Source organism: Juglans regia, chromosome 1, assembly GCF_001411555.2.
Source record: "Juglans regia cultivar Chandler chromosome 1, Walnut 2.0, whole genome shotgun sequence".
NCBI lineage: Eukaryota > Viridiplantae > Streptophyta > Magnoliopsida > Fagales > Juglandaceae > Juglans > Juglans regia.
The window spans coordinates 35,476,144-35,548,232 of record NC_049901.1 but is presented as its reverse complement, the minus strand read 5'-3'; the positions used below and the strand labels follow the sequence as shown (position 1 = coordinate 35,548,232).

Sequence of the window (72,089 nt, the reverse complement as noted above, 5' to 3'; positions counted from 1 at the left end):
GATTAAATATTGCAATGCAATATTTAGGGATGTAATAGAACCAAAAATTAGATGTAAACAACCTCAAGCATGCAAAACATTGCTTGCTAATCTTGTGATGTAAACAACCTCTGCACTTGATCATTGATGTGTGGGAGTAGGAAGTATGAAAATCTTGTGATGTCTCTGAATTTGATTTGAACACTCTTGGATTAGTAAAATAGTTTGCATATGGGCATAATTAATATATCTTGATTTTGAATTGAAAACAATATGGATTAAAGGAAAAAGGTTTTAGAAGTGCATCTTAAGGTAAATTTAGGATTTTAGGGTATAAACCATACAATAATTAGAGGTATTAGTTGTCTAGTTATAATACTGGCAGGTAGCTTAACTATGTCAATCAAGCTGTTATGGTTTGGTTGGTCTCTTCTTTGCAAGTTTTTGGACTAAGCCCCAGTTTTCTAGCACATGTTTTTATTTTATTTTTGATAAGTTAGCATGAGGTTTTGCGGAAATTTTGATTATAAAAACAAGATTATTTCATTGAGCAAACAAAAGTGCACAAATAAATATTTCCCTCTAGACTGCCATGGCTAAGAGGTTGTCACTTCCTTAAAAAGTAATAGATCTTCTTATGAGCACCTCATATGCCTCTGCTGTCATTTGAGCAGCCTAACAGTTCACTAGTAGAAAGATTTCAAAGTGTGTACAACGTAGCTAGATACATAAATTAGCTTCATCGAGCGAGAACATTATTGGTATTCAACAAACAATCATACTATTTTGTTATCATCAAAAGAGGCAGAAGAAAAGAGTAAAGAAGAAATCAAAACAACATGAAAAAGAAAGATGTACAAAGAGCAAATTAAAAGCCATATGGCTCAGTTTCACAACATAAAGCTTCCTGAAGTAAGACCAACAAAATGTGACATTAGACATTATTCAAACCTAACATGCAATCTACTTCAGAATCTAAATTATTTTGGTGTTGTTTAAAATTTGTATTCAAGTTTTATGATGAACTTGAATACCTTGCACTTGAGAAGAAGTCCGAAGCTAAAATAATGCAATTAGATCTTACTAGCATGAATGCAAAGCAGCAAGTTTATTTTCAACGTCTTCAGGATGAAATTTATGAAGCTTTAATGAATAAGGAGATGTTTGGATTTGAAGATGACTTGAGATGATTTGAGATGAGTTGAGATGGATTGTGAATAGTAATGAGATGAGTTGTGAATAGTAGTTTGATTTGTGTGTTAAAGTTGTTGAATAGTAATGAATAGTAATGAGATGAGTTGAGATGAGCTGAGATGACTTGCGAATCCAAACGTCTCCTAAGTCTGCAATCACATTACCATCTGAGGACCTATCCACACCTTTTGGAGGTGTGTAAGTATTTGTCTAGCCTATTTCGACATTGTAATTAACATTAGGTTATGTTTAACGTATACTTTGTCTGATTTTAGTGGCCGTCTAGCCATATGTGATAGAAATACATGTGGCTGGGCAGCAACTATGCGACCAGATGTGGCTACCCCACTTTTAGTTTTGTGATTGGGCATTGTCTTTATTTTTTGTGATGGGCTGATTTTTGTGATGGGAAGAATGTGTCATGAATGTTTGTACACATGAGTTCCCAATTACTCAAGTAGATTTGGAATTGTGGAATGTCCCAGAATTGGTTTTGTGGAATTGGTGTAGGTTATATTTTTGTAATGGACTGAATTGTGGAATGATTGTTGTATCATGAATGTTTGTAGACAGTTTTCTATTACTCAAGTTATGATGTATACTCCAAGTTTATTAATTTCTTATGATGTATACTCCAAGTTTATTAATTTCTTCTCTTTATCCAAGTCTCTTATTGTATAATATTAATATTTCCATGTAGCTCTTAATTTAGAAAAAAAATTAATAAAAAAAATATTATTAAAATGATAATATTTTATTATTATTTTGACTAATAGATGGATAATCTAATATGGGAATAAGTTTTGAGTGGAATAGCCAAATGTAAAATCATATGATATTATGCAAATTTTATATTTGCATTTGGTCTAAGTTGGAAGATAGAAGCATATATACCAGCGTAATTGACTCTTAATTTACCAAATAATTAATAATCTTTTCATCATATTATATCTTTTCGTAGGAAAAAAAAAAAGTGAAAATTTTGATGAAAACGCAAACATGTTTCTTTTTCTCCTTTGGAATCGTAATAACAAGGCGAAATCATATACACCAACAATGCACTATACTGGACCAACACTGATACTGAAGGACGAAAGTTAGGGAAGTGAATGAGATTATTTAATCTAATAGGCCTAGCTATAAATGATGGATACTAGGCACCTCTCTCTTTCAAGAGAATTCGCGGCTAGGACTGTTTACCCGACCCGACTCAAGAACCACACTTTCGACTTGACCCGATATAGAAGCATTCCATTTGGCCGTTCGGCCGATTACCCAACCCGAAAATTCTTTCGGAATAAATGGGTATTCCGATCTCATCTGTTTTTAATTTATTTTTTTAAAAAATTTTAAATCTATATATATACTAGAAAAATTTGATAACCATTCTAAACAAAAAATTTGAAATGGTCTATTCTAATGCTCTTTTGTGATTTTGTACAGGAGGTTGTGATTGTAAACTAATTTGCAAAATTTGTTTGTTTCTAAATTTCAATGTAATTGGAATTGAAATTGCAACGAATATCTTACGGTTCATTGTATTTTCAAACTGGATGGCTCTGTATTTCTTCTTGTTGTTAGACTCTGATTTTCTTGTAAATTACATGACTTTTGGGAATGGTTATGAGCTGAATTGCTTTTAGATGTAATATTCTTGTTTTGTTCATCGTTTCTGGGAAGATGAGACGTTCAACTCTGATATAAAAGAAGGAAAATAGGCTTAACACACTCTTGGCCCTGCCTTATTTTGAAAATTTGCTTAATATCAGTAAAAAATACTTTGTAAGGGTAATAAACCATAACACTCTGACTCGACATGATTTAAAACAAAAGATTTAACAGTCTGTTTGTTCATTTAGAAGAGCCTTTTCTGTGGCATTGATTCTTGACCCATTTGATGCCGGCTGATCGCTCTTGATCTTTTCTGCAAGAGTTTGCATTGGCCTTCTTGTTTCTGCCGCTTTCTTTCTTGGTACTATTGTTGTTATCCAATCCAGATCTTGCCGTTGTCTTGGGCATTGATTACAGCTTACACATGCAGTTACTGCAAAACTCATCATCAAAATACTAGAGTCTAGTGTTGGGGGCAATGCATTGAGTTTTACCTTCCTTATAAATTTTCCTTCCCGTTTCTACAAAGCTCAAGGTTTAATTAGGAACTAGAAGCTAGAACTAAATGATTATGGCATAATATTTCTTATAACACCAGAATATAATCAAGTGGTCATGTTCACGAAAAAGTTACAGATCTGATATTTTCCAAGGCATGCATGCAAGTCAAGCATAAGAGTAAGCGGTAAAAACATTGGCAAAAACTGTACATCCTTTAAAATGGAAATGGAACTACTTTTCTGAATGATTAGAAATGGAACTACTTTAATTTTTAAACACAAACTCTATTCAGGAATCAGAAATAACCATTTTTTTGTGACTTGCTTGCTTCTTCTAACTACTGAACGAGCTAGCTAGTTGCTTCATGGGGAGGATAATAAAAATAAAAGCCCATCTCAGAAAGCATTAATTAAGTGGGAAAATTATACAATTGCAGAATGCATTTTACTATAATACTATATAATAATATCTCACTTAACCACTTAACCAATCAGCAAGCAAAAATGATTTACAAGTCTGATTATGGTACTTCAAGGATGAAGTACCTTGTTTTTAGGATGACATAACAACACCTTACCACAATAATCGCATGAGGCTTTGGACTCATTGGGATCTTCGACATTCTCAATCCTCGTAAATTGTTACCATACAATATGATTTATCCTGTCTTCTTGTGATAAGAGGGCGAACTTGAAAACTAGTTGTTGGGAGAAAGCTATCCAAAGTTGGAGGCATAGTGTTATCCAAATGAATCACATTGAATATTGATCTAGACTCAGTTGAAGGCATATCAGCACTAGGTTCCATAGGGTTCAACTGCAATTTAAGATAAATTATGTTACATGTACACCAATATATGATTAAAAAACTAAAGCTACACCTATACATCAACATCATAAAATTATACATAGAGAAAACTTGAAAAGAAATTAATATATTATGAAAGCAAAGCAGAACATCACATTTTAGCTAACAAGAAATGACAAATGCCAAAGTAGCACAACATAATATACAGAGAATTAATTATATTGGAGCTTTAAGTGCACGCATGCCATTTAGAATTAAAAACATTAGTAGGTCAAGATTGATGGTCTGACCCATATTGTTAAAAACATCATGTTAGGATTAACTAATTAATATACTACCAAAATCCAATTTGCGTATTCCAACTTGACATTGACATGACAACATGGGTTTACAAGTCTTAGTTCCACCTAATGCAACATCCCTGAACACAATTTGATTAAAGCAACCATTACCTCTCTAAAAATAAACATGCGAAATGTAGTATTAAAAGTTCATTAAAAAATTAAAAGTAATTTTTACATCAATTATTTGAATCCATAGCTCCCAACAATTTTCCTTTTTCTTTTTTAATGGATGAGTTGAACAACCTGATCACAGATCTGCTGACAGAGTCCTAGTTGAAACTTGAAAAGTTCCCACCTCTTATAGACTAAGGCAGAAGTCCTTTTTTTTTTTTTTTTTTGGTTGTTGTTTCTGTCCCCTTGTCTTCAAAACTTCAAATTGGGTATCATTTTCTTATAAGAACAAATTACTTGTCCAAGCCCAAGTAGCAGCTAACAACTATATTATTTTTAAAAAAATTCTCTCTCTCCCTCTCACACACACATATGTAACTTGTCCAAAGAGGGGTCTGAGTAGTGCCTAGTAAGTGAGTCTTATTTGATTAGCTTGCTATATCTAAAAATAAATAAATAAAACTCTTGAAACTGCTGTGCGTATTAGCTATAACAAGGTCTGTTCATGTGGTGTAGGTGTTAGGTGTTTTGGCTCAAGTTAAAGGTTGATAAGGACTCAATTGAGGTATTGGTGCAACCCATTGAAACAACTGACAGGCTCTTCCAAGAAATTTTTTGAATTGGGTTGCAGTTTCAATGGATTCCTCATTAGGGCTGCAAATTGATTAAGAATTTGTAATCGTATAATTTGTTCATTCTCTTAACTAACTCCTGGTATCTCATTCAAATGACACATCCATCCTTGAAACCCCCATATATTGCATCCCAAATTTCATTAAAACGGAAATGAAGTGGAAGAAAAGTGAACAAAACAAAGCACAAAATGACACATCCATCCTTGTGGCAGCCCCAAAAACTTCAATCACAAACACACATCTTGGGTCGTTGGGTCCCCAGTTAGCAGAGAATGAGAGACAAATCCTAACTCTAACACCTTATAAAATCAATTCACCAAATCAACAAAAACCAAGACTAAATTCCTTACCTTCTACAACTGCAAGAGTGAGATGCGAAGGAGAGAGTGAGAGCTGTGAGAGTGAGTTGCAAGGGAGAGAGTGAGCAGCGAAGGTGGTTCTAGGCTTCTGGCTTTTGCGACTGCGAGAGTGAGCTATGGGGGAGAGAGTGAGGTTGCAATTCTGTGAGAGGATGAGAGCTATGACGGAGAGAATGAGACTGTGAGATGAATCGAGGATGAGAGCTGCAAGGGAGAGAGTGAGCGTCGAGCGAGAGAAAGGAGAGGAGAAACCTGAGATGTGAAAGGCAGCCAAAAACGACGCCGTTTTAGGCTTAAATCGGGTATCGAGTATTGCTCGTTTAAAATAGCAAATGAGTTCGGTTATTCCAATTTCGTTTTTACACTTAAACAGGTTAGGTTTTTGGGTCGTGTCGAAAAATCGATCGGGTCAAATAAGTGGTTTTTTTTTTTCACCCTATTTGCGAAATGTCAAGTCCTGGTAAGATTCTTTGCTTTGCATTGACTTAAACCATATGCTCTACCGCTTGTGCTGATCACCATCAATTTCTTGAGTTTTATTCAAGCGGGAATATCTACTCTATTATAATAAGTGACTATCTAATTGTGAATAGTAATTTTTGTTATTTTTCTGTTAACTTTTTTGTTTTTCCGTTTAGTCTTGTTTTTCCAAAAGGCTCTTAAAATCTTTGACCATTTGACGTGTAGCTCACTTGCAGAATTTAATGAAGGATCATGTTTTACCAAAAGCTCCTTAAAACCCTTGACCATTTGACGTGTAACTCCATTGTAGAATTTAATAAATGATCATGTTTTACCAAAAAATCCTTAATAGGCCCGCAGCGCACATGAATTGACGTCTCTTTTTCATGTCATTTTCGTTCTTACAGTGTGCTCATTTTCTTTTCTTTTTGTTTCAATTTTTTTAAATAAAAAATTAATAATATTTTATTATTATATAGAGAGTAAATAGATAATTCAATATGGATGCAGATCAATGCTCATACTTTGCTGAAGTTTAGATTTTTTTTAATCTTGATTTTTTGTCTTTCTTTAACCTTATATTTTCTTTTCCCAGACAAATAAGCTACTGACTTTTTTATTTTTTTTATTTAAATCATTATGTCAGGTGTACCCTAAGGCTAACGCACGCTGGGCCGTTCCCTAGTATATATATATATATATATCTACTCTATTATAATAAGTGGTTATCTAACTGTGAATAGTAACTTTTATTTTTTCTGTTAACTTTTCTTGTTTTTCCATTAAGTCCGTTAAGTCATGTTTTATCAAAAGGCTTTTAAAACCCTTGATCATTTGACGTGTAGCTCCCTTGTAGAATTTAATAAATGATCATGTTTTACCAAAAGGTCCCTAAGACCTTTGACCATTTGACATGTAGTTCCGTTATAGAATTTAATGAATGATCATGTTTTACCAAAATGACTTTAATTAAGGGTGTAACCAGTCCGGTCCGGTTTTGGACAAAATCTAGGACCGAACCGGTTTTGTATTTTCCAAAACCAATTACGCACTGATTACCCTCCTAAACCGGTACTTTTGGTTTTACCGATTTCTGGTCCGGTCCAGTCCAGTCCAATTTTTCGATTTTCTTAAATGTAAGTTTCACAGTTTGTCATTAAAAATTTGTTTATAAAAAGAGAAAATTGATTTAAAAAAATCTATTTTATACTTTTATTAAAAAAATTTGTTATTAAAAAAATCTGTTTTACTAAAAACTACTTCAATAAAAATCTGCGTTACTACAAAAAATCTGATTAACTAAAATCTATTTTAGTAAAAACTGTTTTTTGGGAAACAGTTTTACTAAAAAAAAAATCTGTTACAAACTTATAAATATAACTACAACAAAAACTGGAAAAAGAAATCTGCAATTAACTGCTTTATCTGATATGAGTCTATGACTAATGGTCCAATGGATACAACTTATAGAATTTACACATCATACATTAAACGAAGCACTGCAAGTCTACAACAAGTCCTTGCATGTTAAAGGAAATAACTTAGTACTTACACATATATTTTTTAGAGCAGTCACAAGAAATTCAAGAATGGACATCAACAAGCCTATGAGCCTATGGAATAAAATAAGTTCAAAAGTCTAAATTAAAAGTCCAAAATTCCAAGAAATTAAAGTCCAAAAGTCTAAATTACAAGTCCAAAAAATTACAAGTCTAAATTACAATAACTTGGAACATCCAACAAAAAACTTCAATAGCTATGCACCAAGCTACCAACTCCAATAGTCTATTCAACAATCATAGTAATTGTATGAAAATAAATCAAGCAATTAATTCTAATAAAAAGTTAGTAATTATATTAAATAATAAAAAAAAATTAAGGAAAGATATTATACAAGTTGACCTACCTTAAATTTAATTATCTCCAGCCAAATAAGTAGGTCTTGAAGAACTCCATAGGTCTTCCATGCAAAGTTTTTGATACCGTACTGTACCGGCCGGTACCAGTTATATACCCTTTTTGTATCGGCCGAAATATCGGGTGTACCGGTCGGTACATCCCTGTACCGGCCGGTATTTTATGTTTCGGCCAAAACACAAATTTTGACCGAAACAATAATTTCGACCAGTACAAAACTCATCAGTTGGTTTTGATGGCAGTTTCGTAATTTAGGTAAACTCTTAGGGGCAATTTCATAATTGGCTTTGGAGTTTGGACTTTTAGGTTTTGCTTCTGTTTTCGGTTTCCACTTTTTCATTTTCACTTCAGCCTCTTTGTTTCCAATTTCTAGACGATTTCTTTCAGCCTAGCGCTGCGCACCCCTGTGTCCCAGACAGCCAGCCAGCAGTCCACGTTGTCTCCTTCGTCTAGTCATAAATGTGTTAGATTATATTATTATAGTGTTTGTTTGTATTTGTAATATTTTATAGATGTTTTAGATTATATTGTTATTGTGTTTGTTTGTATTTTTATAGATGTTTTAAATTATATTTTTATAATGTTTGTTTGTATTTTTATAGATATTTTAGATTATATTTTGATAGATGTTTTAGATTATATTGTTATAGTGTTTGTTTGTATTTTTATAGATGTTTTAGAATATATTTTTATATATTTTTAAAGATAATCATGTTTGGATTTGATGAGTTTCTTCTTAGTGGCTTACTTATTAAGTGTTAATTTTTTATACTTTAATAGTTAAAAATGTCTAGTTGTCAATCAACCGATGGTATGACTTCAACTCCAACACTTGCTCTTGTAAGATCAGAAGATCCAACATGGGCCCATGCACGTGCAATGCTAGGGGCAAGAAATAATACTTAATGTTTATATTGTAATAAAGTAATTAGAGGTGGCGGAATCACTCGGTTGAAGTATCATCTAGCTGAGATTTCAAGGGATGTAAAAACATGTAAAAAGGTCTCTGAAGATGTAAAATGGCAAATGAATGAGTTGTTTGATGAAATGAAAAAAAGTAAAGAGAAGAAAAGAAAAATAAGTTCAGAAATTGGAGGCGATATAGATTTAACATCTAATGATATTGATTATAGTAATAGTGTGGAGGGATAGTCTCAGCTTTCAAAAGGTAAGGGGAAGTCGAAAGAATCTGGAACTTGAAAGTCAGTGGAGGGATCGAGTAAATTTTTTGTTCCAAGAACAACTCCTGGGACCTAACCTTCAATTAAGAGTTCTACGTGTTTAAATGAGATGATTGTAAAAGTAAAGATGGTTGTAGCACTCTAGTGGTATGATGCTAATCTGCCTTTCAATGCGGCTCAATCTAAGTTTTATCAACCAGTTATCGATGTCATGACTGCCATCGGCCAAGATTCAAGGGTCCATCTTTATATGAGTTGAGAGGAAATTTGTTAAAAATGGCTGTAGATAAGGTTCAAGATTATTTGCAACAAATTAAGAAAGTTTGGAATGAGACCGATTACTAATGGCAGATGGTTGGACAAACCAGAAGCAACAATCAATAATCAACTTTATAGTTTATTGTCCGAAAAGTATAATGTTCTTGAAATCTGTTGATAAATCTGGCTTTAGAAAAGATGCTAAAACATTGTTTAATATCTTTGATGAGGTTGTTCAAGAAATTGGAGGTGAGAATCTTGTGCAGTTCATAACGAACAATGATGCAAGTTATAAAGCTGCAGGAAAAAAGTTACAACAGAAGTATGGCTCTTTCTACTTATCCCTATGTGCTGCTCATTGCATAGACTTAATGTTAGAGATTTTTTCCGATCTAAGATATTTTCCCCTTACTGTTGATAATATAAAAAAGATAAAAAAGATAACAAATTTTATCTATAATCATGGTTGGGTTTTGGCATTGATGAGAAAAGACTTTACCAAATGTCATAATTTGTGTCGTCCTGCAATTACAAGGTTTGTAACAAATTTTTTAAGTATCCAATGCTTGCTTTTGTTTAAGAAAGAACTCAGACAAATGTTGTGATAAATGGATTGCATCAAGTCATTCTAAGAGCAATATAGGGAAGGAGATAGCTGAGATCGTTTTAGAAGATAGAGAGTTTTGAGCTCAATGTCAATTTATTGTCAAAGTTAGTAAGCCTTTGGTTCGTGTTCTACAACTTGTTGACGGGGATGAGAAGCCTGCAATGAGATACTTGTATAATGCAATGGAAAGAGCCAAAGAGAACATAAGCAAGATGTAATAACAAAGTTAGTTTATTCAGTCCATTCACTAGGATCATTGATTCTAAATGGAATAGGCAGCTTCACAGTCCATTACATGCAGCAGGTTGTTTTCTTAACCGTGAAATTTACTATAGCCCCAATTTTAAAAATAAAAATGATATTATAAGAGGGTTCAACAGTTGTATTATGAAGATGGAACTTGATCTCGATAATCAAGACAAGATCATTGCAGAACTTGACTTGTATAAGAATGCAATATGTGAGTTTGGACATTCTTTAGCAATCCGCCAGCATGATAAGATTAATCCAGGTATTATCATTTATCAATATTATTTGTTAAATAGTGTGACTTTGTACTTAATTTTATTTTATTTTATTTTTACTTGTATTTAATTAATAATTTATAATTGCATTATTGTTATAGTTGCATGGTGGACCCAATTTGGTTGCGAGGTTCCAATGCTTCAAATGTTTGCTGTTCGAGTACTAAGTCAATGTTGTAGTGCAACTGGATGTTAGAGAAACTGGAGCAAATTGGATTTTATTCATTCGAATAAGAGAAATAGATTAGTGCATAAACGTTTGAATGACTTAGTATTTGTTCGTTATAACTTAAAGCTGAGAGAGAGGTAAATTTTTTTAATACTAATGTTTTCACTGTTGAAAAATATATAACACTTTTACTTATGTTTGATTTTATTTAGACAAGAGTATAAAAAATGGAAGAGATGCTTTAGATCCAATCAATCTTGAAAATATTGATTTGATGGAAGAATGGGTGATTGAAAAATCTGAGTTTCTTAATGGAGAATATTTGGATTGAGCAAGTATTGCGGAGTCATTAGCCTCACTAAATGAGGAAGACAATGATAATGTTGGTGTTGACGACGGTGATGACGTTGATGAAAATATTTTGATTAACATGTAGAATCCTGATCCTTATTGTCTTTTTTATGAGAATGAGTATGTTTGATGACGTGGTGACGTTAATGATTTTATCATGATAATGTTGGTGTTTATAAATTTATGTTAGTTGTAACTTAAAACTTAAGACTTGTATTGAGAAATATTGAGTTTATAACTTATTTTGTTGTTATTTTGAAATACAGTTAATGCTTGTATATATATAATTTATCCAGGTATAAATTATTTCGAAACGGTACACAAAACGGTACCGGTACGAAAACGGTATCGATATCGAAATATTATCCCGAAACGGTACTGGTACCTAAATATTTCATTCCAATACCTTGACCGGTACGGCTTTCGGTACGGTATTCAAAACATTGATTCTATGAGCTCTACACAAAAAGGAAAAAAATAAGTATAATAATTAAAACAAATTACTAATATGATTTACACTTTAGATATAGTTAAAGAAAAAGTGAATGATGTTACATATCTATATCAATTTTCTCAAACTCCTCAACATCATCCATTAAAGTGTGAATGTTAATCGGGGCAGAAGAACGGAGCCAATTTTGTGTACAAATAAGGGCTTCTACCATAAGTGGAGATATGCTACTGTGGAAAGGATCAAATATTCAACCTGTTGTGCTAAAAGTTGACTCAGAGGCAACTGTAAATATCGGAATTGCAAGAACATCTCGCGCAACTCTTGAAAGAACGCGGTATCTCATAGAGTTGACCTTCCACCAAGTCAATAAGTCGAATTTCACATCATCTTCTTCACATTTTTCACATAAATATCTCTCCAATTCAGATTTAGTCTCCAAAGAGTTCTCCGACTTCAAACGCTTCTTAATTTGTACATGGATTAATGATCTAAAATCATATTGACCTACCACAGCAGTTGAACTTGTACTACTAGCCCCTCTCTCGCTTGATTGGCTCATAGTTTGATGTTATGCCCCAACATTACTTCCATCATTTTCACAATAACCATCATATAAACGAGTTAAGGCATCTTGAATCCGATCCACCAACATAAGAACTTTTGAAATATTCTCATATATTCATTCAAAAATATATATTAGACAACACATTTTATACCGAGGATCAAAAACTAATCCAACATACAACAAAAGATTCATTTTTTCAATATTTTCTCAATACTTCTCATATTTAGATTTCATACTAATGTCATTGTCCTCAAATTATGAGGCCCTTTCACACACTCCAAATTAATTGCCCCTTGAATTGTTGCTAACTCAAATACAAAATTGTTGCAAGTGACATAATTGGTCTTCGAGAAACGCAAAGTTGCATCGTAAAAAAGTTTCAAAAATTTTGCAAACAACCTACTCTTATCCCAATCATCCATGGTTGGAGGCCCTAACTTGGATGCCCCTCCTTTACCCAACTCACTAACACCATCATCATCCTTACTATCATCCTCCCCAACACTCTTAACATATCCCAGACTTCATCCTCTAGCCATTGAGATGCTTTTTGAAACTTTTCTGCCCTATCCAACATCATATAAGTGGAGTTCTAACGGGTTGCTACAATTAAGTATACACCACTTTTACAAGTAATGTCCTCACTGTCACAACATTACTTAAATGTGTTCCATCTTTGTGAAGATGATTTTACATACTTCATAGCTCTTATAATTCTTGCAATTGATTGATCATATTCTTTCAACCCATCTCGAACAATCAAGTTCAATATATGAGCACAACATCTCATATGTAAGAACTCATGTTCCAAAATCGTATCGCTTCTATTCCTTGTCTTTCTTTTGAGATACGAAACTGTCACATTATTTGAACTTGCATTATCTAATATAATTGTAAATATTTTAGGCCTCCCCCATTCAAGCAAACACATTTCAATTTGTTTACCTAGTGTCTTACCCTTATGGTTTTCAACCTTGCAAAACATGATAATTTTTTTGTGCATGTTCCAATCTTCATCAATAAAATGTGCAGTGAGACACGTGTAGTTAAAATTTTACACGGATGTCCATGTATCCATGGTTAGACAAATATGATGCCCCTTAAGAACACTTTTCAGCTTGTCTTTCTCTCTCAAATAAAGTTTATAAATATCTTTTGCAACAGTTACACGTGATGGAATTGCATTCCATTTAGGTTGCACAACAAGTATGAATTTCTTAAACCCCTTCCCTTCCACATGTTTAAAAGGAAGCTCATCAACAACCAACATTTCTGCTAAGGCTTCTCTACTCGCCTCAACACTAAAAGCAATAGGTACAAGCCCTCCATTGCTTGATCCAGACTGGAAACCCAATATAGATTGGTTTCTATCCACTTTCCTAAGTGGAGACTTCTTACATGTTTTTTCCAAGTGCCCCAACATTGATTTTGTGCCATTTATATTAGGATCACAAGCATAAGTCATCCCACAAAGGTTGCATGAAGCTCTAGGTTTCGACTTATCCTCAGTATGAATCTTTGTAAAATAATCACAAACTACTGATCTTTTCCTACCAATAGATAGCTTACTTACATTAGATTTGGGAGAAAGCGGATCATTAGTCGACATTGATTCCATAGTCCTTTAACTCATTTCCATTATAGGTTGAATATTGCTGTGTGTTTCTGTTTCATTTGAAGGATCCATATGTGATTCTGTAGTAACAAAAATAAACATTAATTGTTGAGCCTTCACAGTTGATTCAAATCCTCAATCCCAATTGATAAACATTAATTTTAGGCCACACTACACAAATGTTATTCAAGTAGAAAAATTACAAAACCCTATCAATATAATTTCACAAACCCAATCACAAAATCTAATTTCACAAACACAATCACAAAACCCAATCAAAGTAAATTTCAGATTTAAAAATACAAAAACCTGTGTAGGGACATCTCACATTATCAAGCACATGAAAATACAATAAAATTTAGTTGGATGATTTTCCTGTAATCCATTTTGGAGGAAAACTTATTCTCGCCAAAGAGAGTGGTTGATAGGAAACCAACTAGATTTTTATGGGCCAATGTTGATAATTACTTTTTTATTTTCTTCCTTGTATTTTATTGTTCTTATCTGTATTATCTCCCAAATGATTGTAAAACTATTTTTTGTCTTTCTGCAGCAATTTATGAAAGACATACTCAAAGACCTGTGTGTCTACAATAACAAGGGTGCTAACCAAGGATCTTATGAGCTGAAACTGTAATACAGGAGAACAAATAAGGAGCTAACTCCCAAATAGGTCACAGATTATAGATTTACTCTATATGGAGAATTTTGGCACTGAATTATATAAGTTGATAACCAGTACTACCTTTTCTTTTCTTTTCTTTTTTCCCTTTCTTTCAGAAGACAATGCCTTCAATTTTATAGAGAATTATAATGTTTTCGTCAATGCAAGCATGAAAAGATGATGGGCTACTCCATTCTCTCGAGTTTTATGTGCAAAGCAAACGACATGTTTATCATGGGCATAATAATACTACATTCTAATTAACGCGGTGCAAATTATTTGGCCCAATGTTGCCCCCGAAGTCTCTCGAATTTCCATCTTGAATTTCACAAACCTAATCACAAAATCCTAATATCATAAACACAACAATAAACACAATCACAAAAAATCCTAAATTTCATATTCAAAAAGCCTAATATCACAAAACCCAATCACAAAAATCCTAGTATGTAATGTCAAAAAAACAAAAAAAACTTACCGTTGAGGGGACAGACTCAGCAAAGAGACAAGGGCCGAGAGAGTTGAGAGAAGAGAGGTTGAGAGACGACAGACAAGAGAGTGAGACACGGGAGAGTTGAGAGTGAGAGACGAGAAAGCTGAGGGTGAGAGACGAGAGAGTGAGAGACGGGAGAGTTGAGACTGAAAGCGAGAGACGAGAGCGTGAGAGACGAGGGACTGAGTCACTGAGCAGAGGCGGAGGCAGAGAGTCAGAGACGAGAGAGTGAGAGGCGAGAGTAGTAGCAGTAGCAGTAATCTGAGAAGTGAGAGCCGAGAGATGGAAACTTAGAGACAAACGATTTAGGGGTTTATTTGTAGGGAAAATGGCACCGTTTGGCGTTTTCTATTTAATTAATATTTGATTATTTTCAATGTGTTTTTTTTAAATGAAAATGAAAATTTATATATATTTGTAATACAATTAATATACTATAGTCAAATATATTATATATTAGACTATATAATATATATATTTGTAATACATTTAATATACTATAGTCTAATAATATTAATATTAGCCTATTAGTATAGTTATATATTAGTATTAGTTATAGTGATTTAGTATAACTATAACTATAGTCTATAGTCTATATTAAACTATTAGTATTAGTTAAATAGTTATAGACTTATATATTACTTATTAGTATAACTATATAATATATTAGACTAGTCCAATAGTATTAATATTAGTCTATTAGTATAGTTATATATTAGTATTAGTTATAGTGATTTAGTATAACTATATTAGTATAAGTATGACTATAGTTTATATTAAACTATTAGTATTAGTTAAATCGTTATAGACTTATATATTAGTATAGCTATGTAATATATTAGACTAGTCTAATAGTATTAATATTAGCCTACTAGTATAGTTATATATTAGTATTAGTTATAGTGATTTAGTATAACTATATTAGTATAACTATAACTATAGTCTGTATTAAACTATTAATATTAGTTAAATAGTTATAGACTTATATATTAGTATACCTATATAATATATTAGACTGTATATTAGTATTAATATTAGCCTATTAGTATGGTTATATATTAGTATTAGTTATAGTGATTTAGTATAACTATATTAGTATAACTATAACTATAATCTATATTAAACTATTAGTATTATACTATTAGTTAAATAGTTATAGACTTGTATATTAGTATAGCTATATAATATATTAGATTATATAATAGTATTAATATTAGCCTATTAGTATAGTTATATATTAGTATTAGTTATAAATTATATATTAGCATTAGTTATAAACTTTTAGTGATTTAGTATAGCTATATTAGTATAACTATAGTCTATATTAGACTATTAGTATTAGTTAAATAGTTATAGACTTATATATTAGCATAGCTAAATAATATATTAGACTATATAATAGTATTAATATTAGACTATTGGTATAATTATAAGTTATATATTAGTATTAGTTATAAACTATATATTTAATATTAGCATTAGTTATAAACTTTTAGTATTAATTATAAGTATAACTATAGTCTTTAGTCTATATTAGACTATTAGTATTAGTTAAATAGTTATAGATTTATATATTTGTATAGCTAAATAATATATTAGATTATATAACAGTATTAATATTAGACTATTGGTATATTTATAAGTTATATATTAGTATTAGTTATAAACTATATATTTAATATTAGTATTAGTCATAAACTTTTAGTATTAATTATAAGTATAACTATAGTCTATATTAGACTATTAGTATTAGTTATAAACTTATATATTAGTATTAACATTTTATGTAATAACTTATAAATTATAATATGAAATTATTGCATATATGAATATATATAATTATATATTATATATAAAAATTTCACATATATATAAAATATTTTGTATAAAATTTATATATACAAATATTATTTTTTATATATATTTTTCATTTTCCTTTCTTTCTGTTTTAATTTTTTTAAAATAAAAAAATTAAAATGACTTTACTCTTTAGAATATAAACGCTTTAGAGGATTCTCATTGTAAAATTCAACTTTAAGTAAATTTAACTAATAAAATACTTAAAACACTCAATATATAATATTAATTATTAATTTGATTAGAATATAATTATTATTAATATTTTAATTAGTAGAACTATAAAATGTGATAAAAACAAAAATTAAAAAAATTATTAAATTAATAATATCTTATTAATATATAGAGAGTAAATAGATAATCCAATATGGATGTAGACCAATGCTCATACTTTGCTGAAGTTTAGATTTTTTTTTTTATAATTTTGAATTTTTGTCTTCTTTTAGTCTTGTATTTTTTTTTCAGACGAATAAACTACTGACTTTTTTTTATTTTTATTTAAATTATTATATCATGTATACCTCGAGACTAACGCACTGAGGCCGTTCCCTAGTGTGTGTATATATATATATATATATATATATATATATATATCTTCTATTATAAAAAGGACTATCGGCATGTGAACATAGAGTTTTGTTTGAGGTTATTAATTACATCTCTATCCGTCGTGAATTGCTTTTTTTCTTGCGCAGTTTGTTTCTGTCATTTTCTCTACCCTTTCTCTTTCACAATTTATATTATATATATATATATGGAAAATGCTACTTAACCCTCTCAAAGTTATCGCTTAAAGTTACCACTCGAGTATTTTAATTTTTTTATTTATTGAATAAGAAAGTGATTATTAATAAAATTATATATTTTTAATTTTTTCTGAATGATTAAGAATATTAAAAAAATACTTAAAAGAAAATGATAAAAAAATATCTACAAATTTGTGCTAGCGGTACCTCTCTCTCTCTCTCTCTCTCTCCCTCTCCCTCTCTCTCTCTCTCTCTCTCTCTATATATATATATAATATCACTTCTATTATAAAATCTCTTATCTTATAAAAGCGGCTATGAGCATGTGAATAGTATGAATAATAGTTTGTATTTTTGTTATGATCATGAGGATTAAAGGCTTAACCAAATTAGTATCCTATAGTCTCAGGACTTTTGGATTAATGATTGAGTCTTTAACTATTTGTATTAGAGCAGGGACTACATCACAAGTTCAAGTCATGAAGGGGGCGACTTATAGATTGTATTAAAATACATTGGTACTATATATGAGCATGGTGTTAAGGGTAATATATATGCCTTGGTACTATGTATGAGCATGGTGTTAAGATGAGTGAAATGACCAAAAGGGAAAGGGCTACCATCGGGTTACTATTGATAGAGTGGGCCGTCGTAGACGTCAGATTCAAAAGCGTGGTGAAATGTTATGATCCTGAGGGTTAAAGGCTTAACCAAATTAGTATCTAATAATCCTAAAACTTTTAAGGTCATCTTCCTATATATAAACAATGTAGACCTAGGCATGAGCCTTGCACTAAGAGAAAACTATACATGAGTTGGGAAGATCAATTTTATAAACACAAACAATTCCATCTCCGTAAAACAAGTTAACTATCTTCTTGTGTGGAACAAATACATACCTGCAGTTATCAAATACTAAACTTTACAATGGTTGTATATATGCCTCCTAACTTGTTAAGAAACCATGCTTTGATTCACATATCTATCTTTAGTTTGCTACATTTGCTACTATGGATTTAATAATAATAATTTTTTATAATTGAAAAAACTCTAAAATACTTTCACATTGATTAGTTCATATCATATTAACAATTATTATTTTTCCTCAATGATTCTCAATCTTAATGATTAGTTTTAATTGATATTCATTTTAAAGATTATATTTTTCTATATAAAAAAACATAGCAATACTTTCACTTGGACATACATGCGTTGCACAGTTCGACCAACACATTGCGCAGACCTTGTCAGCTAGTCCGACTGACACATTGCTTGAAAACTCCTAACATTGTAAGAAAATAAATCTTGCTTGGGATCACCATGTGAATCCAGTCCGATAGACACATTGCATGGTAGTTTTGAGAATTGCAAGAAAATAAACCTTGATTGGGATAACCAAGCAAGGCCATTTCGATCGACGTATTGTTTGGTAATTCCAAGCATCGCAAAAAAATAACTCTTTTTTGAAATCACCAAGCAAGTCCAATCCAACAGACATATTGGTTGATAATACTGAGTAGCACAAGAATTTAACTCTTGCCCAAGATCACTGAGCAAGGCAAGTTTGGCTAACATATTGTCCAAAAATTCCAAGTATCGTAAGAAAATAATCATTGCTCGAAATCACTAAGCTAATCCAAACTGATAGACAGATTGCTCGAAAATTTTGAGTATTGTAAGAAAATAACCTTACTTGGGACTACAGAGAAAGATCAGTCCGATTGATATACTGCTCGATTATGTCATCTTTAACGGGATTTTCGTGCCTTGAACGTGGAATTTTACTAGTAATATATATATTAAAAATTAAAAAATAAAATAAAACCCCAGAATACAAATTTTGGTAGATGCTAATGTGCACACCCCCACAGCGTTTGGCGTAAGGTATCTTCTTGACTTGAAGTTGTGGCGTTGTGTGAATTTGGTCATTTCAAGCCTTAATAATGTAAAACCTTAAATTCCTAAACACTCTACTGCTAATTATTTTTCAAACAATCACCAAACATTATTCTCGCCCCATCTTCAAAAACGGTTGGAATAATTAAAAGAAGTATTAATCCGGTCGTTGCTCGGTGTGGTGGCCAGATAGGTCACATCCGCCACCACTAGGGGTGTAACCGGTCCGGTTCAGTCCGGTTTTGGACAAAATCTAAGATTGAACCGGTATATACCGGTTTTGTATTTTCTAAAACCGATTACGCACCGGTTACCCTCCTAAACCGGTACTTCCTGTTTTACCAGTTTTCGGTCCGGTCCGGTCCGGTTTTTCGATTTTTTTAAGACTATTGGTATAGTTATAAGTTATATATTAGTATTAGTTATAAATTATATATTTAATAGTAGTATTAGTTATAAACTTTTAATATTAATTATAAGTATAACTATAATCTATAGTCTATATTAGACTATTAGTATTATTTATAAACTTATATATTGTATTAACATTTAATGTAATAATTTATAAATTATAATATGAAACTATTTAATATATGAATATATATATGAAATTATAAATTAACATTTAATGTATAAATTTATAATTATACATTATATATAAAACTTATATATATTAATATTTAATATATATAATATTTTGTATAAAACTTATATATAAAATTTTTTTATTTATTTTTTATTTTTTTTGTCAACCGGTCCGGTTCAAAAAATCTCTAAACTGGAACCGGACCGGAATTGGCCGGTTTTCACATTCAAAGAACTGGTCCCGGACCAAACCGGTCCGGTTCGGTCCGGACCGATTTTTCGGTTTACCGGTTTGAATTTACACCCCTAGCCACCACCTAAAGAAACAGCCCCCTAAACCTTAAAAATTAAAAAAAAAAATTGATAAAACACGGTTATTTTTTTTATAAAATATTACACGATGATATTTTAAAATAAAGAGCATTTTTATAAAATATCTTATTTTATAAAAATAATATTATTTTATAAAAATATCTTCATTTTAAAATATATGTTATGAAATGTATCGTGTGTATATCATTATTAAAAAAAAATATCAAAAGAAACAATCACGTAAACCTCAAAAATATAGACTTTATTAGCTACATATATTAGGAGAACAGACAAGTAAAGAGTGTAGGAAAATGCTAGGGGTGGGCAGCGAGGCCCCGACCCTGCTGCCCCGCCCAGTTTCTGTATGGGCGGGCAGGCTACCCCGCTCCCCCCATGCGGGGGCGGGGGGCGGGATGACCCTAGCGGGGGGCCTTGCCCCGCCCCCGCCCCCGCTCCACATATAAATTATTTATTTATATATATATATATATAAATAAATATATTGTATATAGATATATACAATTTATTAAAGACTTAAAATTATATTAAAGTTATTGGATTGCTTTGACTTCATAGGACAACCTTTATATAGGAGGTTAAATCAATCCAAAATCTAACTCTAATGAGTTTAAGTTTTTTTTTTTATATTTATAAATTTTAATTTATTATTTAAATTATATTATAATTTAGGTCTAAAAAAATATTTTTAAACTAATTTTTTTTTTTTTTAAATACAATGTGATGTCTAGGCGGGGGGCAGGGCGGATTGAATTTTTTCCCCTACCCCCGACACTGGGGAGGAGGACCCCACCCCCGCCTTCCGGGGGCAGGGAGAAAATCACTAACCCCCGCATGGTGCGGGGCGGGGTGCGGGGGAGGGTACCCCCCGCCTCACACTATGCGGGTATCACCTCTAGAAAATGCTAGTCTTCTCGCTAAAAGTTATTGTTTGGATTTTTTTTTAATTATTATTTTTGCTTAATGATTAAGTTAGTATTTTTTAATAATATTATATTTTTTATTTTTTTAAAAAATATTTATAAATATTAAAAAATACATGTAAAAAAAAAATTAGGGAGAGTTTCGAGAAATGGGAGTAGCACCACCCAAAGAATGTATTCAAAGTGGGAAAATGTGTAGGAATATTATATTATTTTTTTATAATCTTTTTGTGATTACAATATTTTAATATTATATATATATTTATATATCTATATATATAGTGAAAGGATGATAGACCTCTTAATTTGTGATGCAAATGTTCTTCATCATCTACACAATGATTTCATCAATCAAAAATAATTTTCATCTACTTACATGGCTTTTCGTGACTTGAGAAAATAAAAATAAAAATAAAAATCTAAACATTCAAAAGAACTAAAAAAAAGTTCTCTAAATATCATTTCAATAAACTCCACCACCTTTTCCAATTATAATAAAACATATCTAAAACAAATTTTGTGTTTTGACAAAGAGAGGCTCACAAAACTATACTCATAAAGTGACATTATTTCATATGAGATATATCAGATCTTTTCTATAATAAAAGTATATTTACAATCAAACATATCACATTAAATCATGTCAGTTTGTGAATTTATTTTCGTAATTTTTTTTTAATGATTAAAACATTTCTTTTCACAAAACCCATCTCTAAAAAATTTCTCAAAGATTTAAAAACTTCTAGCTAGCTTCCATTTTTGGGAAGAAAGAAGTAGATTTTTGGATGTTGTTCAAGATGATCCTAAAAAAGATTGTTTAGTGAATGCAATAATTGAGCAGCTCTATGATATGATGATTCATAATTCATGAATTCATATGTCCAACTAGATATTACAAAGCAATACTTGTACATTGGCCCCACCTCAACATTTCAAAAGCATTTTCATTATTTAACATTTATTTTCACATGCTCCAACATTATTTAATTTTAAAAACAGTCACGGCCAAAACAGGTCTGCAGCCACACGTTTTTCATTTTTATTTTCACATGCTCCAAGCACAAACATGTTTTTTTCCTTGTAAAATTAGCATCTATATGAATAGAAATAAATCGGTGTGTAAAGTAAACTTATGTTCTGTTTGGATAATAAGATGAGATAGTTTTAGAAGAAAGTTGAAAGTTGAATAAAATATTATTTTTTAATATTATTATTGTTTTGAGATTTGAAAAAATTGAATTGTTTATTATATTTTGTATGAGAATTCTGTAAAGTAATAATGATGAGATGAGATGAAACCGTTTCTGTATCTAAACGGAACTTTAGTAAAGTGATTATATGAAATAATTTGATTTCAAAAATAAATTTTACAAATCAAATTTTATTATATAAATAATATAAATATACTTTAGACAGTGATCTAATAATAGAATAAGATTTTTTTTTTCAAAGGAAGAACTCTTTAATAATGCATACAAAGTTGTTATAGTTTGACAAAAATATAAAACTATGACAAGGAGATTGACAATGAAACTAAAATGCTATATTTAGATGTTGATATTTTTGACCTTTAGGGTAATAATAACTACAAAAGTAGCAATCCTTATTAGCTGGACGTTAGACCACATTAATGGATCAAACTCTAAAAAACAATGACACAAAATTTGACTATAATTTGGAGTTTTTGCTTGAATTTGAAATTTTTTTGAGACAAAGATAAAATAGATAGGTATTACAATATTTATTAAAAATAAATTTTGAATAATATCAAAATATTCTATAAATATTATTACAGAGATAATTTATATAAATATCCCTAATCTTGATTAATAATTAGAAATGGTACATTTATTTATTTATTTATTTATTTCTTAATTTGGATAGCTCAAAAGTTGAGGACATTTGTTGATGGAGGAGGTGGAGGTTGCCAAGAAGACAGTCCAGACTGCAGATATTCTTCCGTACCTCTGTTTCAGTCAACTATTCTGGGCGCCAAACTCAGCCCACGTTTTCTTTCTTTCTTTTATATTATATAAGTTAAATAACACTGCGTTGGGAGTCTGGGACGAAGCACCTGCAGCTGTTTACTCCATAAACAAGCTAGTCTAGTCTGCTCCTCTTTTCAGCTACCCAAGCCATCCAGACCATTATGCTTCCTCTCAACTTCTTGTAGTCCTGGATTTGAGACTTTTTCCACCTGTTTTTTGTTCTGTTGTATTCGGGGAAAGGAATCGGGAAAATTGAAAGAAAGAAGCTCAGGGACTGGAATTCCGGGAATAAAAATATTAGAACTTGCAACAGTGCTGGGCAGGGAAAACTCTTTCCATGGAAGGAGGAAAAGGCGTGGTGGAGAAGAAAGGAACAAACGAGATTGTTTTGCAGATTCTGGGTACCGAAGAAACTTACGTTACGAGGAAAGAAAGTAGAGATTCCAAAGGCTCTGCATTTAGCGAAAGCAGCACCTACTCTTTTTCAAGGAATTCTCTGCTTGGGTCTTCGCCGAAACGGGTTAGTGATACAAATGTTGAGCCAAAAGAGCTCGACGACCTTAAGAACCGAGTTCAAACGTCCACATTTACAAGCCCGTCTTCTCCTTTACCGAGTCCGATTCGCAAGCCTCCGAAGATCCCAACGGACACCTTGACGCAAAGAAAATCGCTTGCGCGGTCGGCTTTCTCCAAGCCCAAGTCGAGATTGGTGGAGCCAGCGTATGCTGGCAAGGCCAATTTAGACTCGAAGAAGGCGGATGCAACTTTCTCCAATCGGAACTCGCCGAATGTGGCTTCCCCAAGTCACAAAGTCAGTGTTACTACTCCAAAGGAAACCTTGAAATCGGCACCGATCACTCCCAGAACGCCGTTGATCGGGTCGCCGGGACCAGAGGAGGAAGATGATGAGGAAGTTTACAAGTCGGCCAATCTTAAAGTGGGCGAGAAAATGGGTAAGAAGCTTAAAACGATGGTTTTGCTCGAGTGGACTGCATTTGTGTGCATCATGGGGTTTTTGATTGCGAGCTTAACTATTGAGAAATTGCAAAACGGTGAGCTTTGGGATCTGTATTTGTGGAAATGGGGTGTGCTGGTGTTGGTAATCTTCTGTGGTAGATTGGTCACTCAATGGTTCATTAATGTTTTGGTTTTCTTGATTGAAATGAACTTCTTGCTTAAAAAAAAGGTTTTGTATTTTGTGTACGGGTTGCAGAGGAATGCTCAGATTTTCATTTGGTTGAGTTTAGTTCTATTAGCATGGGGATTGTTGTTCGACAGGGGAGTAGAGAGATCCGAGGAAACTTCTCGAGTTCTGAATTATATTACCAGGTCTCTTGCTGCTTGCGTTATTGGGGCAGCTATATGGCTTGGAAAGACTCTGTTAGTGAAGTTACTAGGTATTTCTTTCCAAAGCGCGAGATTCTTTGACCGGATTCAAGTATCGATATTTCATCAGTATATTCTTAGGACCCTTTCGGGACCTCCTTTGATGGAGATTGCAGAAAAAGTTGGGTACTCGGCAAGTTCGGGGCGTTTGAGTTTCAAGAACTTGAAGAAAGAAAAAAATGAGGGAAAAGAAGGGGGAAAAGAAGAGGTGATTGATGTAGACAAGCTCAAGAAAATGAAACAAGAGAAAGTTTCAGCTTGGACCATGAAAGGGTTGATTAGTGTCATAAGGGGTTCTGGACTTACTACCATCTCAAACACACTCGATAGTGTGGATGATGATGAGGGTGAGCAGAAAGACGAGGAGATCACTAGTGAGTGGGAAGCAAAGGCCGCTGCTTATCGGATTTTCAATAATGTGGCTAAGCCTGGAAGCAAGTGAGAATGTCATATTCTGAAAGCTTCTACAATTTTCTGCCCGCTTTCCCCCACCCAAGATTTTCACTGTTGAAATTGTTGTCTACAGGTACATTGATGAGGAGGACCTCTTGCGCTTCATGAAAAGGGAGGAGGTGGATAATATGCTACCACTGATTCAAGGAGCAGTGGAAACAGGAAAGATCAAGAGAAAAAATTTAAAGAACTGGCTGGTAAGTTCTTTATCAAATTTGTTTTTCATATCACCCTACAGGGCCCTTCCAAATGATATTTGAGATTGTTAAATTTCTCCTCATACACTTCTTGATGATTATGTGCATGTTGACGTCATTTCGGAGTTGTGTACAAATCTTCTGAAATTACCCAAGTAATCCTTTATAGTAACACAATGTTCTACCAATTTACTCAACAAATTGGTTAGTCGTCAACCATGCAATTATTTAATAATAAAACAATAACATAAAGTAAATAAATTGCATAACATTAAAATTGGTAACGAAGGAAAACTCTTTAAAGAACTCTTTAAAGGTAAAAGTCTACGGGACAACCAAACCTAAAAAAGTCAATTTTATTATTTGAAAATCAGTTACAAGCAAATTTTAATTATAAAATAATTCTACCGCAGTAGCAGTGACAGCCAGAACCTTTGACAATCTTCAAACATTGGCTTTTCTCCTGGAACTCCAATGGCTGAATCACGATCATGCTATCTCAATCTTGGATGAATGATCACACTTTTTGAGAGAAAAAATATGAAAATTCTTCTCACCAAAATATGCTTTGGAAAGTGCTCTAAAAAATATCCAGAATTGAATATCTACAGATCTTAACCAATAAGATTCTTTAAATAAACAATCTGAAAGCAGTTTGAATTACAGTAAGATTCTGCTGACGGAGCGACTCTGTCGCAATGGACTCTTCTGACTGGATGCTGACACCTGACACTTAATTTTCTCAATAGTAGCAATTTTCCATTCAAACTCTTCTTTGGATAATTACAAAACTCTTGAAACTCAATTTTCACACTCTTGACTTATCTAAAATACTTCCTAATAACTTCTAGATAAACTCAAAATAGTTATAGATAAAGTCAAAGTATTTTATATTCATCCAAATATACCAAACGATATCCTTGTATAGCTCCAAAAATTCATTTGAGTATTTTGTCCATCGAGTTCTTAGGCACTTGTGGTTGTAACTCAGACCCTACCCTCCAATGTGACTTCATATTTGACATGTGATCATTATTAAGAGCTTGATGCTTGTCTTCTATTTCACAATAATCAAATTGAAACTCTTGTGGAAAAATTTCAATCGTGGCTCTTATAACACCATTCTTGTTTGCAGGTGAATGTTTACCTAGAACGCAAATCACTGTTACATTCCTTGAATGATACGAAAACAGCCATAGACGAGCTGAACAAGCTTGTTTCAGCGATTGTGCTTATTGTGGTCCTTATTGTGTGGTTACTCTTGATGGGATTTTTAACAACCCAAATTCTCGTCTTCATTTCATCTCAACTTCTTGTTTTGGCTTTTGTATTTGGTAACACTGCCAAGACTGTGTTTGAAGCCATCATATTTGTATTTGTGATGCACCCATTTGACGTAGGGGATCGTATTGTTGTTGATGGAGTGCAGGTAACTCCCTAATCCTAAGAACAAATCAAATTCTATTAGATCTTGGTCACTTTGCCTTACTTATGCCTCACAGATGGTTGTTGAAGAAGTGAACATTATGACGACAATCCTCTTGAGATATGACAATGAGAAAATAACCTATCCAAATTCAGTTCTGGCTACCAAACCCATCAGCAACTTTTATAGGAGCCCTGAAATGAGTGATTCTGTCGAATTTGCTATTGATGTTTCTACTTCAATTGAGAGTATTGGAGCTCTCAAAGCAAAAATAAAAGTGTAAGTTGCTCCAATTGTCTTTAAGTATGCTGCATTATCATGCTTGATTCTTCTACATACAGACTGCTAGAAATTGGCAGCTGGCATATGCTTAAAAAGTGATTATTCTGCATACAGATTGCGTAGCTATCAAAACTGAATCTTGGATTGAACTATCCAAGGAGTCAATATACTGGTTCACTGGTTTAACAGTTGGTTGAGCTGTGGGCTCAAAAACTAAGTATTTGGATATTTTGTGTTTGTAATAACACTGCTAAAAGATAGGTTCAAGACCCATAACGTTTTTCAAATGTGCTTCAATAAAGAAATGCTTCATATGTACACACACACACACACACACATATATATGTAACATAAATTTGTATTCATTAATAGATAAGCACCATATGACTGAATTAAACTCTGAAGGTTAGATGGATTGCTAAAAATTCCACTGTTTTTCATGGTTTTATCCTGATTGATTGCTTGGACAGTATAATTCAAATTTAGAGTTGGGTTCATGGTCTTTTCACTTTAACCAGTGGTTGAGTAAGTTTCTGATAACACTGGTATTAAAGCATGCATAAGTGGGTTCTCTTGGGTCTGGAACACAGAAAAATTACTTTCGAGCAAGAGTAATTTATTTATGGTTTCTCCTCCTTTTACCTTCTATATTGTGGCAATCCTTCTTTTTGCGAAGTGGGTGCTCATCTTCTTGTTTATAATATGTTGAAAAGGAAAAATTATATTTGTAAGCCAGTATGGAGCACACCCTCCATCCACTAACATGGTAAGATTTTAATTTCTCTTGCAAATCAAATATTACCGTGTTAGCAGTATGAAGGGTATGTCTTCTGCATTGTCTAGCAAGTATAAGGAGTCATTGGTAGCAGAGTCTTTTAGATCAGCCAACTCTAATGACGAGCTAATGATTTCTCAATACTGTTAGTGCAGCTCAATTTCTGAATCATGTTTTGTTTCCATTTCTGGTATTATTTAAGTACTTCATATAATAGAGATTGCTTTCTTGAAAATTCAGGTACTTAGAGAGCAAGCCTCAACACTGGCGTCCTGGCCACAGTGTGTTGGTTAAGGAGATCGAGGATGTAAACAAGATGAGAATGGGTTTGTATGTCACACACACCATAAACTTTCAGAACTATGGGGATAAGAGCAGCCGGAGATCTGAACTTGTCTTAGAGCTGAAGAGAATTTTTGAGGAGCTTGGTATTAAATATCAACTGCTGCCTCAAGAAGTTCTCCTCAGATATGTTGGGACAGCCCCCCCAGCATTTCAACCTGTGCGGTGATCATCTCTCTTCTTTGTGCAAAATTATTCCTCTGCTGCAAGTAGGTGAGTTTCTGCTCTGATTTTTTTAGCTTGGCATGCGTAGTTACTTGCATCAGAGTTTCAAAATTTCTGATACCAGGGATAAGAACAAGTAGAGTCACTAATTTGGTGAAAAATATTCCATGGCTGTGGATGATTTACATTTTTTTCTTGATAAAAAAATAGCAATTTTATTAAAATGAGAAAAGTCCTCTGGTATATATGAAATCAACATGAACAACTCCTGAAGCCAAGACTTAGGGCCCGTTTGTTTTCAGAGATGAGATGAGATGAGTTGAGATTAAAGTTAAAAAGTTGAATAAAATATTGTTAAAATATATTTTTTAATATTATTGTTGTTTTGGGATTTGAAAAAGTTGAATTGTTTATGTTATTTTGTGTGGGGATTTGGGAAAGTTGTAATGATGAGGTGAGATGAGATGAGATGAGATGAGATGTTTTTGGAAAACAAACAAGGCCTTAAGAGGCTCAAGGCTTGTTTGAAAATAGATCTCATCTCAAAATTCTCAACTCTCATCTCATCTCCTTTCCAAACATAATTCAAATACAAAATTTTCAAACTAATCATTACAACTTTTTCAAAATAATTATTACAACTTTTCCAAAATTTCAAACAAAAAATAAAAATCAATTCAATTTTTTCAAATCCCCAAACAAAATAATATTTTAAAATTATATTCTAACAATATTTTAACTTTATAATATTTTTTATTCAACTTTTTCTATCTCTTTTTCCAGAACCCAAAAAATACTCAACTCAAACTATATCATTATTATTCACAAGCTATCTTATTATTATTTACAAAATTTTTATCTTATCTTACTTCCCAAACGAGTCCCTGGTTAATAAACTCTATGAAAGATCATATCGAAAAATAAAGTCCACAATAGATTTGGAAGAATACAAAGGCAAAACAACCCAATAATCCAAAGTACTCTAGATTCAAGACTTAATCATGGACAAAGTAAGTCGAACCCCTTCAAAAGTCATCATGGCATAGTGTACGAATTCTTATTACTCTCATGATGGCCATATGTTAAAATTTGAAAGTAGATTCACAAGTTAATCTTTGCAAGATTTTCTAAGTAAATGTCATCACTAACATTTTTGGATTAATGAACTTGTATGTTTGTTACTAATTTTAAATGTTTCTTCTTCCCTTTGTTGAGAACAGGTGCAAATGAGGGGGATGCAGAGAGTTTCATTGTTTTGTAAAGCAAAGAGCAATTTTTTTTTTTTTTTCTTCCGTTGGTTTGTGGCATTTCATCTCAAGTAAGATTGATGATTCAAGCTGGATCTCAGTTCTTACTTTACTTCAAGTAAAACGAATAAAAACTGCTCTGGCCTGATGAAAGGAAAAGAGCATTGGTGTGATTATGAGTTCTTGAAAAATATTTTCATTTGAACACATTTTTCTTTTAATTTTCCTTATTTTACATGGAAGCAAACACAGCCTTAATGGAGAAAGTCCCACTATTTTAAGCTGCTTAGACTGCCATTCCCCAAGGCCAAACACAAACTATTTCCACTTTCTAATTCCTTTGAAGGCCAACAAAATAAACCATATTTCTCTTGATGTGTCAGAAATTTAGCCAATTGGTATATAAATACAGGGTAGATCATACATACAATTCACCAGACTCTTCCTCTTGGTCGATTCTCCGACTCCTAAGAAATCAGAAAATCAATTAAAGATACAGTTTTTCCTTACAAGATATTGCCCCTTGGAATTTTCTAATTAACTCAATACTAAGGGACAAACAAACATGTCTGTTGATAACCTTATCCAATGATGTCGAATGAAGAAGCTGCCACGTCAGATAGAGATACAGATGACAAATATTTCCACCTCTCATCACCTCCTCCCCCCACAACCTCTCTTTAGTCCATCCATTCCCTCTCAACAACAAAAACTCAATACCAAAACCATATACTCAATTTATCTGTATAGTTTTTCACATAAAGAAGCAGTTGGGTGCAGAGAGGGAAGGAAGAGAGCTAAAGAGTGAAAATATGGCTTCTACTTCGGCAGTCTCAATGGCAATGCCATTGAAAAATGTGAGCCGACAGAGGGTTCCAACCTCAGAGGCCTTCATGAAGCCACTTCCAGTGAGGCACTCAAAGGCTGCTGCTGCTGCTGCATCAAAATCAAGTGGGAGGGTTCAAGTGAGGGCTTCCATGAAGGACAAGGCAATCACGGGGCTCACTGCAGCTGCACTGACGGCTTCCATGATGATACCGGAGGTGGCTGAGGCTGCGTCTGGGGTCTCTCCGTCACTCAAGAACTTCTTGCTCAGCATTGCGGCTGGCGGAGTTGTGCTTGTTGTAATTATTGGTGCTGTCGTTGGTGTTTCTAACTTTGACCCAGTGAAAAGGAGCTGAGAGAGCAATTCCAAGGATGGAATTTAATTTTCATTTGCCTGTTTAATGCTTTTAGTGATGATTTCTGTGTTGTATGTGTAATATGTGATTCTTTCAGCTATAATTTGGCCGGAAACTGAGTTCTGAAATTTCACTTTCCTTCTTAGTTCTCACCCAAGAGACAAGATAGATAAGCTATATAAAGATCTGATGCATACATTGCTCCCAAAGATAGCAAAACCAGCTAATGTCCCATTTATTGCCATCAGCAACAGAACCAAAATTTGGCACGCTTGTTTCATGGAATCCCAATTCGAATCAACAAAGCCCTCAGAAGTAAACAGTAGTGAACAACATGCAATGAAATTACAGCAAGAAACTCTGAACGTGAATTAACATTATCCTCCAGAAATAGAATGTATAAATTGGAAAACTTCATATAGCTTTTTTTGAATTCAACATCAATTCCCAGTGTAGGCTTCAAAGACCAACACAACGTATAGACAGCTAAATCACTATAATAAGTAAACTGGAAAAGGAATGAAACTCAATTCTGGAGTATGTAGAAGTACCAGTGCCCATCCTGGGTTTATACTTTAGAGGGCATATACAAATTCGTATCTGCTGATATTTATTTATAGAATAGCTAAGTTCCAGGGTCAGCTTGTCCACTAAGTAATCAATCATCTTGGCAGAAAGAAAACCTCTGCATGAAGCAATTACTTTGGTTTGGAACAATTCACTATTTAGTAAACTTTGAAATCAGATCAAGTGTGTATCTGCTCTCTGAAGAATAGCTCACACTATCCGCCTTAACTACAGTAATCTTCACCCTTTGTTCATCACCATATAGTTCCTCTTTGATTTTAAGCCGGAAAAGATACTGGCTGAAGAGTCTGCTTCGGATAATTCCTCCAAACTTTTCGTCATCTTGCTCTTCATACTTCAACAAGTACAACTCCTTCGCCGAGCAACCTAAGATCTCTTCCCCAGTTTCCTGGAAAGCTGTCACCCAAGTCAATCCCGAATGGTCTTGAATTTGCGCTTGAAGAAGGTATCTATAATCGCACTCCTCAAACTCCTGATTGCACCTGTCACATAGCCATCTTGTGTTTCCTGACTTTGTAACTTTCTTATTACACTGTCTATCTCCAATCATCAACGGGCAGGCCATGTAACAGAAAGTATCCGTTTTAATGAAAGATATGGTTGCCTTCACCGTGATCCAATCAGGCTTATCTGATCTTCCAAGACCCTCGTCCTTGATCTGTGACACTGTTTTACGTATCTCATTCTTAGATCCTCCTGCCATAATTTCTCTAGAAATAGACACAGAAGCAGCATTTTTCCCCTCTCGATCAAACCAATTTCTCAGGCCAGAAGCCTCAGGCAAATCTGGGTTTATGAAGAGCTGTGTGGCAGAAATTGTCCCTATCGATTTCCCAGTGAAGTCATTAACCTTCCCAGATTTGACAACTAAAACTGGAAAACCCCCAGAATTGATCATCTCTTCCAGCTTTTGACCTTCCCTGTTGCAAAATTCTCCCCAAAGGGTAAGCTCAACACTCCTGCCAGATCCATCCTTCAAATTCAAAATTCTTCTCTGAGTCTCCATTCCATTCTTTCTCAGAATGGGCACTGACGGATTCACAGATATCACAACACCAATAATGTCAAGTATGGAATTGTTGTCAGCACTCTCAATTTCACTGATAGGCCTGAAGGAAAATTGCTGCTTTGGTATAGAATCATCTTCCTCTGGGCAAAGCTCCACAGTCGAACTTGTCTCCAGAAATATCTCCCACTCATTCTTCAAATGGTTGTAGTTCTTCTGTGCAGGTTTTAAGCTACCCTTTGAGATCAAATAGACTTTACCGGCCTCAATTGCATCATAGAAGCGGTCAACTACGGCATTAAAGCAAGTCGCACGAATTTCTCCACCATCAGAGTCAAGGAGGTCAAAAGAGAACACCTTCCCATCTCCCCGGGCATTGTTATAACGACGGATGTCCCCTTTTGCAGTAACTCTTGCCTTGATAGCCCAGCGACCCTGGTAAGGATTCAAAGCAGCAATAGGAATTATACGTGCTGGTGCATCATTCTTCAGAATTGGACCATGATTTCTGTAATTTGGAGGTGGCTGGTATGGAGGTTGAACTGTTGGTGGGAAACTTTGCACATTTTTACCAGGATTCTGGGCACCGAAATGGTTACCACCAACCCTTGTGGGGTGCTCTAAATTCTTATTTGGCAATGGTTTTTCAGCTGCTGAACCAGATTCAGTCAGTGATTTTGGATTCCCAATTATCTCACAGTCTGGTATAATAGTTTCCATGTTCAGCACAACAATTATTCTGCACAAGTGAAGTTCAAAATTCAATCAAGACTTTTAAAGGGGAGAGAGAGAGAGAGAAATCACAAAAGGACAATCAATGAAAGAGAACAATTCTTGAGCTAAATAGTCATAAAATTGCAAAGCAACCAAGTAGTCATTTAACAATTGTTCAAAAGGTTTCACTACTTTTATAACTTCTATTTTCCTTTTCCCTCCAACCTCCATATACTTTGGAGCATAAATAATCTCTTACCTTTGTCCCCCACTTCCATTGACTCAAAGATGAAAGTAAGCTAAATAAGTCTGATCAAAGAAGTTGCAACAATCAAACAAAACATTCAACTGGTTCTCTAAAAATTTATGTTGTTAAACCCTTTTCTATTTATATCTAACTCTACAGTGCAATTTTCATCATTGACTTTAAACCTTAAGGTAGCAGCTAAAATAATCTTCTCAATTTTTGTTTTCTTAAAGTGTAGTTTCTTCAAGCTCCCATGACTTGCAATTAATGTCAAAACCTAAATGTGCGGCCCATACCAACAAAATCCCAACCAATAACAATATTCTGCTTCCCAACTTACAAGTCTAGCATCTTTGATGCATTAAGTTACTCGAAAACGTTAATTATCAAAAAAAAAAAGTTACTCGAAAACGAAAAATACGTTAGAAGAATTGAAAAATGAAGTCCTGAATATCCTCGAGCTTACGATTCTTCTTCTCAGAGCATTCACAAGAGAAGATTTCACAAAATCAAAGCACAAACAACTAATTTTTCTACCACATGTAGATAATCACAGCTCATGCCATAGCAATAACTACGGCAACTAATTCGATAATCAATTAATTAGATATTAAACCAGGGCGATAGGGGATGATAAGTAAGCATACTAACTTCCGGTTCTGGACGGGGCTGCAAATGTAATCGATCAACTGGACGACGGAGCCCTTCGTGACACGGCCGGACTTGACTCGGTCGTTGAGCTGGGTGGCCAGCATGGCGTGCTGAGTCGAAACGGAGTCGGAGAGCAGCAAACGGTACCGCTCCTGCGTGCTCCCAATGAGCTTGATATCCAGGACCTGCACCAATGGCTTGGCGTTGACATCACCAGATTCTATGGAGGCGATAGCGTTGGGCGTCAGATTCACCGGCATAGCTCGAACCACGGTAGAAGAGGGAGAGAGGAAAGCCCTAACCCTAAAAAATGGGGAAATGAAAACAGAGAGATGATATTGGCGGGGGGGATTGGAGGAGCAGGAAATAACTGACCCGACGGTAGAACCGTAGAGAGATCTGTATTATTTTTATATCATAGAGACCAGTACGAGGAAGCAGTCGCGGAACCAGAAATTCTACTTTGGGGGCATATTGATCTATGCAACAACGAGAATGCTTGCAGTGTACGTGTAGTTTTGAAAAATGGTAGGATTTATTATTAAAAAATTAATTTATTTTTATATAAATTTTATATATATATATATTTTTAAATGATTGTACTACGTTTGTATACTCACAAATATCATCTCTCTCATTATTATTCACTTTTTATAGACTTCATTTAATTTCAAATTCCTTCCATTTATAAGAAATATTTTTAAGATTGTATGTTATGTTTTTTAGCTCATATTTTTAAGTTTTTAATTTTTAAATTTTTGTAGTATATTTTTAAAATTTTTTTATGTATGTATACTCATTTTATATTTTGAATGCAAAAATTATGAATTTTAAGAAAATATATAAAAAAAAAAATTCATACTTTAAAGAAGACTCAAGAATTTTGGATGGGATTAGAAGAGAATTCTCATATTTTTAAAAGATTTTATGAAGTTTTTAAATTTTTTGAGATTAATATTATTTTTATCAAATTTTATTTGAATTTAAATAATAATGATTAATTTTTTCTTGGCAGGCCTCTGACCTCAACGTGGTTCTATCGCTAGAGGAAGTGCTCGGTTTCTCGTATACAGATGTTTTAAAATTTGAAGAAAAAAATTGATGTTATGAAAATACAATGGGAGATAATTGCTCATACACGACTACGTCCAATATTGAATCTATAGAGGAATAGTTTGGCGAAGCACCTTGATAGTGCAAAAAAGTAGGATCACATGGAAGCTTCGATCCCGAACATGTGATCCAACCCCTAATCAAATTGATCGAATCACGTGAGAGCTTGGCTCCCGAGAACGTGATCCGAACCCCAATCACATTAGTGGGATCATGTGGGAGCCCCAGTCTTCAAACGTATCTGACCCCGATCAAGTTGCTTGGATCATGTGGAAGCTCCGCTCTATACTCGATCTTCATAAGTATTGGACCTCGATCAAATTGGTTGGATAACCTGGTCGGTTCATGTGGGAGCTTGGCCCCTAATTACATTAGTGGGAGGATCATGTGGGAGCTCGAATCCTGAGCATATGATCCAACCCTTGATCAAATAGAATGGATCAGATCATGTGGGAGCTTGGCTTCCGAGCATGTAAACTGAAGCATACCTAATCTCTATAAGTATCAGACCCCCAATTAACTTGGTCAGGTAATGTGGGAGCCTTAGATTTTACAATGTACCCAATCTCCATAAGTATCAAACCTTCGATTAAATTGGTTGGATTACCTGGTCAGAATGTGAGCAAAGAGTACTTTGTCCATGGGGCTAGCAAAGAGAACTCGAACTCCAAGGACAAAACTCATCCCCTTTAAAAGCAACAATGCTCGCCCCCTCGATGAGCAACACGGTGAAAGCGTGTGAGTGTTTGACTCGAGCAAAAGTGCTCACACCTAATCGAGCGAAAGTGATCGCACCCCTGAATGATAACCAAAAACTCGCCATTTGGCAAGCAAAGTGCTTCTCACAAAGGGCGAGCAACGATAACTCACACTCGAGGGTGAGCACTTTGCTTGAAAGTAAGCAAAAGTCCTCGCATCAAGGAGGGTGAGTGACAACAGTAAAGAAGTGCTCGTTCCCTAGGCACGAACAAGGCACTTCTACACGTTTGAGCACGAACAAGCAAAACTGCTCACCACCTGGAGGGCAAGCAAAACTTCTCACAAAAGCATTCGACCCTATGCTAGCTCGAGCACGAACACAGGGCGAGCAACAAGTGCTCGGACCTAAACGAGTAAAAGTGCTTGTCCTGGGGCAAGCAACAACATCTCACACCTATTGGTGAGCACCTTGCTTGCATTGCATGTTCGGGAATTGTGCCCGATCTCCACAAGTGTCTGACCCTTGATAAAAATTGGTCAAGTTACATGGAAGTTCGGTTCCCGAGCATATAAAGCATGCTCCTCTTGAATGGCGGCCAAAAGAGCTCACCTTAGGAAGTGTTCATCTCATGGGTGAGCATTCATAAAAAATAAGTAAGGTGCTATTTGCAAATGCACTTGTCTCGGATTCAAAAGTACTCGCCAAGGCGAGAACAACAAGTGCTTCTCTTGAATGGTAGCCAAAAGAGCTTGCCCTAAGAAGTGTTACTCCCAGGGGCGAACACTCAAAACACTCAATGAGGTATTGTTTGTGAAAGTGCTAATCCTAGGGTGTGCAAAATTTAAAAGTGCTCACTGCCCAGGGCGAGCAACAACATCTCGCACTTGTTCGCCGAGCACTTTGCTTGAATTACATGCCTAGGAATCGTGCTCGATCTTCATAAATATCTGACACCCAATCAAATTGGTCGGATTAAATGGGTGCATGTAAAGTGTACTAGATCGCTAGCACTATCCGATCGAGTCCACGACAAAAATTTCTACCAAAAATCCCCATCATAGAACCATCAAGCTAATGACACAAATACCTAAAAAAAATCTCCATCTCCTAACCATTGAGAGGATGGCAGAAATATCCACCATAAATCTCCATCTCAAACCTATAGCAACGCCAACATCGTGGGTCTCTGATGCGAAAGTAAAGATATTTATTTTTATTTCCACTGCGAGTCGTGCCTTGGGTTTTTGTGAGAAAATGAAGATATTTCTAGTTATATTTACCGTGGGTTGTGTCGTGATCAGATCTGGTCACGTCAACATGGTCGTCCATCTATATCGTGGCTTGCACCATAGTTGATGAACGAACATGACTTTGTAATTTCTCTGGAGAAGAAGTTTAAATCAGAAAGAGAAGAGAAAGACCATAAGATTGAAGATCAAGAAGAGAGTAGATGAAGAGTGGAAAGTGCGAGAGAAGATGAAGATAAAGTTGGTTGTGGACATATTTTATTGTCATCGGCTAGTTTGATTTTGATCGAGGCTGTTTTTTTCTAATTCAATTTCTTGTAGGATTTTTAGTCAACTCGGATATGTGGCAGGGACATTTTAGCCTAATCGGGTCTCTTGCAAGGACACTTTGGTCGGATCAACATCTATAGCAAGGACATTTCAGTCAAACATGACATCTGTAGAGGGACATTTTGATCCAAGTCATCACCTGAATTCCTAATTCCTAAGAAGTACGATCCAAACTTGCTTTTTTATTATAAAATAGATAAGCTACTTTTTTTTTTTTTTTTTTTTATAAAGATTAACAATTTGGTAGTTAAGTATATATTAATATTTTCACTTTTATGGTCGATAAGAATGATGGAAAATATAATGATGGTCCATAAGGGCCCCTGAAAGCCGCATCACTACAAGGGAAGTCACTTTTCCCAGCAATTATTTTCGCTGGGAAAAGTCCTATAAATCACTACATTGACGTTTTCCAGTGATTTATACATCGCTGCATGTTCGCCGGTATTATCTCTCCACTTCTGATCTATCCCAATGGAAGCTAAAAATCACTACTAATAGGTTATCTTTCCTGGTGATTATTTTTTCTTCACAAATTCCAAATAAAATGTTGCAAATACCCATTCGGTTTGCCTATTAAATCGCTGGAAAACTTTTTTGTGGCGAATTATATTCGTCGCTAAAATTTAATAAATCTCTGTTAATGAGGAGATCTATTCCAACGATGTAGTTAAATGGTTGGTTAAACTTTACTATAAAAATCGCCGCTAAAAATTAATTTTGGCTAATAAAATTCGCCGGAAATAAGTTTAATGTGCAAGAAAATATTTTCGGCAAATTTTACTCACTGGAAAAGATATTTCACAAAATAATAAAAAAAATCCACAAAATTATTCCTGATGAACTATACCCAATGTATAGTAAATATTAGAGACCCTTATATATAATATATGTATATATAACTATAAGATATAATTAATATATGTTTAAAACCAACTTCCACATATATATAACTTAACAAATTAGAAGTATATTAAAACATAAAAAATAAGCAAGCAAAAACTACACCATAATTGGCAACAAGTCTGAATTCAATACAAAAAGCAGCTAGAAGTGAGAAATGTTCAAAATAAAACTATCAGTTTAAACTCATTTATATTATCAAGCAAAAGCAAATCAAAATACTGCTCTACATAAAATCAAGCAAAGGATCCTAAAATCTGTTACATCTTTGTTACAATGATCACCAACAAGGACAAATGTCGAAGCAAACATCAAGGGTTCTAGTGATACTGGAAAGTCTTATGAATCAAGCAGAGAGTTCAACATAATCTCCTCATCAAAAATTCTGCTTAAACAACAATGCCACACCTAATTAAGTTATAAACACTAAAAACAGTCTCAAATCTGTAGAACAATGAACTAGGTACTTGACAACCATATTGCTTTATTCAATGCAGAGCTAGCTCTTCAGAAACCAGTGGAAGAGTAACCCTCCCTGCACTTGATGCACCATAGATTGACAGACTCTTAGAGGAGGACTCTAGGTTGTGATTTAAATAAAAGAAGGAAGAAGATTGTATATATAACATGTATTTTTTGTTCCTATTCAATGTACCAGTAGCAAAACTAAAGCAATATTGAGTATTTTCACAATCTTTTGAGATTATTAATTTACTATATATTATTCAATTTGGTGTTATGAAATATTCACATTTGGGTGGAATTTGCAAATGACACTGACTTAGATTCACATAGCTTTAGTCCAAATGACCAAGAACATATTCAATTGCTTACTCTTTCTGTTGCTTACTGTTTGGGTGGATTAAGCTGGTACTCGGGAATGGTTAGTCGGGAATGGGGAAGAACAGAGAAGGGGAGAAGGGAATGGGAGAGCTGGTTCGCCGCAATAGATGTTTTTTCTTGTAGTGGTTGGGGGTTAGAAACATTGAGGATTTTAATTTTGCTTTATTAGGTCAACATATATGATTGTGTTTTCAGCTTAAAAATAAAAGTAGCATAGAAAGTAAAACAAAATACAAAGGTTAATGTAAGCACCCGATCTTCCTCTCAGTTACATTCTTTGGTTCAACAACAAATTAAGATTAAATGGGCAAAAATGATCTGATTTCCCATAACTTTTGGGGGATATTTAATGCAAGCTGCTGTTAAATTAAAACATATAAATCCCTATTGATCTATGTTGGGATATGTGAAGTTCAAGAAAGAACCTAAGCATTATGAACGAGACCACTTCTAAAGCACATCAAAGTAGGTGGACAAAGCACGGTTTTGTTTAAATAATTAACTCTCTTGTTTTGTTTTTTTTTGTTTTATGTATAAAATTTGAAAAATGAAAATACATATATATAAGAACTCGTGAAGAAAATGAGGGTAGCTGATTTTGTTGGCATGGAACAGTTTGAAACAGAAAACAAGCGTGATGAAGGAAAAATAGATAAATTAAAATAGAGATTAACTTTACCCAAGCTATACTTCATATTAGAGACCCTTATATATAATATATGTATATATAACTGTAAGATATAATTAATTCACCTAAATAGTGCAGCAAATAGAAAAACTAGTGAGGAACATGCAAAATAGCCAAAATATCCAGACCAATGTTGGAACCAAATGATGTACCAGAGTGTGGACAAAGGAAACTATAAAAAACTGTACATTCACATTTAAATTACCCCACACATTCCAATGATCTAAAGAAATATATATATATATATATATATATATATATATCACAAAAAGACTAAAAACAAATAATACAAAACAATTCAGTACTTAGCACATTAAACAAGATGCACAGGTAATTAATTGGCCACTTTATGCCAATCACTATCAATATTAGGAAGATCACCTCTAATAAAACACCAGCCATGAGATGGAGAAAGGAACATTCCTTAATTAATTGGCACAACTTATATTGTGTTCTTTTTCCTTTTCTTTTGCTTCTGCATCTTCTAATGTTATGTTATATTGTTCCACTAGAAATTTTCTATCATACACTACTGGAAACCATTATTGGAAACCCACATGTTATATTTGGATTAGGAAATTTGAAATTCAAATCTAAGTTACACGAGTTTTAGGTGACCCATAATGTCTAATGTTATCATTGTTACTATTAAACACCAAGAGTTAAAATTATAGAAGTTCAATGGTGCAAAAACCATGTACTAGGTAATTAAAAGTGGGTGATATCAATTCGTTGTGGTTATTAGCTTGAGAATGCCAATAAGCTTGAACATCTTATGTGAATTATAACATAAATGTACACATTTCAACAACACTTCTTTTGGTTAATCAAAGAATGGTGGAAAGAAAAGTGTAACTCACTTGGTTAAAACTTAAGCACTACAAGCCACTAAAAGCGGTGCCCTGCCCTGAACTGTAAGTCACTAAAAGCCAAAAAGAAAACCATGCTAATTTTCAAAAGGCAACTCTACTTAAATAAGAAAAATCATACTCAATGCCAAAATCTTGCCCTAATCTAATATCCACATCAACACGTATAGAAAATCCCGAGATACAAAAAAATCTTGTGCAAGAAAGGACATGCTTTAAGATTCAAACATCTAGATATTAGTCTACAAACAAAAATACCAATTTTTGTAAAGTAACTAGCGCGAATGAAGGGGGAGAGAATAGCAAATGAGTTGTAGAGATACCTATGGTGAGAGAAGGTATACCCAAGAGTCTCGGTCGACAATCTAGACCTCCAATCCAACGGAAAATCGTTGAAAGCAAATCACTCCGAGACGAATGATAGAGGCATGCGATTTTGTATGAAGAGGAAACGACAACCCTAGCTTCCATGGAAGGAAAATTAAGTGGAGGAGTAGAAGCTTTGTGCCCTGATGTAAAAAATAGAGATCAAGCTGTGTGGGGGAGGGTAGATTTGCATGTAGGTGAAAATGGAGAAAACGTTGAAGTGGGAAATGGTGGAAACAAGGATCCTAGCTTCCACAAAAGGAAAATGAAGTGGAGATCATAACTTTGTGCCCTGACGTCGAAAATAGAGATGAAGATGTGTGGGGGTTGATGGATTTGCAGGTAGGCAAAATTGGGGAAGAGAATCAAAGTGGAGAAGGGACTTGTACTCGAGAACAAAATGAGGGGAAAAATAAAATGCCAAAACACGTTTTGGCACCCATTAGACATTTGCAACGATTTTCCTCCATTGCAATACATTTTTTCTTATTGCGCCAATTTTTTTAGCCGTAATAAGATGATAAATCGCTGTAATTAATAAAGTGATTGGACCACCAAGTTTAAATTACAAGTCAATGTTTCCAAGCTACGACAATTTGATTTTCACTGCAAATAATTACCTATTGGGGCGATTTTATTTGCACCAAAACAAAAATCGCCGCAACAGGTGATTTCTCTCGTAGTGTGCATGCTCCAACAATTAAAACAGAAACTGGTAAAGGAACCACTCATATATGAAATGGACATCCATCAGTTCATTGAAAAAGTTTGAATGATTAAACAGAATAATGACTCAAGTTCTTAATACCCAAAATTGAATAATAAAAACAAAAACTACATAAACTCAGATGTTTGAGAAAAAAAGTATATCACGATGATTACTACTTCAGGACAGTAGTATAAAAAAATCGAGGTACTATGCCACCACTGGGAGGACCTCAATATCAGCTGCCACCACTGGTGCCCGGAAATGTTCCTCTTCCTCTTTGGGAGTGTGGATTGTAACCAGATCAGGTAGGGGAGTTGTGGGTCCCACCTTACCCTTGGGATCCCAATCCAGCATTATCTTGACCTTGATACCAAGTACCCCCTGTGTGCCAATGAGATATCTAATAAGAACCGGAATCCAAAAAGAAATGAAAATATGCAAGAAAAAGCCTAGGAATGTTGATTTGGCTAAAGACAGCACTATCTGACATAAGCATCACAAACTTGCAAGTTGCAAACCTGTCTCAGAAGAACATGTCTCACAGCCGAGTCTATATATTCATTGACTGGCTGACCAGAAGAAATCATGTAGCCGTCCTTGAACTTCATGGACTTTGCACGTTGCGCCCTAAGCTTTCCACTAACTATCACCTGTTAAAGTAGAAGTATCGTCTAAATCATATTCCAAGCAGGATTATAAAATTTTGCACCATAAGGGTTAAAGCTGACCACAAACCTCGCATCCCTTTGCTCCATTTTCCATGACAAATCTCAGTACACCATAGCAGGCCCTTAATGAGAATAATATCCATGAAGTTAGTTTTGGTAAACATTATTGGAACGTCCACACATGAAACAGACTCAACCAAGAACTAAACCTAAAATTTAAACCAGGTACAATCTTAAAAAGTTCCCGCAAATGAAATGGATCGATACTTAAAACCTTCAACCACCAATAACATAATTCTTTTACGGTGAAAATAAAATCATCCAAAACATTGCAAGAATTTCTCCCTTCTTATAACCAGAAGAGATATACTTTTTGTGGGTAGAGGGGAAGGGGGCCTGGATGTCGAGAAGAAGCATCAGTCAGTGATGGTACAGAAGAATTGATAAAAGAAAAAGTTAGACAAGCTTAGAGGAAGATAAACATTATACAGCGATCCCAAGCATAAGATCTAAGCAAGTTTCTTGCCATGATAGAATGGCCTGAGTCGCAATGTTAATATTGTCATCTTCCGACACAAAGTGGGTATCAAAATATGACCGACTAGCTTTATAGATGACTGACCATATAACTGAGGGAAAAAATTACAAACAGCAATGCTAAGACTACTGTAAAAAATCAGCTCGTCTAAAGGCTTTGAGCTTTAGTGCGTGAAATACAACCCTATTTCGGAAAAGATGTGAACTAAGGAAAGCAAATGGAAATTAAATAATCATGTACCCTCCCTAACGTTACTACAAGAAAACCAGACCATTTCACGAGGAAGATGTCCTGAAGGGAACTTGAGAAATATTACTATAGTCATCTTCCGACACAAAATGGCGTGTAGTCACCAATCTGCTTTGTAGATGACAGAAAAAGCTTGGAACAAAGTCCAAACAACATAAAACACATTTAACAAAAACCAAATCCAAGTATATTTCAAACGCACAAGCCCCCCCCCCCCGAAAAAAAAAAAAAAAAAAAATCAAAGAAGATTGATATTCCCACTTTGAAATAGAGAAAAGCTCAATCATACACGTTATCCAAGCACATACTACAAAAAATTGAATATGATACTAGCATCCTACCATGATACTAATTGATAACTCCCATTCTATGCCACTGAAAAGTCACAATTCTTCACGAAATAGAAATAGAAATAGAAATAGAAGGTATATAGTTGAAGAATATATACCTCCGAACAGCAAGACCACCGAGGAGTTTGTAGCGGAGAGACTCAGCCTGGGCAATAGCGCAAAGCCCTCTGTTATTAACTTTCTCGGCGTAAAGCTCCACGCTGTTCTCCGGGAACTTGAACCGCTTCTGTACCAATGAGGTCAGCTCTCTGATCCTCCTCCCCTTCTCACCTGCAAAATAGATCCATTAATTTACCCTTCGAAAATCGGCACAGTTTTTTGATAGGTAGAAGATCAATACAATCAAAAAAATAAATAAAAAAGAAAACACAGGAAATCATTGAAATTCAGACCGAGAACGTTCTGGGTCCGGGTGGCTCTGATGATGATCTCGGTACGCATAGGAGTAACCCTAACTTCGACTCCGGAGTAACCGTCCTCTGCCAGCTCACGGGTTAGCACCTCATTCAGCTCGGCGAAGAAAACTCCGTCAGCTACGAACTGTAACGACACCACGCAAAAACCAAAGCTTCAAGAAACAGTGTTCTAGAAAAGAGTGAATAACATCCAGATTGATTGCAACGAGAAAGATAGTGGATTAGTATTGAGTTATTGTCTAGGACTCTTGTAGTTCCATTTTACGGGAAACAAACAGAGAGTAAAGGGATCACCTTTCGCTTTTTGCTCATCTGGGTTGCCATTTTCGGGTTGAGGAGGCGAGATCAGACGGCGAACTGCGAAGTGGCTGCTGCTCTGCAATTTGCAAACCCTACTTTCAGTATTGCTTTCGGATGGAGGCGGCTTTTAACTATGGGAAGGCGCAAATCGGAGGGTCGAGACAAAATCAGGGTTTTGCTTTGAACGGTTAGGATTGATTTACTGTTTTATTATTTTAATTCTAAATATGTTTGCGCTTTTCTTTGCCCTTTACGAGACCCGAGCATTATTTTTTTAAACTATTACAATTATCACTTAAATACTTCTTTGACACATAATTTAAAGATCGTACCATATTATTTCTTTTTAATTTATTTTAAGGAATTAAATTATATAATTTTTATTTCCAATTAAACATTAAAGGATATAAATAATATAATTTCTATTTCAAATTAATTATTAAATGAAAATAATTTTTATAATTTGTGAAAATATTACAAAACTAATAAATTAGAAGGATAAATTATAAATGAGTAATTTTATATACAACCGTGAATTCTACAACTACCGTGTAATCATTTTGAAAAAGAGTAGAGTCTACTATTAAAAAATTAATTTTTTTCATATAAGTCTTATGTTTTATTCACTTTTTTAAAATGATTATACGGCGATTGTACAATTTACAATCGTAAATATCTTTTCTCATTATAAATACAACTTTTCTTAAATTAAAATTGACATGTGAACAAGGGTTTAACTTATTTATATTTTTTATTTGCTATATTATTTTTTATTTCTTCAACTTTAAATTGTTAAAATCTATATTTATAAATCGCACGTGTCTAAAATATTCTAATAACCATTTTCATTATATTATAATGTATTAAACTCATGCATTAAAGAGAAATTAAATATGGATTTTCCTATGTATAGTAGTAATGCTAAAATAATTTCGAAAACTCAATTGAACTTTATATTTAAAAGATATATACATTTGAACTAAATAATTTATAATTGTTCAAAATCCAATAAAGAAAAAATAAACTTTTTCAATTTACGAAATGATATTTATAATATAATACGAAGGATATAAGTTTTTTTTTTTTTTTTTAAAATCTTTAACTCATTGTATCATCTTGCAACACATATTTCACACTTGGTCATTATATCTAACGCTTTCCTTCACTCTTTCTTCTTGTAAGTTGTAAGCACATAATTTCATTATAATTATCTAAAGTACATTAGGTGCGAGTTGGAAACTCTTACAGTCATCTAAAAATTCCAAACCAATATGTCCTAAATAGTTAAAAAGTGTAAAAATAATATATAGGGACGGGAAAAGTACATTAGGTGATGGGCCGCAGAAGAATAAAGCTGAAAGATTAATTAGAAGAAGCAACCTGGATCGTGGGCTTAATATGGGCCCAACTATGTTAGTTATCTATTTTTAATTACGGTCAGTATTGTAAGGGCCAAGAGTCCATTTAGAGTAAGGACTTCCTAGTAATTTACAATTTCTAGTATATTAGCCTGTATGTGGATAATGCCTGAATCATCTGGAATATTATTTTGTTACTGTTCTTGTGGAGGTGCTTTCCCTCGAAGAAAGTGTGGCTACGTTTATCATTGAGGAAATACAATTATCACTATTCTATCTCTTTCATACTATTTCTATTACAGTCCATTACAAGTTGTATCTTAGAGCCCAGTCCTGCTATGATTGAAGGAACCCGTCTGAAAGATCTTCATGAAGGATTCAACTCCTTCAAGCGCACCACTGAATCTCACATAAAAAACACAGAATCCCAGTTTAGCACTATCGAATGGAGTCCATGATGCAACAGTTTTCTTCATTGGCTTCAGCCCTACACAAGAAAAAGGGAAACAACTCAGGAAACCCTACTCACAATGAGGAACCTCCTAAACAACAACACCTCATACCTCATTGGGGGGGGGGGGTCCAACCCCGATTTGTTTGGCTCGATTTTCCAGTATTGGAGGGGGAGGATCCACACAACTGGCTTTACAAGGTAAACCATTTTTTTACATTCCATAACACATTACCCCAGCACTGTTTGAGATTGGTCTCATTTCATATGGTTGGAAAGGCACTGGTCTAGTTTAGAGACCTAGATGAATCTGGATTGTTGACTGGGTGGGAAGAGTTTGTGAAGGCCATGTTAATTAGGTTTGGTCCTAGTAGTTATGATGATCCCATGGAGCAACTCACTAGACTAAGACAAGTAGGCTCAGTATAGGGGTATAAATCACCCTTTGAGACACTCTAATCGGCTAAGGGGTTTGTTTGAGCAATACAAACTCAGTTGTTTTCTCAGTGGCCTTAGAGATGACATTCGGTTGACTATAAGAATGTTTAACCCAATCAATTTAATCCAAGCATATGGCTTAGCCAAAATACAAGAAGAAAAGGTTTCACTCCATAAAAAGCCCCAAACACGACCCTCATTTTCCCACCACATTGAACCAACCTCCACCAAATACCATCCACAGCCAAATAACCTTATCGCAGAAACCAATACTTCCAACCACAAAGCTGTTGTACTCGTCCATAAAATAAGCCAAAACTATATGAAACTACAGAGAGAAAATGGCCTATGCTACCATTGTGACTCTAAGTGGCACCCGGGTCATCGATGCAACATCCCTAAGTTGTATTTGATTGAGGAGGTGGGGGATGAGGTGGAGCAACCTCAGGAAGATAAGGACCAGTTTGTTGGTTAGCTTGTAGAAGGGGCATTGTGTATTGTTGAAAAGGCCCTTGAAGTTTCCCTACATGCCATCATTGGCTTTATGAACCCTAAGACTATGCGGGTGAAAGGCAAAATCGGTAGTCAATGGGTTGTAATCCTTATTGATTAAGGAAATACCCATAACTTCTTGGATTCAGCAGTACTTTCTAGGGTTCACATCCCCCTAGTGGAAGAGGATAAAATTAGAGTCAAAGTAGCAAATGTAGAGTTGGTGGACATTGAGGGCAAGGTGACGGGAGTGAATGTTTCAATTCAAGGGACCTGTTTTTTGGTGGATATATATGTTCTTGTGTTGGCTGGATGTGATATAGTCCTTGGAGTCCACTGGTTGCAAGGGTTAGGACTAATCTTATGGAACTTTAAAGAATTAACAATGCAATTTACATCCTAGCAATCTGTTGTACAGTTGAAGGGACTTAATGGTAACACTTGGATTGAAGAAGGGTCCATCCACAAATGTAGCCAATTGGAAAACAAAGGGGTACTCTTGTAGCTGATTGGAAAACAAAGAGGTACTATTACATTTCATTGAAAATATAGCCAAACAGCAACCCAACCAGATTCCAGAAAATATATAGAAAATCCTTACCAACTACCTCGATAAATTTGCCACCCTAAAAGGCTTACCCCAACCCGTTCCCATGACCATGCCATCAATTTACAATCTAGAACCAACCCCATTTCCCCTTACTTCCAAAAGGATGAGATTGAAAAAATTGTTATAGAGTTGCTGGATTCTGGGGTTATTAGACCCAGTCAAATCCCTTATTCATCACCTATTTTGTTGGTGAGGAAGACTGATGGTACGTGGCATTTATGTGTTGATTATAGGGCACTAAACAGTGTCACTATTAAGGATAAATATCTTATACCAGTGGTGGAAGAGTTGCTAGATGAACTACATGGTGTTAAGGTGTTTTCCAAGCTTGACTTGAGGTCAGGCTACCATCAAATACAGGTGAAGCCTGAGGACATCCCAACGATTGCGTTTCAGACACACGAGGGGCATTATGAGTTTTTAGTTATGTTGTTTGGCCTAACTAACGCTCCCACAACCTTCCAAAGTTTGGTGAACCAGGTTTTTAAACTGTATCTTAGAAAATTCATTCTAGTTTTTCTTTATGATATTTTAGTTTATAGTCAAGATGCAACAACTCATTTGAACCATTTAAAGATTACATTTGATACTTTGAGGCAGTACCAGTTATTTGCTAAAATGAGCAAGTGCAGCTTTGGGTGTGAAGATGTGTCATACTTGGGCCACCTCATTTCTAGGAAGGGTGTACGGGCCGACTCTGAGATGTTGAAAACTATGTTAGATTGGCCTACCCCACGGTTAGTGAAGGATTTGAGAGGTTTCCTAGGCCTCACTGGGTATTATCAAAGATTTATAAAGGGGTATGGGGCTATTGCTGTCAAGTTGAAAGACCTGTTAAGAAAGGAAGGCTTTAAGTGGACTAGTGAAGCATAAGCTGTCTTTGACAGCTTGAAAACTGTTGTGACCCAACCCCCTGTCTTGGCGTTACCAGATTTTTACTCGTCATTTGTAATTGAATGTGATGCCTCGGGAAAGGCCATTGGTGCTGTTTTGATGTAAGCTGGGAGGCCATTAGCCTTTTTCAGCAAGGCTTTGAAGGGTAGGGCTGTGGGTATGTCTACTTATGAAAATGAACTTTTTGCATTGGTCTTAGCAGTGCAAAAGTGGCGGCCCTATCTGTTGGGCCAGGCTTTTGTGGTCAAAACCGACCATCAAAGCCTCAAATTTCTGTTGGATCAGAGGATAGGACCACTATGCAACAAAAGTGGATTTCTAAATTGTTGGGATACGATTTTGTGGTAGAATTTAAAAGGGGAGGGGAGAATGTTGTAGCAGATGCCTTATCTAGGTAGAGGGAAGATGATACAACAACCTTATTTGTGTTATCTCTACTTAGTTGGGACTGGGTTAATGAAATTAAGGCTTTGTATGTTGGGGACCCAATAGTGCAGGAGTCATGGAAGAAGTATCAATCTGGTGACTTAAACAACCCCTATACAGTGAAAAATTGACTACTCCTATACAAAAACAGAATATATATTCCGGCTAATCAGGGCCTAATTCAAAAAATATTGGAATTAATTCACAGCAGTCCTATGGGTGGACATATGGGTTTTGACAAAACTCTACATAGGCTTAAAATGGATTTCTATTAGCCTGGCCAAAAAGCTAATGTTAAGGCCTTTCTAAGAGAGTGTGACACCTGTCAAGTGGCGAAGGTAGACAACTCTCTCCCCATTTGGCTTTTACAACCCTTACCCAGCCGATAAATCATGGGTAGATATCACTATGGATTTTGTTGAAGGGTTGCCCAGCTCTAGAAAATTTAATGCTTTATGGGTTACAATGGACATGTTCACAAAATATGGCCATTTTGTGCGTATTTGTCATCCCTACACTGCTAAGGTAGTGGCTTAGCTCTTTATGAAACATGTGTTTAAGCTACATGGAATGCTACACTACATCATCTCTAATCGAGACTCTACTTTCACAAACAGGTTTTGTAAAGAGTTATTTTCCTTACAGGGGGTTCAACTAGCCTTTAGTATTGCTTACCACCCATAAACGAATGATCAAACAGAGGTAATACATAAGTGGGTGAAAAATTTTCTAAGATGTTATGTGGGTGACAAGCCAAGGGATTGGGATTAGTGGATAGAATTGGCAGAGTGGTTTTATAATTCGAGCATGCATGCATCTACAAAAATAACTCCATTTGAGGCATTATATGGATACAGTCCACCCAAACTAATCGGTTATATCTCAGGCACAACAAGGTTGGAAGAAGTAGAGATTACCTTGAGAAGCCGTGAGCAATTATGGAACCTGTTGAAGCAGAATATAGTTAAAGCCCAGGAAAGGATGAGGAAGTATGCCAATAGTAAGAGAAAGGAACGAGTTTACCAGATTGAGGATTGGGTACTCCTCAATTGCAACCCTATCGACAGTCATCAATCAACCGTCGCCAAAGTCTCAAGCTTTCGCCTTAGTACTACGGGCCTTACCACATGGAACAAAGGATCGGCGAGGTGGCATATTACCTAAAACTTCCAGCCACAACACAGATTCATAATTTTTTCATGTTCGCAGCTCAAACCCAAGCTCAGACAAGGTATTTTACCACTTACAACGCTGCCTCCTTAGATAGTAACATGGTCATTAAGGCCGAGCCAGAAGAAGTACTGAACAGAAGGTTGAAGAAAGTTAAGAACTGACCTTTAGTGGAGATGTTGATTAGGTGGCAGGGGCAGAAGGTACAAGAGGCTTCGTGGGAGTTGCACCACCGTCTTTGCTTTCCCCACCTTGTGGGCAAGGTTTTTTGAAGGGGGAGGGAGTTGTGATACGACGGCTGGAAGAAGAGGAATCGAAGTGAACTGAAGTGTTAAGCTGTCGTGAGGGAACCCTAGTGTGAAGATGTGGTCATGGGTTGATGTTTACATGCTTAGTGATGGGACGCAGAAGAATGAAGCTGAAAGATTAATTAGAAGAAGCAACCTGGATCGTGGCTTAATATGGGCCCAACTATGTAAGTTATTTGTTTTTAATTACAGTCAGTATTGTAAGGGCCAAAAGTCCTTTTAGAGTAAGGACTTCCTAGTAATTTACTGTTTTTAGTATATTAGCCCGTACGGGGTAATTCCTGAATCATCTGGAACATTATTCTGTTACTATTCTTGTGGAGGTGCTTTCCCTCGAAGAAAGTGTGGCTACGTTTATCACTGAGGAAATACAGTTATCACTATTTTATCTCTTTCATACTATTTCTATTACAATCCATTACAAGGATTGTGTAGTCACTGTAATTGATTTCCTGCACATGATACTTTCCATTATATAAGTATAAGACAATAATGTTGTTTTCACATGACAGGTTATACCTTTGGTCGCCGCAGTTTGGTGGATCCTGCATTAATTGAAATGGATACCTTATGTTTTGGACACTGCCACAGGAAGGAGAACAACTTGCCATGGGAAGATGAATATCCTTAACACTGCAAGTTTGATGGAATAGCAAAAGAACGAAAAGGGCTATGAGGATTGCAGGGAAGCTCATTCCTCTTTCCAGAGAGCATTGAATGAATCATTGAATACAAAGGAGTATGGAAAATGTCAGTATGACTATTAAATATGCATACTAAACGTGTCTATTTATATATGTTGTTTGGAGGTATTTGCATTAGGATCATGATTTTTGACAATTTCTTGCTCCAAACACTTTATATAATTGCAAAAAAGATAGATACAATATATGTATGTAATAATATTTGACTGGGGATTTATCTAGACATGAACACTATATAATATTATAGGATCTATATTGTCAATTGCTTTTTGAATTGTGTAAAAATGTAGACGAAACTCCTCACCTTGTTTAAGGAGGAGATGACAAGCTGAAAGTTCCCCTCAAATATCATATAATCTATAAATTAATATAACTTGGACTCAGAGACAAAAGAAGGAAATCTAGCAATTCAAGCATGGAAAAGAATTCTTTTGGACTTAATCTCAAAATCTAACATAGATTCCTATAAGAGGCATGTAAAGTAATATAGTAGGAGTGATCGAGTCCTCGAAGAGTCTCCTCTCTGTTTCTCTCGAGAGAACAAGAGGTGGAGGTCTAATAGTCACCTTTTACTCTGTCAGGGGTAAGGATTGGTAGGAAAATAGAAGAGTTTTTCAGCATGGCTGGACGTAAGGATGTATGTGTGATTACTAAGACATTTTTTTTTAGTTTAACTGTTGAATTGGTTTAATTAAAGGTCAATTTGTATCACAAAGGGGTGAAATAACATGATATTTTGAAAATATAGACTTTGTTCAAGGGCTACATAATAACATGTATGCTTGATTAAAACTGGGCCTTTTATGCAAAAGGTCTTCACAACCTAACTAATACACGCTATTTTGCAGGGATATGGCCCAAAGCCACAAAGGCCCATTTCGGCCCAATCTTCACAAAGACCTACCCCATCTTACCTCACTCCATTCGACAGAGTTCAACCAAGAGGCACACAGGAAGCTGAGAGGGAGTGGAAGGAACCCTTCGAGGGCAAATCCATGAAATGGAAGGAGAATCAATTAGAGGAGAGAGAAGAGGGTGCGAGGGAGAGAAGGATAAAAGGAGAGAAGACACAATGGAGAGAGGGAGTCGATTTGGTGATTTTTCTAGGGTTTATTTTGCTGTGTTTGTTTCGGTTGTTCATTCCCATTAGGATTTTTGTTAAGCCTTGCAATCATAATCTATATGATGATTTTGGGCTAGATTTGCAACTTGGGTTGTAGGCGAAGGACATTGTTCACCTTGATTAATGTTTGGTTTCCGTGATTCCTTGTTTATTCTTTCATTGTGCTAGTATCTGTGGTTTGCTGTAAGGTTTTGTGAGAATCTCTTGTTCTTGACTTGTTGTAGACTCACGGCATAACAAAACCTTGAAATAATCAAGGATCCTTCAACCCGAGAGCCTTGAAATGAAAACATACGTTAATACGATGAGGGGTTTTATTTCTATGGTATTTTAATTTGAGTATGCTTGTTTGTTGTTTAAATATTAATTTCTTGAATGAATTAATATTAGCAGATGCACCCAGAGACTAGCTTCATCGATGGGTTTAGTAAACCAAAACCCTGCATCCCAAGTGTTCATTTAATTGTCATTTAAACCATTGTTTTAGTCAAAAATCTGATTACCAACTGTGAGTGATTATTTCTATTAAAGCTTTTGAAATTAGGCACATGTTTTTAGGGTTTTTCCCTGTTAAGTCAAATTGCTGATTTAGAAGTAACTCCTACCCCTTATCATTTTGTCAATCTAAACTTCACATCCAACATTTTGTCTATAATCACTGCACATATCTCATCTATCCATTTGTAAATTCCTATGCACAACATCACTGTTTATAAACCCATTTGCTCCCTTGAAGCTACCCTGTTTTTATATATCTGCATGATTAAGCGTGTTAAACCTGTTGTCCCTGAGGAAATGACCTTGGAATCTCCCCCTGTATATTAATTATGCTTTTATACTTGGAAGCATAATTTGGTGAGTATCAAGGTGTTAGAAAAAAGATGGGAGAATCTACGACTTATAGAATATGAAAAAGATTCGATTGATCTGGATGGAGAAATTCCATAAGAAGTTAGAAGAAAGGAGGAAATAAGTGCGGTAGGCAAAGTTTGCTTGGAACGAGGAATTGGAAGGGATGTTTCTTAGTTCAACAATGGGGAAAGTGTGGAGGATCATCCTTCATGGAGTTCAGATAAAATATTTTCATCATAACTTTTGCCAATGAAGTGAACAAATAGAAAGTTATGGAAGAGGAGAAGAAGGATGAGGAAGGGAGGAGGAGGATGGGAGGGGGGAAAACTAGTAGAAAAAAAAAATATAGGAAATCTTCTGCTATGATATTACTTTTAGCAAGAATTGACTAGTAAAAAAAGTTCCTCATAATATATGCATTGAAAAAATAATGTTTGAAAGAACACAAAATAGATCAATAAAAAAATCTGAATACATTTTTTTTATAAGTAAAAATATTATATATATAAAAAAAAGGAATAACCAATTACACTGATATATACAAGAAAACACCTTGCCCATTGACCTCAATGACCCAAAAACTCAAGAAAAACAACCCAAAATATACCAAGCCCGACTCCAACCCCTTGTTTTCCATAGAACTAAAACGCTACCCGAAAACCCAACCCCAACCACTTATTTCCTCCTTTAGAACTAAAACTTCACAATGCCCTCCTTTTGGATTTCTCTCTAATTGAGCTGACACCCTTAACGTCGTAGTTGATTGCCCAATGAAGACATTGTAACTCCCTACTTTTCTTGAAACTTGATTTGGTTTCAAGCGCGTGGATTGCCTCAATTGCAGTGATTAATTTTTTAAATTGGTATTCACATCCTCCATGTGAAATTTTTACAAACTGCTGAATCTCGTTAACTTTAGGCAGAATCCAATCCGCTATTGGAGGAAGAGAGACCAAGGGAGCAACATTATCCCCAGACACATTATCCAACTGCACTTTCAACTCTGGACATTCCTCTATACAAGGCACCAAGGCCAAGCTCATTGGTTCTCCAGCAACTCCATAGGTTCTCTCCAATGGTTTCAGGGTCCCCATTGGAGATTCTGGGGTGATAGCAAGTTCCTTTATCTCTGGGGTGGTATCGGATTCTACATCTCTTTCAAACCTCAGCAGTACACCATTTTCCTTAAACTCCGATGAGGGAGCCATAGTTTTTTCAGGGACCAAGGGTGTAACCAGAGGCGAATGGGATTCCATTACTGATGTCTCAACGCCAATACCGGATGTAGACCCTGCTTCAAATATTCCAGATTTCCTTTTGACCCGCCATGCTCTCTTGGATTTGGTTATAGGGACAGGGCCGAATCCAATTTTCCGTTTTCCTTTAGAGTTTAAAGGGTTTGAGCCTGTCTTGTTTCTTACAATCCTGTTGTCTCGAGTTGAAATCATGTATATTTTCGTAGACAAGCAAGCTATTGCTGCCTTCAACTTGACCAGTTGGGTTTCCATCTCGTTTAAAGAATTGTGCATCTCTACAAGTGGGTCTTGAGGGCTGATTTGCATCTGAGTTGGAGGGACTGGCCCCCTTCTAGCACCTCTTTGTCCTTCAATGGTATTGGTCTTGTCGAGGGAAAAATCACACAGTACCTCCCCCATCCTTCTCCAGCCACTGCCTCCCTCCTCGGGGATGAATATAAAATCCCTCCTCCCACCACCATATAATGTCCTCGAGAATTTGAGCAGTGATGCGCCGTGAAAGTACGTCTGCCTTCACGGACAGTGGAATAGAAATCCCATTTCTCATTTGTGCACGCAGCCATGGCTTTAGCCAGCCACTTTACTATTGTTGAAACCAGAACCAATTTTGAAATCACCCTTTGACTCCTTTCAGTAATGCCCAACATGCTCCCCTCTTCACGAGTGCAAATGATTTTAGATTCTATGACCAAATCCATAGAAGAACCCATACTGAGCCTAACAGCCCCAACACCCAGTCTTGAAAAGAAATCTGGTCAGCAACCAATCGTCATCTTTCAGAAACCAGGTATGTGCCAAGGGGAACTAGATCACCAGCTGAAGGGAATGGAAAGATGCGGTTGTTGGGCTGTCACCGACTCACCATAGCCCTCTAGGTTCTACAAACCTTTCTAGGTCAGCAGCATGGCCATCGGAGCCAATTTTGAAACCAGAACCAATTTTGAAATCACCCTTTGACTCCTTTCAGTAATGCCCAACATGCTCCCCTCTTCACGAGTGCAAATGATTTTAGATTCTATGACCAAATCCATAGAAGAACCCATACTGAGCCTAACAGCCCCAACACCCAGTCTTGAAAAGAAATCTGGTCAGCAACCAATATTCATCTTTCAGAAACCAGGTATGTGCCAAGGGGAACTAGATCACCAGCTGAAGGGAATGGAAAGATGCGGTTGTTGGGCTGTCACCGACTCACCATAGCCCTCTAGGTTCTACAAACCTTTCTGGGTCAGCAGCATGGCCATCGGAGCACTTTGGAAGGCGGGATGACCGTCACAGGATGGCCCTCAGAGAGGTCGCCGGTGCCCATTGGCCTCTCGAAAAGAAGCTCCGACAAGTAGATCTCGCAAAAAGAAGCTGTTTGCCGGAGAGGATTGACACCGGGCGGCCCACAACGAGGACGCCGGGGTCCGTCGGCCTCGTGGATCGATGGTGAGTAATGGGTGGAGGTTGGATGGATGTATTAGGGTTTACGAGTATCAGATGGGAGATGTATAGAGAGAAAAAGTTTTGAAAAAAGCTACGGTTTGTCTGGTGGGAGAATTAGATACTAATACATTTACCTGGCTTTATAATATACATAAACATAACAAGTATCTTCCGTCATCAATCTTTATAAAGCTCATTACTACATTGCTAAAACCGCATCAACCAGTATGAAAAACCTGCACTATTAGACAATCCTATTGAGCTACAAATTTTGCAACTAATGAAAGAGTATGATCATTCTACAAAGAAATATAACAAACCTAGAGTTAATGAAGGAAAACGTTTGAAGTTCCACATTATCAAGATAATATAATGTAAAATAAAATAGAAAGTGCCTGAAAACAATCCATTAAGAGACATAACTTCTAACATAACATACATGTTTATTCCTTGGGAAGAATATCACAGTTAGCTTGTCATAATATAGTCATTGAAAGATGTCAATGTAAAGTGTGTAACTGCCATTCATCATCAAATAAAATATGTCATCAGATAAAAAAGTAATAGTACAGAATTAATCTTGTAATCTACCATCAAACTATTTACCTTTGCTGTCTAAATGAGGAGTACAATATCAATACCTAAATCAACCTCTCTTCATCCCTTCATCTTTGCATCAAAATGAAATGTATTCTTGACTAAAAGACTATGACCTATAAAGAGTATTTTATAAAAAAAATAAAATAAAAATAATGAGTACAAAATATCATCTATAGACCTAGAGAGCGTCTGTCTCCTTTGTATCAAAGCTGAAGGCTAGATACTAAGTCTATCCAATCAAAGTTGTACATGCCTAAGGCCAACTCAACAAATCTCAAGTTTTGGAAATTAAAACTTAAAACCTGTAAGGATTGAGAAAGAAATACTAAAAGTCTAATCACATCCCCAACCATAAATAATATAATATTTAAAAATATAACATACAAATAGTATATCTAGGAGGAAGAAATGTGTTAAGAAAGGAGGAGAGGAGGAGGAGAAGAGGAAGAGGGGAGGAGGAAGAGAGGATGAGAGGAAGAGTGGAGAAAGGAAGAGAGGTAGAGGAGAGGATGAGGAGGAGGAAAGGAAGACAAGAGGAAAAGTGGAAGAGAGGAGGGAAGGAAGAAAGGAGGAAGAGGAGGAGAGGAGAAAGAGTGGAGAAGAGAGGGAAGAGAGGAGAAGAGGATGAAAGGAGGAGAGGACGAAGAGTAGAGGCATGTAGGAAGAGTAGAAGCAGGAAGAGAGATGGAGGAGAGGAAGAGTGGAGGAGAGGAGAAAAGGAAGAGTGGAGGAAAGAGGATGAAGATAGGAGAAGAGGAGAGAGGAAGAGTGGAGGATAGGAGGAAGAGAGGAGGAGAATAGTGGAGGGAGGAAGAGAGGTGGATGATAGGAGGAAGTGTGGAGCAGAGAAAGAGTGGAGAAGAGGAGGAAAGGAAGAGTGGAGGAGAGGAGGGGGAAAAAACTTGTAATGAAAAAAATATAGAAAATTTTCTGCTATAATATTACTTTTAGTAGTAATTGACAATTAAAAAAATTTTCTCTTAATATGCATTGCAAAACTAATGCCTCAAAGAACAAAAAATACATCAATAAAAAAAAAAGGAATGCATTTACCTCGCTCTATAAAATACATAAGCATAGTAAGTATCTTTCGTCATCAATTTTTACAAAGTTCGTTTCTACAATACTAAAAGCACATCAAGCGGCATCGAAAACTTGTATTATTAGACAATCCTAGAGAACTACAAATTTTACAAATAATGAAAAAGTATGATTAATCTACAAAGAAATATAACAAACATAAAGTTAATGAAGGAAAACGTTCGAAGTTCCACATTATCAAGATAATATAACGTAAAATAAACTAGAAAGTTCCTGAAAACAATTCAATAAGAGACATAATGCTTCTAACATAACATACATGATGATTCCTTGGGTACCATAGTTAGTTTGTCATAATATAGTCATTAAAAACTGTCAATATAAAGTGTGTAACTACCCTTCATCATCGAAAAATATATGTCATCAGATAAAAAAGTAAAAGTACGAAATTAATTATGTAATCTGTCATCAAACTATTTACCTTTGCCGTCTAAATGAGGAGTATAATTTAGAATAGAAAATGACAATATTAGTACCTAAATCAACCTTTCTTCATCCATTCATCTTCGCATAAAAATGAAAGGTATTCTTGAATAAAAGACTAAGATATAAAGAGTATTTCATACAAAAAATATAATGAGTACAAAATATCATCTATAGACCTAGAGAGTGTCTGCCTCTTTCGTATCAAAGCTGAAGGCTAGCCACTAAAGTCTATCCAATCAAAGTTGTACATGCCTAAGGCCTCAACTCAACACATCTCAAGGTTTGGAAATTAAAATTTAAAACCTGTAAGGATTGAGAAAAGAAATACTAAAAGTCTAATCACATCAAAAAAATAATATAATATTTAAAAATATAACATACAAATAGGAGGAAGAAATTTGTAGTAGTAAGAGAAGAGGAGAGGAGAGGAGGAGGAGGATGAGGAAGAGGAAGTGAGGAGAAGAAGAGGAAGAGGAGAGGATGAAGAGAGGAGGAGAGGAACTGTGGAGGAAGGAAGAGAGGAGAGGAGGATGAGGATAAGAGGAGTAAAGGAAGAGAGGAGGAAGAGTAAAAGGAGAGGGACAAATGAGGAACAATGGAGAAAGGGAGAGAGTGAGAGAGGAGGAATAGAGGAGGGGAGGAACAGTGGAAGGAGAGGAAGAGAGGTGGAGGAGAGGAGGAAGAGGAAGAGTGGAGGGAGGAGAGAAAGAAAGGAGAAGATGAGGAAATGAAAATGAGAGAAGGAAGAGAGGACAAGAGGACGAAAGGAGGAGAGGACAAAGAGTGGAGGCGTGTAGGAGGAGTGGAGGAGGGGAAGAAGAGAGATGGATGAGACGAATAGCGGAGAAGAGGAGGAAAATAAGAGAGGAGAAGAGAAGAAAAGGAAGAGAGGAGGAAGAGTAGAGGAGAGGAGGAAGATAGAAGAAGAGTAAGAAGAGTGGAGGAGAGGAGGAAGATAGGAGAAGAGTAGGAAGAGTGGAGGAGAGGAGGAAGAGTGGAAGGCGGAAGAGAGGTGGATGAGAGGAGGAAGAGTGGAGAAGAGTAGGAAATGAAGAGTGGGGGAGAGGAGGGGGGAAAAACTTGTAATAAAAAATATATAGATATTTTTCTGTTATAATATTACTTTTAGCAGTAATTGACTGTTAAAAAAAGATTATATTAATATGCATTGCAAAACTAATGCCTAAAAGAACACAAAATAAATCAATAAAAAAACATGAATACGTTTACCTCGCTCTATAAAATACATAAACATAGCAAGTATCTTCCGTCAGCAATCTTTACAAAGTTCGTTACTAAATGCTAAAAGCACATCAACCAGCATGGAAAACCTGCTTTATTAACTACAAATTTTGCAGATAATGGAAAAGTATGATTAATCTACAAAGAAATATAACTTACCAAGAGTTAATGAAGGAAAATGTTTGAAGGTCCACATTATCAAAACAATATAATGTAAAATAAAATAGAAAGTTCCTGAAAACAATCCAATAAGAGACATAATGCGTAAAATATAACATACCTATTGATTCCTTGGGTAGAATACCGTAGTTAGCTTGTCATAATATAGTCATTGAAAACTGTCAATGTAAATTGTGTAACTGCCCTTCATCATCGAAGAATATATGTAATAAGATAAAAAAGTAATAATACAGAATTAATCTTGTAATTTGCCATCTAAATGAGGAGTATAATTTCGAATAGGAAACGACAATATCAATACCTAAATCAACATTTCTTCATCCCTCTTCGCATCAAAATGAAAGGTGTTCCTCAATTAAGAGTATTTCATACAAAAAATATATTGAGTACAAAATATCATGTATAGACCTAGAGAGTGTCTGCCTCCTTCGTATCAAAGCTGAAGGCTAGTCACTAAAGTCTATCCAATCAAAGTTGTACATGCCTAAGGCCTCCACAACAAATCCCAAGTTTTGGAAATTAAAATTTAAAACCCGTAAGGATTGAGAAAGAAATACTAAAAGTCTAATTACATCCACAACCAAAAATAATATAATATTTAAAAATATAACATACAAATAGTATATTTAAGAGGAAGAAATGTGTTAAGAAAGGAGGAGAGAAATAGGAGGATGAGGAAGAGGAAGTGAGGAGGAGAATAGGAAGAGGAGAGGAAGAGTGGGAGGTGGAGGAGAGTACGAAAGGAAGAGAGGAGGGGAGGAAGAGTGGAAGGAGGAAGAGAAGTGGAGGAGAGGAAGAGAGGAGAAGAGGAGGAAAGGAATAGAGGAGGAAGAGTGGAGGAGAGAGAAGGAAGAGGTAAGAAGAGGATGAAAGGAGGAGAGGACGAAGTGTGGAGGCGCGTAGGAGTGGAGGAGGGGAGGAAGAGTGGAGGGAGGAAGATAGATGGAGGAGAGCAATAGTGGAGAAGAGGAGAGAAAAGGAAGAGAGGAGGAAGATAGGAGAAGAGAGGAAGAGTGGAGGAGAGGAGGAAGAGAAGAGGAGACGAGTGGAAGGAGGAAGAGATGTGGAGGAGAGATGAGGAAGAGTGAAGCAATGGAAGAGTGGAGAAGAGTAGGAAAGGAAGAGTGGAGGAGAGGAGGGGGAAAAACTTTAAAAAAAAAAATATAGATAATGTTTTGCTATAATATTACTTTTAGAAGTAATTGACTGTTAAAAAAAAGTTTCTTATAATATGCATTGCAAAACTAGTGCCTCAAAAACACAAAATAGATCAATAAAAACACATGAATATGTTTACCTCACTCTATAAAATACATAAACATAGCAAGTATCTTCCGTCATCAATCTTTACAAAGTTTGTTACTACAATACTAAGGGCACATCAATCGTCATGGAAAACCTGATTATTAGCTACAAATTTTGCAAATAATGGAAAGTATGATTAATCTACAAAGAAATATAACAAACCTAGAGTTAATGAAGGAAAACGTTTGAAGTTTCACATTATCATGACAATATAATGTAAAATAAAATAGAAAGCTCCTAAAAACAATCCAATAAGAGACATAATGCTTCTAACATAACATACTTGCTGATTCTTAGGGGAGAATACCGCAGTTAGCTTGTCATAATAAAGTCATTGAAAACTGTCAAAGTAAAGTGTGTAATTACCCTTCATCATCGAGGAATATGTCATCAGATAAAAAAGTAATATTATGGAATTAATCATACAATATGGCATCAAACTATTTACCTTTGTCGTCTAAATGAGGAGTATAATTTCGAATAGGAAATGACAATATCAATACCTAAATCAACATTTCTTCATCCCTTTATCTTCGCATCAAAATGAAAGGTATTCTTGAATAAAAGACTAAGACCTATACAGAGTATTTTATACAAAAAATAATAAAGAGTTCAAAATGTCATCTGTAGAGCTAGAGAGCGTCTACCTTCTTTGTATCAAAGTTAAAGGCTGCCCCAGTCTATCCAATCAAAGTTGTACATGCCTAAGGCCTCCTTAACAAATCTCAAGTTTTGGAAATTAAAATTTAAAATCCGTAAGGATTGAGAAAGAAATACTAAAAGTCTAATCACATCACCAAACAAAAATAATATAATATTTAAAAATATAACAAACAAATAGTATATATTTAGGAGGAATAAATGTGTTAAGAAATGAGGAGAAAAGGAGGAGAATGAAGATGAGGAAGTGAGGTGGAGAAAAGGAAGAGGAGAGGAGGAAGAGGAAGAGAGGAGGAGAGGAAGAGTGGAGGAAGAGAGTTGGAGGAGGGGAGGAAAATAGGAGGGAGGAAGAGAGGTGGAGGAGAGGAGGAAGAGGAGGAGAGGAAGAAGAGTGGAGGAGAGGAAGGGAGGAGAAGCGGAGGAGGAAATGAAGAGGGGAGAAAGAGTGGAGGAGAGTGATGAGAGGAGAAGAGGACGAAAGGAGGAGAGGGCGAAGAGTGGAGGCGTGTAAGAGGAGAGGATAAGATGAGAAAAGGAGGAGATGAGGAAGAGTGAAGGAGAGGAGGAAGAGTAGAGCAGTGGAGGAGTGGAGAAGAGTAGGAAATGAAGAGTGGAGGAAAGGAGGGGGAAAAACAGGTAATAAAAAAATATAGAAATTTTTCTTCTATCATATTACTTTTAGCAGAAATTGACAGTTAAAAAAAGTTTCTATGAATATGCATTGCAAAACTAATGCCAAAAAGAACACAAAATAAATCATTAAAAAACATGAATACGTTTACCTCGCACTATAAAATACATAAACATAGCTAGTATCTTCCCTCAGCAATGTTTACAAAGTTCGTTACTACAATGCTAAAAGCACATCAACCAGCATGGAAAACCTACATTATTAGCTACAAATTTTACAAATAATGGAAATGTATGAAAAATCTACAAAGAAATATAACAAACCTAGAGTTAATGAAGGAAAACATTTGAAGTTTCACACTATCAGGACAATATAATGTAAAATAAAAATGAAAGCTCATGAAAACAATCCAATAAGAGATATAATGCTTCTAACATAACATACCTGCTGATTCCTAGGCTAGAATATTGCAGTTAGTTTGTCAAAATATAGTCATTGAAAGCTATCAAAGTAAAGTCTGTAACTACCCTTCATCATCGAAGAATATGTCATCAGATAAAAAAGTAATAGTATGGAATTAATTCTGCTGTAATCTACCTTCAAACTATTTACCTTTGTTGTCTAAATGAGGAGTATAATTTTGAATAGGAAACGACAATATCAGTAACTAAATCAACATTTCTTCATCCATTCATCTTTTCATCAAAATGAAGGGTTTCCTTAAGAAAAGACTAAGACCTATAAGGAGTATTTTATACAAAAAACGTAATGAGTTCAAAATGTCATCTGTAGAGCTATAGAGCGTTTACCTCCTTTGTATCAAAGCTGAAGGCTGACCCAGTCTATCCAAACAAAGTCGTACATGCCTATAGCCTCCTCAACAAATATCAAGTTTTGGAAATTAAAATTTAAAATCCGTAAGAATTGAGAAAGATATACGAAATGTCTAATCACGTCACCAAACAAAAATGATATAATATTTAAAAATATAACATACAAATAGTATATTTAGGAGAAAGAAATGTGTTAAGAAATGAGGAGAGAATGGGGAGAATGAGGATGAGGAAGTGAGGAGGAGAAGAGGAAGAAAGGAGGAAGAAGAAGAGTGGAGGAGAGAGTTGGAGGAGAGGAGGAGGAAGAGTGGAGGAGAGGAAGATAGGAGAAGAGGAGGAAATGAAGAGAGAAGGAAGATAGGAGAAGAGGAGAGAATGAAGAGAGGAGAAGAGGACGAAAGGAGGAGAGATCGAAGAGTGGATGCGTGTAGGAGGAGTGGAGGAGGGAGGAAAAGTGGAGAGATGAAGAGAGACGGAGAAGAGGAGTAATGAAGGGGAGGAGGAAAGGAAGAGAGGAAAGAATGAGAAAAGGAAGAGAGGAGGAAGAGTGGTGGAGAGGAGGAAGATAAGAGAATAGGTGGAAGAGTGGAGGAGTGGATGAGAAGAGTAGAAAGTGGAAGAGAGGTGGAGGAGAGGAGGAAGCGGAGGAGGAGATGAGGAAGAGTGGAAGAGAGGAAGAGAGGAGAAGAAGATGGAGGAAAGGAAGAGAGGAGGACGTGTGGTGGAGAGAATGAAGAGAGGAGAAGAGGACGAAAGGAGGAGAGGACGAAGAGTGGAGGTGTGTAGGAGGAGGGGAGGAAGAGTGGAGGGATGAAGATAGATGGAGGAAAGGAATAATGAAGAAAAGGAGGAAATGAAGATAGGAGAAGAGGTGGAAGAGTGGAGGAGAAGAGTGGAAGGCGGAAGAGAGGTAGAGGAGAGGAGGAAGAATGGAGTAGTGGAAGAGTGGAGAAGAGTACGAAAGGATGCGTGGAGGAGAGGATGGGGGAAAAACTTATAATAAAAAAAAATAAAGAAATTTTTCTACAATAATATTACTTTTAGCAGTAATTGACTGTTAAAAAAAGTTTTTATTAATATGCATTGCAAAACTAATACCTAAAAGAACACAAAATAAATCAATAAAAAAGTATGAATACGTTTACCTCGTTCTATAAAATACACAAACGTAGCAAGTATCTTCGGTCATCAATCTTTACAAAGTTCGTTACTACAATGCTGAACGCACGTCAACTGGCAAGAAAAACCTGCATTATTAGCTACAAATTTTGAAAATAATGGAAAAATATGAATAATCTACAAAGAAATATAACAAACCAAGAGTTAATGAAGGAAAACGCTTGAAGTTTCACATTATCATGACAATATATTGTAAAATAAAGTAGAAAGCTCTTGAAATAAATCCAATAAGAGACATAATGCTTCTAACATAACATACCTTCTGATTCCTAGGGCAGAATACCGCAATTAGCTTGTCATAATATAGTCATTGAAAGTTGTTAATGGAAAGTGTGTAACTACCCTTCATCATCGAAGAATATGTCATCAGATAAAAAAGTAATAGTATGAAATTAATCCTGTAAACTGCCATCAAACTATTTACCTTTATCGTCTAAATGAGGAGTATAATTTTGAATAAGAAACGACAATATCCGTATCTAAATCAAAATTTCTTCATCCCTTCATCTTCGCATCAAAATGAAAGGTATTCTTGAATAAAAGACTAAGACATATAAAGAGTATTTTGTACAAAAAAATTATGAGTTCAAAATGTCATCTGTAAAGCTAGAGAGCGTCTACCTCCATTGTATCAAAGCTACAGGTTGACCCAGTCTATCCAATCAAAGTTGTATATGCCTAAGGCCTCCTCAAGAAATCTCAAGTTTTGGAAATTAAAATTTAAAATCCGTAAGGATTGAGAAAGAACTACTAAAAGTCTAATCACATCATCAAACAAAAATAATATAATATTGAAAAATATAACGTACAAATAGTATATTTAGGAGGAAGAAATGTGTTAAGAAATGAGGAGGAGAAGAGGAAGAGGAGAGGAGGAAGAGGAAGAGAGTAGGAGAGGAAGAGTGGAGTGAGAGAGGTGGAGGAGAGGAGGAAAAAAAGAGAGGAGGAGGGGAAGAGTGCATGGAGGAAGAGAGGTGGAGGAGAGGAGGAAGAGTGAGGGGAGAGGAAGATAGGAGAAGAGGAGGAAGGAAGAGCGGAGGAAGAGTGGATAAGAATGAAGAGAAGAAAAGAGGACGAAAGGAGGAGAGGACGAAGAATGGAGGCATGTAGGAGTAGTGGAGGAGGGGAGGAAGAATGGAGGGATGAAGAGAGATGGAGGAGAGGAATAATGAAGAAGAGGAGGAAAGGGATAGAGGAGAAGGGGATAAAAGGAAGAGTGGAGGAGAGGAGGAGATAGGAGACGAGTAGGAAGAGTGGGGGAGGAGGAAGAGAGAAGGAGAAGAGTGAATGGAGGAAGAGAGGTGCAGGAGAGGAGGAAGAGTGGAGAAGAGGAGGAAAGGAAGAGTGGAGAGAGAGGAGGGGGAAAACTTCTCATACAAAAAGTATAGAAAATTTTCAGCTATAATATTACTTTTAGCAGTAATTGACTGTTAAAAAAGTTTCTATTAAAATGCATTGCAAAACTAATGCCTAAAAGAACACAAAATAAATAAATAAAAAAACATGAATACGTTTACCTCGCTTTATAAAATACATAAACGTAGTAAGTATCTTCTGTCATCAATCTTTAAAAGTTCGTTACTACAACGTTAAAATTGTACGGAATAGAAAACCTGCATTATTAGCTACAAATTTTGCAAATAATTGAAAAGTATAAATAATCTACAAAGAAATAAAAAAAACCTAGAGTTTAAAGGAAAACGTTAAAAGTTTCACATTATGAAGACAATATAATGTAAAATAAAATAGCAAGCTCATGAAAACAATCCAATAAGAGGCATAATGCATTTAACATAACATACCTGCTGATTCTTAGGGCAGAGAATACTGCAGTTCGTTTGTCATAATATAGTCATTGAAAGTTGTCAAAGTAAAGTGTATAACAACCCTTCATCATCGAAGAATATGTCATAGGATAAAAAAGTAATAGTATGGAATTAATCCTATAATCTGCAATCAAACTATTTACCTTTGTCATCTAAATGAGGAGTCTGATTTTGAATAGGAAATGACAATATTAGTACCTAAATCAACATTTCTTCATCCCTTCATCTTTGCATCAAAATGAAAGGTTTCTTGAAGATAAGACTAAGACCTATAAAGAGTATTTTATACAAAAAAATAATGAGTTCAAAATGTCATCTGTAGAGCCAGAGAGCGTTTACCTCCTTTGTATCAAAACTGAAGGCTGACGCAGTCTATCCAATCAAAGTCGTACATGCCTAAGGCCTCATAAACAAATCTCAAGTTTTGGAAATTAAAATTTAAAATCCGTAAGGATTAAGAAAGAAATACTAAAAGTATCACCAAACAAAAATAATATAATATTTAAAAATATAACATACAAATAGTATATTTAGAAGAAAGAAATGTGTTAAGAAATGAGGAGAGAAGGAGGAGAATGAGAGGATGAGGAAGTGAGGAGGAGAAGAGAAAGATGAGAGGAGGAAGAGGAAGAGTGGAGGAAGAGAGGTGGAGGAGAGGAGGAAGAGTGGAGGAGAGAATGAAGAGAGGAGAAGAGGACGAAAGGAGGTGAGATCGAAGAGTGGATGCTTGTAGGAGGGAGGAAGAGTGGAGGGATCAAGAGAGATGGAGGAGAGGAATAATGAAGAGGAGGAGGAAAGGAAGAGAGGAGAAAAGGAGAAAAGGAAGTGAGGAGAAAAGGAGAAAAGGAAGAGAGGAGGAAGAGAGGAGGAAGATAGGAGAATAGGTGGAAGAGTGGAGGAGAGGATGAGAAGAGTAGAAGGTGGAAGAGAGGTGGGGGAGAGGAGGAAGACGAGGAGATCAAGAAGAGTGGAGGAAATGAAGAGAGGAGAAGAAGAGAGGAGGAAAGGAAGAGTTGAGGAGAGAATGAATAGAGCAAAAAAGGACGAGAGGACGAAGAGTGGAGGCGTGTAGGAGGAGGGGAGGATGAGTGGAGGGATGAAGAGAAATGGAGGAAAGGAATAATGAAGAAAAGGAGGGAAGGAAGAGAGGAGAAAAGGAGAAAAGGATGTATGGATGAGAGGAGGAAGATAGGAGAAGAGGTGGAAGAGTGGAGGAGAAGAGTGGAAGGTGGAAGAGAGGTGGAGGAGAGGAGGAAGAGTGGAGTAGTGGAAGAGTGGAGAAGAGTACGAAAGGATGAGTGGATGAGAGGATGGGGGAAAACTTGTAATAAAAAAATATAGAAATTTTTCTGCTATAATATTACTTTTAGCAGTAATTGATTTTTAAAAAATTTTTCAATTAATATGCATTGCAAAACTAATGCCTAAAAGAACACAAAATAAATCAATAAAAAAGTATGAATACGTTAACCTCGCTCTATAAAATACACAAACGTAGCAAGTATCTTCGGGTCATCAATCTTTACAAAGTTTGATACAACAATGCTGAACGCACATCAACCCGCATGGAAAACCTGCATTATTAGCTACAAATTTTGAAAATATTGGAAAAGTATGAATAATCTACAAGAAATATAACAAACCTAGAGTTAAAGAAGGAAAACGTTTGAAGTTTCACATTATCATGACAATATAATGTAAAATAAAATAGAAAGCTCTTGAAAACAATCCAATAAGAAACATAATGCTTCTAACATAACATACCTTCTGATTCCTAGGGCAAAATACCGCAATTAGCTTGTCATAATATATTCATTGAAAGCTGTCAAAGGAAAGTGTGTAACTACCCTTCACCATCGAAGAATATGTCATCAGATAAAAAAGTAATAGTATGAAATTAATCCTGTAATCTGCAATCAAACTATTTACCTTCGTCGTCTAAATGAGGAGTATAATTTCGAATAAGAAACGACAATATCCATATTTAAATCAACATTTATTCATCCCTTCATCTTTGCATCAAAATGAAAGGTATTCTTGAATAAATGACTAAGACCTATAAAGAGTATTTTATACAAAAAAATAATGAGTTCAAAATGTGATTTGTAGAGCTAGAGAGCGTCTACCTCCTTTGTATCAAAGCTACAGGCTGACCCAGTCTATCTAATCAAAGCTGTAGATGCCTAACCTCCTCAACAAATCTCAAGTTTTGTAAATTAAAATTTAAAATCCGTAAGGATTGAGAAAGAATTACTAAAAATCTAATCAAATCAACAAACAAAAATAATATAATATTGAAAAATATAATGTACAAATAGTATATTTAGGAGGAAGAAATGTGTTAACAAATGAGGAGAGAAGAGGAAGAGGAAGTGAGGAGGAGAAGAGGAAGAGTGGAGTAAGAGAGGTGGAGGAGAGGAGGAAAGGAAGAGAGGAGGAAGGAGGAGGAGGGGAATAGTGCATGGAGGAAGAGAGGTGGATGAGAGGAGGAAGAGTGGAGGAGAGGAAGATAGGAGAAGAGGAGTAAAGGAAGAGAGGAGTAAGAGTGGATGAGAGAATGAAGAGAGGAAAAGAGGACGAAAGGAGGATCATACGAAGAGTCTAAGCATGAAGGAAGAGTAGAGGGATGAAGAGAGATGGAGGAGAGGAATAATGTAGAAGAGGAGGAAAGGGATAGAGGAGAAGAGGAGAAAAGGAAGAGTAGAGGAGAGAAGGAAGATAGGAGACGAGTAGGAAGAGTGGGGGAGGAGGAAGAGAGAAGGAGAAGAGTGAAGGGAGGAAGGGAGGTGCTGGAGAGGAGGAAGAGTGGAGTAGTGGAAGAGTGGAGAAGAGGAGGAAATGAAGAGTGGAGGAGGGGAGGGGGAAAACATGTCATACAAAAAATATAGAAAATTTCCTGCTATAATTTTTCTTTTAGGAGTAATTGACTGTTAAAGAAAAGTTTCTGTTAATATGCATTGCAAAACTAATGCCTAAAAGAACACAAAATAAATAAATAAGAAAACATGAATATGTTTACCTCGCTCTATAAAATACATAAACATAGCAAGTATCTTCCGTCATCAATCATTACAAATTTTGTTTCTACAATGCTAAGGCACATCATCCGTCATGGAAAACCTGATTATTAGCTAAAAATTTTTCAAATAATGGAAAGTATGATTAATCTACAAAGAAATATAACAAACCAAGAGTTAATGAAGGAAAACGTTTGAAGTTTCACATTATCATGACAATATAATGTAAAATAAAATAGAAAGCTCTTGAAATAAATCCAATAAGAGACATAATGGTTCTAACATAACATACCTTCTGATTCCTAGGGCAGAATACCACAATTAGCTTGTCATAATATAGTCACTGAAAGCTGTTAATGGAAAGTGTGTAACTACCCTTCATCATCGAAGAATATGTCATCAGATAAAAAAGTAATAGTATGAAATTAATCCTGTAAACTGCCATCAAACTATTTATATTTATCGTCTAAATGAGGAGTATAATTTTGAATAAGAAACGACAATATCTGTATCTAAATCAACATTTCTTCTTCCCTTCATCTTCGCTCAAAATGAAAGGTATTCTTGAATAAAAGACTAGGAGACATTTGGATTCGCAGCTCATCTCAACTCATCTCACTACTATTCATTACTATTCAGCAACTTTAACTCACAAATCTTACTACTGTTCACAACTCATCTCATTACTATTCACAATCCATCTCAACTCATCTCAAGTCATCTTCGAATCCAAACGTCTCCTAAGACCTATACAGAGTATTTTATACAAAAAATAATAAAGAGTTCAAAATGTCATCTGTAGAGCTAAAGAGCGTCTACCTTCTTTGTATCAAAGCTAAAGGCTGCCCCAGTCTATCCAATCAAAGTTGTACATGCCTAAGGCCTCCTTAACAAATCTCAAGTTTTGTAAATTAAAATTTAAAATCCGTAAGGATTGAGAAAGAATTACTAAAAATCTAATCACATCAACAAACAAAAATAATATAATATTAAAAAATATAACGTACAAATAGTATATTTAGGAGGAAGAAATGTGTTAACAAATGAGGAGAGAATGAGGATGAGGAAATGAGGAGGAGAAGAGGAAGAGGAAGTGAGGAGGAGAAGAGGAAGAGTGGAGTAAGAGAGGTGGAGGAGAGGAGGAAAGGAAGAGAGGAGGAAGGAGGAGGAGGGGAATAGTGCATGGAGGAAGAGAGGTGGATGAGAGGAGGAAGAGTGGAGGAGAGGAAGATAGGAGAAGAGGAGGAAAGGAAGAGAGGAGGAATAGTGGATGAGAGAATGAAAAGAGGAAAAGAGGAAGAAAGGAGGATCATACGAAGAGTCCAGGTATGAAGGAAGAGTGGAGGGATGAAGAGAGATGGAGGAGAGGAATAATGTATAAGAGGAGGAAAGGGATAGAGGAGAAGAGGAGAAAATGAAGAGTAGAGGAGTGAAGGAAGATAGGAGACGAGTAGGAAGAGTGGGGGAGGAGGAAGAGAGAAGGAGAAGAGTGAAGGGAGGAAGGGAGGTGCTGGAGAGGAGGAAGAGTGGAGTAGTGGAAGAGTGGAGACGAGGAGGAAATGAAGTGGGGAGGAGGGGAGGGGAAAACATGTCATACAAAAAATATAGAAAATTTCCTGCTATAATATTACTTTTAGGAGTAATTGACTGTTAAAAAAAAGTTTCTATTAATATGCATTGCAAAACTAATGCCTAAAGGAACACAAAATAAATAAATAAGAAAACATGAATATGTTTACCTCGCTCTATAAAAGACATAAACATAGCAAGTATCTTCTGTCATCAATCTTTACAAAGTTTGTTACTACAATGCTAAGGGGCACATCAACTGTCATGGAAAACCTAATTATTAGCTACAAATTTTTCAAATAATGGAAAGTATGATTCATCTAGAAAGAAATATAACAAACCTAGAGTTAATGAAGGAAAACGTTTGAAGTTTCACATTATCATGACAATATAATATAAAATAAAATAGAAAGCTCTTGAAATAAATCCAATAAGAGACATAATGCTTCTAACATAACATACATTCTGATTCCTAGGGCAGAATACCGCAATTAGCTTGTCATAATATAGTCATTGAAAGCTGCTAATGGAAAGTGTGTAACTACCCTTCATCATCGAAGAATATGTCATCAGATAAAAAAGTAATAATATAAAATTAATCCTGTAAACTGCCATCAAACTATTTACTTTTATCGTCTAAATGGGGAGTATAATTTTGAATAAGAAACGAAAATATCAGTATCTTAATCAACATTTCTTCATCTCTTCATCTTCGCATCAAAACGAAAGGTATTCTATAATAGAAGACTATACAAAAAATAATAAAGTGTTGAAAATGTCATCTGTAGAGCTAGAGAGCGTCTACCTTCTTTGTATCAAAGCTAAAGGCTGCCCCAGTCTATTCAATCAAAGTTGTACATGCCTAAGGCCTCCTTAACAAATCTCAAGTTTTGGAAATTAAAATTTAAAATCAGTAAGGATTGAGAAAGAAATACTAAAAGTCTAATCACATCATCAAACAAAAATAATATAATATTTAAAAATATGACATACAAATAGTATATATTTAGGAGGAAGAAATGTGTTAGGAAATGAGGAGAAAAGGAGTAGAATGATGATGAGGAAGTGAGGTGGAGAAGAGGAAGAGGAGAGGAGGAAGAGGAAGAGAGGAGAAAGAGAGGATGAGAGGAATAGTGCATGGAGGAAGAGAGGTGGATGAGAGGAAGAAGAGGAGGAAGAGAGAAGAAGATGAGGAAAGGAAGAGAGGAGGAAGAGTGGATGAGAGAATGAAGAGAGGAGGAGAGGACGAAGAGTGGATGTGTGTAGGAGGAGTGGAGGAGGGGAGGAGAGGAGAAAGAGTGGAGGGATGAAGGGAGATGGAGGAGAGGAATAATGAAGAAGATGAGGAAAGGAAGAGAGGAGAATAGGAGAAAAGGAAGAGTTGAGGAGAGGAGGAAGATAGGAGAAGAGTAGGAAGAGTGGATGGGAGGAGAAAGTGAAAAGGAGAAGTGTGAAGGAAGGAAGAGAGGTGGAGGAGAGGAGGAAGTGTGGAGGAGAGGAGGGAGGAAAACTTGTCATAAAAAAAATATAGAAAATTTTGTGCTATAATATTACTTTTAGTAGTAATTAACTGTTAAAAAGTAATTTCTCATAATATGCATTGCAAAACTAATGCTTCAAAGAACACAAAATAGATCAATAAACAAACATGAATACATTTAGCTTGGTCTATAAAATACATAAACATAGCAAGTATCTTCCGTCTTCAATTTTAACAAAGTTCATTGCTAAAATGCTAAAAGCACATGAACCGGCATGGAAAACCTGCATTATTAGACAATCCTAGAGAACTACAAATTTTAGAAATAATGGAAAGGTATGCATCTACAACCCTAAAGTTAATGAAGGAAAACGTTTGAAGTTCCACATTATCAAAACAATATAATGTAGGGTAAAATAGAAAGTTCTTGAAAGCAATCCAATAAGAGATGTAAT

At 35.3% G+C, this 72,089-nt stretch overlaps 4 protein-coding genes across 4 annotated transcripts; 2 read left to right on the top strand and 2 right to left on the bottom strand.

Annotated features, from left to right (window-relative positions):
• Positions 1 to 23,067: 23,067 nt before the first annotated feature.
• LOC109008774 (mechanosensitive ion channel protein 10-like) lies at positions 23,068 to 29,665 on the top strand. Its single transcript, XM_018988999.2, has 6 exons — positions 23,068 to 24,950; positions 25,039 to 25,162; positions 26,298 to 26,591; positions 26,665 to 26,867; positions 27,886 to 28,200; positions 29,373 to 29,665. The coding sequence occupies exons 1-5, from the start codon at positions 23,464 to 23,466 to the stop codon at positions 28,154 to 28,156; spliced, it is 2,379 nt and encodes a 792-aa protein (XP_018844544.2). The 5' UTR covers positions 23,068 to 23,463; the 3' UTR covers positions 28,157 to 28,200; positions 29,373 to 29,665.
• Positions 29,666 to 29,781: 116 nt separating this feature from the next.
• Positions 29,782 to 30,718, top strand: LOC109008787. The gene has a single exon (XM_018989021.2). The coding sequence runs from the start codon at positions 30,212 to 30,214 to the stop codon at positions 30,578 to 30,580; it is 369 nt and encodes a 122-aa protein (XP_018844566.1). The 5' UTR covers positions 29,782 to 30,211; the 3' UTR covers positions 30,581 to 30,718.
• A 253-nt stretch (positions 30,719 to 30,971) lies between these two features.
• LOC109008783 (replication protein A 70 kDa DNA-binding subunit A) lies at positions 30,972 to 34,294 on the bottom strand. Its single transcript, XM_018989007.2, has 2 exons — positions 33,787 to 34,294; positions 30,972 to 32,913 (listed from the first exon to the last, which is right to left on the bottom strand). The coding sequence occupies exons 1-2, from the start codon at positions 34,044 to 34,046 to the stop codon at positions 31,302 to 31,304; spliced, it is 1,872 nt and encodes a 623-aa protein (XP_018844552.1). The 5' UTR covers positions 34,047 to 34,294; the 3' UTR covers positions 30,972 to 31,301.
• A 7,264-nt stretch (positions 34,295 to 41,558) lies between these two features.
• LOC109008766 (40S ribosomal protein S3-3-like) lies at positions 41,559 to 44,194 on the bottom strand. Its single transcript, XM_018988990.2, has 6 exons — positions 44,070 to 44,194; positions 43,752 to 43,899; positions 43,458 to 43,629; positions 42,290 to 42,344; positions 42,073 to 42,204; positions 41,559 to 41,935 (listed from the first exon to the last, which is right to left on the bottom strand). Exons 1-6 carry the CDS (start codon positions 44,097 to 44,099, stop codon positions 41,762 to 41,764), a joined length of 711 nt encoding a protein of 236 aa, XP_018844535.1. The 5' UTR covers positions 44,100 to 44,194; the 3' UTR covers positions 41,559 to 41,761.
• Between the last annotated feature and the right edge of the window lie 27,895 nt (positions 44,195 to 72,089).

Bases quoted from the DNA above. Each gene is read 5' to 3' on its own strand.
- LOC109008774 (XM_018988999.2), top strand. From the start codon at position 23,464: ATGGAAGGAGGAAAAGGCGTGGTGGAGAAGAAAGGAACAAACGAGATT. The intron at 26,592-26,664 runs GTAACTCCCTAA...TATGCCTCACAG, and splicing joins TTGTTGTTGATGGAGTGCAG to ATGGTTGTTGAAGAAGTGAA. The intron at 26,868-27,885 runs GTAAGTTGCTCC...TTGAAAATTCAG, and splicing joins CTCAAAGCAAAAATAAAAGT to GTACTTAGAGAGCAAGCCTC.
- LOC109008787 (XM_018989021.2), top strand. From the start codon at position 30,212: ATGGCTTCTACTTCGGCAGTCTCAATGGCAATGCCATTGAAAAATGTG.
- LOC109008783 (XM_018989007.2), bottom strand. From the start codon at position 34,046: ATGCCGGTGAATCTGACGCCCAACGCTATCGCCTCCATAGAATCTGGT. The intron at 32,914-33,786 runs GTTAGTATGCTT...TCACTTGTGCAG, and splicing joins AGCCCCGTCCAGAACCGGAA to AATAATTGTTGTGCTGAACA.
- LOC109008766 (XM_018988990.2), bottom strand. From the start codon at position 44,099: ATGGCAACCCAGATGAGCAAAAAGCGAAAG. The intron at 43,630-43,751 runs GTCTGAATTTCA...TCTATTTTGCAG, and splicing joins CCGGACCCAGAACGTTCTCG to GTGAGAAGGGGAGGAGGATC. The intron at 42,345-43,457 runs GTATATATTCTT...ATTCTCATTAAG, and splicing joins GGTGGTCTTGCTGTTCGGAG to GGCCTGCTATGGTGTACTGA.